Consider the following 72,089-nt stretch of genomic DNA (forward strand, 5'->3'; position numbering starts at 1 on the left):
GTCGCCTGGCAAATTCTTGCCTCACTTCCAGTTGATGGGGGGGCTAGCAGGCTAGTGGCATGCTACCACTATAAAAGCCGATGCTGTGATGGCCGCGCAGCCTCCGAGCTGGTCTGTGGTACTGCCGAAGCAGCATTTTTTAAGATAGTGTGCCTTTTATATTTAGTGTGTTTTTGCTTTGGGTGCGTTTACTATATTTAATTTTAAATTTCGTTTTTATTTTCGGCATCGCTCCCTGGTCCACAGTGGCATTGCCGTTTGTAACAGAGAGTGTTGCCTGCCCAAAACTTGCCTCTCTTCCGGTTGGTGGGAGGTTAGCAGGCTAGTAGAGTCCTACCACCATAAAAGCTGATGCTGGGATGGCAGTGCAGCCTCTGAGCTGGTCTGCGCCACTGCCAAAACAGCATTTTTTAACATAATGTGCCTTTTATATTTAGTCTGTTTTTGCTTTGGGTGCTTTTACTATATTTAATATTTCATTTTAAACTTACTTTTTAGTTTCCGCGTCGCTCCCTGGTCCACCGCGGCATTGCAGCTTTGTAGTGGAGAGAGTGGCGCCTGCCCAATTCTTGCTTCACTTCCGGTTGATGGGGGGTTAGCAGGCTACTGGCATGCTACCACTATAAAAGCTGATGCTGGGATGGCCGCACAGCCGAAGCGCCAAAGGCATGCCCGTCTGCCCATGTCGGCAGCCGTCCAGGGCGGGGGCCAGAACCCCTGCCTGTTTTAATACACAAAAAGATCTTACACCACCACTGAACTTAGGGAACTTGCCCCACCTTCACACAGGTAATGCCTTAATTCAATGGAGGTAGGTGGCCCTCCTTCTCTATGCAGGAGCTGTGGTTATATCCTCAGTCTCTTTGAGAACAAGGTCAGAAACTGTAAACCTGAAACTAAAAATGTAATCCACTGTTTCTCGATCAACTGCCGCTCCCTAACTAAACACAAACAGAAGATCTTCGATAATATTAGTGACCTTGAACCCGATGCGCTTTTCTTGACTGAGAAATGGCTAACTGAATCGTCCACCCCAGAGATCCTAGATGCCATACCTTATGGATATGGTATTGTGAAACAAGACTGCCTGTTCCAGAAAGGAGGCAGCATTGCTATTATCTTTCTGCTCTCCTTACAATGTATTCTCAGTGAGATGTCCATAGATAAGTGTGAGGCTGCTCTTTTCTCATTAATGCTAACTAGCACCTGCACCTTAAAAGGGCTTTTAATATACCATCCACCGGGGTCTGCATGTAAATGTATATGCTCTCTGGTGGACTGTACATCTTTACTGGCAGTTGGCCATAATACGTTTATTATTCTTGGCAACCTCAACCTTCACTTTGAAAACAAATGCCCCTTATCAATTATCCAGAAACTTTCCATCCAGCACAGAGAGTCTCAGGGCCCACTCAAAAGAAATATCACACTTTGGATCCAATTTTATCGAATTTCCCCACCTTGAAGGTGGATACCCGAATCATAGTTCCCTGGTCTGATTATTCCCTGATACCCTTTTCTTATCTTCTTTCTGACTGTACACCCCGATGCGCCAAGGAGTCTATTGTGTTCACTAGGAAATGGGCCAAGATTGACACTGAGACCCTCACCCAGGTGTGAACATAGATCAGGTGGATAGGAATATCAATTCCTGGATCAGTGAAGCCTTAGACACTATAGCCCCATTAGTTCCCAAACACCAGACATGTTACTCTCCCTCTGCACCCTGGTTCAGTGAGGAACTAGTGGCAGTTAAGAAAGCATGCAAATGCCTTGAACGCACCTGGCAAATGGATTATAACCAGAGTTGTTGATCCAATATTAAATTAGCACTAAAACATTATCACCAGCTAATTAGAAAGATGCGGAGCAAGTTCTACGCACAGAAGCTAGACAGATCTAGTAACTACACTAAAGGACTTTTTATGATACTCAAATCCATCCCCTTCCTCGACCGTGCTTCCACTTTGGGAACTCCCTCTCAGGATAACTGCAACAACATTGCTCACTTCTTCGCCGCTAAAGTAGCCAAAATTTATTAAACTTTCCCGCCAGAAGCCAAGGATTGTAGCATCATATTAGGACCTACTGAGAACGTATCCACCCAGGGCGAACTTGGGCTTTTTACCAGCACGGCAATGAAGGAATTAGAGGAACTAGTTCAACATATTAAATCGGAATCCCCTTTAGATTCGACTCCACCGAGGATTCTTCGGTTAGGAATGCTTCCAATTCTTTCTCATCTTAGACAGCTAATTATGTTGTCTCTCAAATTGGGGTGGGCACCCCAGAAATGGAACATAAGATGATGGAAGGAGTGCTGAAACTTTTCAACCACTCACCCCATGTAACAGATCTGGGTTTAATCCATCATTCTTTTGCTCACTATGCCACCCCAGTTTGGACCCAGCCATGTGTAAATGAGTCTTGACCCTGTTCCTCATCGGAACAGTCCAGCCCGGACTGCCAGGCCAGTTCCTCTCTGGACCGGAAACAAGCATCCTGGGACCGGTTTTGGGGTATAACCCCTCAGCAGCCAGGCTAGCTTGAATCCAGAGGCACAGTGAGCAAGGAACCCACGTTTGGGCATACCCTTGGCCACTTAGGTCGAACATAGCAAACACAACAAGATGATGGACGGAGTGCTGAAACTTTTCAACCACTCACAGATCTGGGTTTAATCCATTGTTCTTTTGCTCACTATGCGACCCCAGTTGGGACCCAGCCATATGCATATCAGTCTTGACCCTGTTCCTCATGGGAACAGTCCAGCCCGAACTGCCAGGCCAGGTCCTCGCTGGACAGGAAACAAGCATCCTGGGACCGGTTTTGGGGTATTACCCCTGAGCAGCCAGTCTAGCTTGAATCCAGACCCACATCTCGGCATACCCTTGGCCACTAAGGGCGAACATAGCAAACACAACAAGATGATGGACGGAGTGTTACCCCAGAAATGGAAACATGCGGTTGTGCTCCCAGTTGGGAAAAAGCTTACCCTCGATCCTCTGATTCTGGATAAACTCAGACCCATCTCTCTTTTGCCTTTCTTTGCAAACATTGTGGAAAAACACGTTAACTATTAACTCACTCGTTTCATTGTAGAAAGATAACTACTTCACCCCTCTCAATCAGGTTTCCAGCCTGCGAACTCAACAGAATTTGCCCTACTTCATGCCATGGAAATGTTAAGACATAATGTGGACTATTGTCTCACCTCAGCCTTAATATTGCTTGTCCTGAGTGCTGCCTTCGACACCGTATCCCATGGCCTCAAGATTCAGAGGCTAGGGGAGTGTGGCATAGGTGGCTTGGCACTCAAATGGCTTTCCTCCTTTTGCCTAACCGCCCTTTCAAGTTGCGCAGAGACCATTTACATCTGAGATACTGACTCTTTCACAGGAATTCCCTCAGGGGTCTATTCTAAGCCCCACTCTATTTAATATTTACATTAGTCATTATGTAAAGTTAGTTTCGCATGCTGAAGATACGCAATTGATCATGACTCTCTCTCAACAGGAGGACGGGTCAGCCAACCAGTTTAAATCATGCCTCGTGGAACTGGCCTCTTGTATGACTGAGAGCTGTTTAAAGCTCAACACCAATAAAACCGAGAGCATGATTGTAGGCAAGCTTCCATCCAAATGGTCAACGGCATGGTGGCCAGGCATGTTGGGCCAGATCCCTGAACCCAAATCTAAAGTCAAAAACTTAGGAGTGTGGTTTGATTCGGTTCTCCTTTGAACCTCAAATCAGTAGTGTAGCAGGGAAGTGCTCCGACACTCTGAAAATGTTAAGGCAAACGCTGGACCTTATTCCTATTGAGTCACGCAAAACTGTGGTTCATGCGTTGATGACATCCCAACTAGACTACTGCAATGTGCTTTATCTGGAAACCACCAAAGGGAGCTTAACAAAAGCCCCAAAGAGTGCAAAATGCTGCAGCCCATTTGGTCCTTAATCTTCCAAGAAGGGCATTGGCTACAGCGGCTCTAGCCTCTTTCCACTGGCTTCCACTAGAAATGAGAATATGTTTCAAAGCTCTGTGTTTTTGCCACAGGATTTTGACCTTGAAGGGACCCATATACTTAGGCCCCTTGATACAACCTTACTCCCCACTGTCCCGTCGAGATCCTCTGAGACCAATCTTGTGCAAATCCCCTAGATCTAGAGGGCCAGACTTGGAGCTTGCTCCTTCTCCTTTCTGGTGACTAAGCATTTGAATTCCCTTCAAACTCCATTAAGAGCGGAACCCTTTGAGGCTCGGTTTACGAACCTTTTAAAAACCTTGCTTTTTAGTTCCACATAATCAGCTTATTGGGCCCTCTCTCTTTCTTCTCTCTTCTGTTTAGGTTCCACTGCAGCTCGGTCAGGGTTTCAGAGCTGGTGTGGTTTTACCACACACTGTATAAATAAACATATTTTTATTATTATCATGGGAAAAAACTATACATTGGTGGTGAACAAGATTGGAACCTGTTGATGCCATACACAATGAATAACCGATATACATCAGAAACAAGTTTAAAAAGTCCACTGTTTTCATTTAAAATAGACCCAGCGCCTTTATTAACAAAAACGGGATCAAGGTCCAAGATGTCATAAAGACAATAACCACAGCCCTCAGATCAATCAGCTTTCTCATAGTCTAGTTTCCATTTTGTAAGCAGCTTTCTTTTAGAAGGGCTGTGCCATACAGACCATGGAGGTTTTGGCAGCACTGCTGACTATGTATAGGCAGAGGATAATGCAAAAGTCAAAAGCCTGCCTGCACTTCTGCCAACACACATGTGAAGGGTTGCTGAGCTCAGCTGCGATCCTCTGCTTTTGGTGACTATCACAAATGCCGCTCTTCGTGTAAAATGCATGCTGTGAAAAGCAAAGTTGGGGCAAGAATGTTAGCCACCATAAAAATGAGGCAGCTGTGTGCCAAAGAGTTGTAAATTGTGGGTGCGAGATCTCTGCCCATGGATGTCGTCCTCAAAAAATGTCAGTAGCCAGGGGTGGAGGAGCTATAGCACTAAATGACGTTGGTGCTGATGGGCATACTTTTACTGACTGTTTACGTTTAATTTCAACATCACCATAACAAGAATTTAAGACCTAATATAGAAGCTAGAGTGAATAATTTGGTGTGAAAGTCCCAAGTGAAGCTTGGAGAGTTCCTCAGTGTTTGGCCATGTGAAACAAAATAGAGAAATAGGCCTCTTAAAGCACAATACACCAGAGTCACAGATAAGGTGCAATATGAGAGTTCTCTATTAAGGAATCACATTTCGGTTTGAAGATTTCTTGGGAAAATGAATATATACCCTGAATTTCTCAGTCCATAACTGATCCTGAATGGCCAAGATCACCAATGTGTAGATGAGAAGGGTTACTCTCCAATTTTTAATTCGGGGTCCTGGGTAAAGTCTTCCTAAAATCTCTTTTCTGGAGAAGAGTGAAGATAGAGATCATAGTACCTACTCACATTCCTTCTCTCGTCATCAGCCGAAGACTCAATCTAACACCTTTGCAGGAGGAGGTAGGGGTCATAGTCCCCTCTTGATCTAAAGGTTGTCAGGATCAGGGGTACTGGGAGGCACAAGATAAACAGAATTGAGCCAGACAAAGCAGGGAAAGAATAGGGAGAAAGCAAGATTGGAGGATTTTGATAGCTGGTCAGTGTCTTTTTGGCACAAGGGTATCACATGAGCTTTCCAAGTGATGACGACTAAGAGAGAAATCATAGGGAATTTAAGAAGTATCATAAATAGTGCTTTCAACTGATCCATTGTTTTGCTTACCAACTTGTAGTTACCTCCCGCTGATAGCTCCTTTTATGTACCCTTGTTGTTGTTTCCCTTCCCTTCTTTGCCCTCCCACTGTGTCTACTTTGCTCAACTTGCTCACTCCTTCCTCAGTAGAATACCTGCACCAGTTACACTCTGAACCCACCTGCTGGCGTGTTTGCTCGGTGCATCCTACCATATTATTTCCCCGGCTTTCTCCTTCTATCACTTCAATCCATTTGATTTCCAGGCCTCAGACTCTGTAGGTTTACTGGTACTGGCTCATTATCAGCCCATCCTTACGTATAACGTGTAAGACCTGGACTGGAGAGGGGGTAGTGGCTAGAGGGGGTAGTGGCTGGAGGGGGTTTAGTCTAATATTAACTATCTCCTCTAACTTTTTATTACATTCCTCTGAGATTATTGTCATTGGACCTTGACTGTCTTTCCTGCTTGGGCTACTGGAGAACACCCTTGATGGATCTCCTGCTTTTTACTGGAAGCATCAAGCTCGACCCTCCTCTGTTGCAAACATAGCAGGTGCTGGGTTAACCTAAAAGTGGTAGGGTGATAATGTACCATTTTCTGTTAGTGTTAGTGGTGGGGAACATTTTCTGACAGGTGTCAAGGTCCAGTGCCTTCTGGGTTGGATCTCTACACCACCCTTTGTGGCAGTGGCTCCTCCTGTCGAAAATTACAGTTCCCATGGTATTTTCCACTTTGAGGATATATGCGTACAATGGTGCAGAGCAATGTACCTGAATGAGAGGCGTGTGTGGTGCAAGCTGCTTCCCCAGCATTAGCAGCCTCTGATATATATATATATATATATATCTCCATATGTAGGTATAAGGCTTATTTATTCAAAGTCAGGTCTCCCACGACCCCGCATTGAAAGAGAGATGCCTTTCGCCTTCGCAGCAGGCTTTATCAATATATATATTACCTACTGGTGGTCTCCAGTAAGTAGTTATAGATAGGACCTTGTTTCCATAGGGTAAGTGTTTTTTGATTTGTTAATATCTTTAGCGTCATTTGACGAATATATGTGAACTTTTCAAAACTAATGGTCCACTCTGGTCAGCTCCTGTCTTGAAAGTTTTGGGGTGATTCGTCAAGCAGGGGCTGAGAAAAAAGGGGGGTCCCAAAAACGCGTCTTCTCCATGTTAATTTCCATTGGAACTTTTATCGCAGCTACAGCCAAAACTGCTGAAAGGAATTACACCAAATTTGGCAGAGAGCTAGCTCTCGGTCCAGAGTGCACTCTTTGCTTTAAATGCTGTAAATCCGTTTAGTAGTTCCTGAGAAATGTTAAAATAAAAAAATATTGATATCTGGTGACCGCGGTGGATCCACAAACTCTCCCGATCACGAACTTCATTCTGATTGGCTGCAAATACTTCAATCCAAGAAGTGTTGGCAGCAATCTTGTGACTCGGTAAAACTGAGTCAGAAGCAAAAAGGGAACAAAATTATTTAAAAAAAAGAAAAGGGGGCAGGGTAGAAACACCCTGACCCCCTAGGCCTGGTTAGAGGGTCCCACAGGGACCCCCAGAGCCAAAAAAAGCATTTATTATTTATTATTATGTTGCCGGAATTCACAGCCGAGAAAATAAAATAAAAAACTAAGCGTGGTCTCCCATGCTTCTTTTTAATGAGCCCCAGGGTGGGCCAGGTCCCAGGGGCATTCCTGTCTGTTTATGCGGGGTCCCTTCGGGTGTAAAGCTGATAAGGGAGTGGCTGTTCATCAAGATTGTGCACTCAAAAATTGTATGCATGTTAGTTTGCTGAGATATCATGTTTGTGATTTGTTACTAGAAAATGTTTGAAAGGTACAGTAGATACCATAAGGTAATATTTTTCAAAAGTCATCGACACCTGCCGTTTGCATTAGTAAGCTTGTGTGCTGAACTTTAAACTACGGTGAACTTGTGACCCAACAGTACAGTTGAATGTTCCATGAACTGTTACTATGGAAACTGGCATTAAGTAGAATGGGGAAGGGTTGTAACTTAACTGTGGATTTAAAATGTGAAATGGAAACTTAAATATAAGTGAAATGTTACTAAATTAAGGTTTTCTAAGACAGTAGTATGTGTAGAAGTAGTGTGTTGTTGAAAAACTATACTAGTATTATTAAAAATATGTTTTTGAACTCCCGTAAGGGTACGTGGTTCCATCGTGATGCTTTGCTGAGGTACCGCGGTGGAGTCTCGACTATAGAAAATTACAGAACCTGTGTGGGCACCATTTGAAAACAGGTAGAAAGGGTTAATGTGTCTTACCAATAGAAATGTGTTTTACAATTTGAAATAATGATGGAAGGAATGCGATTTGATACTTACATTTATTTGAGTGCAAAAAGAGAAGGGAATTTTGTCATAACTTGTTTCACCTTGCTTAGTGAGGTGCATTACATTTCTTGTGTGGAAAAGAGCATCTTTTAAGAGTTTCAGATATCTGATATTCTGCAATACTACCTCAAACGTGACAGACAAATATGTAAGGTGTATTATATATTATTCAGCATTGCTTTATTGTTTCTGGTGATATTTTTAGATTTAAAAAAAAATTACCAAGTGTGGAAATTGTAAGAGAAATGTGATGTATGAAATATGTTATGAAATGTACAGATCTCCATTGTACTTTGTATTATTGTAATGAAATTATTTTTCAAATAGTTTGTTGATAGTAACATGGTAGAAGGATTAGTGTTTGCTTTCTGGAATTTAGTGAGAATTATATGTCTAGACTCATGCAATAGGTATACAGTAATATAAATATGCACAAGTCAGTCTTCGAGTTATGTATTCAGATGGGTGCTCTTATTTAGTTATGCAATAAAGGAGACACTACCTATATACAGTTGTAATCCCTCAGACATTAACCAAAGATTTGTGCAATCACCCAGGCACTACTATCCCACTCAAACATTCAGTGAGGCACTACCCATGCTCTCATCTACTCACTCAGGTACTACTGATGCACTCATAGAATGGCCCAAGCATTACCCTTACACTTATATTTTCTCTCGGGTACTTCCCATACACTCATACAATCACCCAGTTGCTACCACTGCAGTCATTGAATCACTCAGGCAGTACCCATGCACTTTTTTATTCTTTCAAGCTCTACTCATACACTCATGTCTTCAACCATGCGTTAGCTTTGCACTCATGGTTTGTCTAAGTTGAGAATTACATCTATATACTCAAGCACTAGGTGTGCTGAAAGGAGGCTCATATCACTCTTGGACTCATGAATTCACTCAGGCATTCTTATTCAGTTATGCAATCAAGGAGGCACTACCTATACACACTTTTAATCACTTAGACATTAACCATATATTTATATAATCACCTAGACACTACTATTCCACTCAAACATTTACTCAGCCTGTACTTATGCACTGACGTATTCACTGAGACACTAATGATGCACTCATGCAATGGTCCAAGCATTATCTTAATACTCATAATTTGAGGATTTCTCATACATTCATCCAGGTACTAGCCCTGCAGCGATAGAATCACACAGGCAGTAACCGTGCATTCATCCATTATCTCAAGCTCTACCCATAAACTCATGCAATATACCATGCTTTAGCCTTGCACTCCTAGTTTCTCTCAGGTATTTTTCATGCACTGATGCAATCACCCAGGCAGTATCGCTGCACTCATTCAATCATCCAGGCACTACTCTAGCACTGAACTATTCACTTAGGCAGAAGCCATCCAGTCATCCATTCTGTCAGGCACTACATATGCTCTCATCCAATGTTCCTACCATTACTCTTACATTCATCCTTTTACTCAGGCACTACCCATGCAGTCATACAGATAAGGAGAAACTACCTATACACTTACTACCCACATACTCATACAATTACTGAAGCACTAGTCTTGCACTAAACCGTTCTACACAGTACCCATGCACTCATCCAATGCCTCTTTCTGCACCTCTCTTGCTTCTTTCTGCACTCCTCTTGCCACTTTCAGCATCTCACTTGCTTCTTTCTGCACCCCTCGTGCCTCTTTCAGCACCGATCTTTCCTCTTTCTGCAATTCTCTTGCCTCTTTCTGCACCCCTGTCCCTGCTTTCTGCAGTTCTATTGCTTCTTTCAGCACTTCTGTTGCCTCTTTCTGCACCTCTGTTGCTTCTTTCTGTACTTCTCTTTCTTCTTTCTGTACCTCTCCTACTTCTTTTTCAACTCCTCTTGCCTCTTACTACACCCCTTTTATTTGTTGTTGTACCTTACTTGCATTTTCTATACCTTTTTCCTCTTTCTTCAATTATTTTGCCTCTTTCTGCACCTCTCTTGCCTCTTTCTGTACATCTGTTGCTTCTTTCTGCATTTCTTACATTTTTCAGTAGCTGTGTTCTTTGAGTATTTCATTTTGCTGTTTCTAAACCTTTCTTTTTTTCCTTTCTCCTTTTTGTTGCGTGACCACCTTTTTTCTGTTTTTGCAGTTCTTTTGCTCGTTTATATACTTTTCTCTTTTTATGTGTTATAAATGCAATAGGAATTTAATTGTACTTTTGTGCTTAGTTGTTATTTTCAAAATTGAAATTTTATTAATTTTAAAATTTGAATTGATGTACCAAAATAATCAAACTATTATTTGTTTTTTAGGAAGCTACTTTGATTGGATTATAAATAAAAGATGGCAAGAAAACATGCAAAGAGAAGAGAACAAAGAAAACAGAAGTACTTAATGAAAACTAAAAACAGTGGAGTAGAAAAACATCAAGAGGATCCTGAGGATAAAGTGTCTTCTAGTAAGAGAACTAAACAATTTATTTAAAAAGTTGTGGAGACATTAAACAATCAAAATACTAATAAAAGCAGAAAAGAAATTTTTAGAACAAAGGAGAAGCAAATAAACAAACACAATGGAAAAGAAACACATGTGATAAAACGCGAGCATGGAGACATTCGCTCTCCGCATGGGCCAGGGCAGAGGGAACTGCCATCCAACGGGAAGAAACTCTGGGATTGAGGAAGGAGCCCATAGCTCTTTAGTGGGAGGGCCTGCTCCAGGCACTTCAGCAAAGTGAGGAAGGATGCTAAGGAGGACAACCTGAGGGGAGGGACGTGGACCCAGAGAAGGTGCCATTGGCCATGTCCGTGTGCGGCTGTAGTGTTCCGTGTATATGAATATTCAAATTGATACCAAGGGTGAACATAATTGACGCCAGTGTAGGGGTGTAACAGCCAGACTGAAGTGATGTGGCATGTGGTTGGGGAGCAGAGAGGGGATGGGGGATGGGGATACTGGCACTAGCACTGGTCTGTGTTGTGGTTGTTGGGTTTCAACTGTTTTAATTGTATTACGCCTGTTCTGAAGTCCACACTGAATCATCTGAAAAACTTTACACGTTGAACTAATGGTACCATGCTGTCACCGAACTGTGAACTCTATCATTTATGAAATTAGATGAATACTGGACTTGCATACACCCTGGTGCAACAGGCACATTATGTATACTTGCAATGATCAGCCTTCATGTAAAAATAGTCTGTTTCCATTGTTGTTAAGTGATACCATGCATGGACAGTACCAAGAGTATATTATATTTCATGTACATGTAACCTAAAACTCGGTAAAAACAGATTTAAACAAAAAAAGAAACACGTGACAAAAAGACAGAAATAATTTAAAGACATACATGTACATATGTTTCGTAATAGAGTAATTCAAAATGTATTAAAAGATTGTAAAAAGTATTAAAAAAAGATCAGCAGCATATAAGAAGAAGCAAGATTGAAAGGGAAGTAGATACTGTTTTTGATTTGAAACGAGAATTATCTATATTGGTATTGAAGAGAATGAAAACATTAAATAAAACAATGCACTTTATGAAGGAGAAAAGCAAAAGAAAAAGACTGGTTAATAGAAGTAACTTTTGCAAAACTTTTTCTGGTGAATGGAAGCACACTTCTAGTACTGAGCCTTTTTTTAATGAAGAAAACTATTTTCAACAAAATACATTAGTTCATGCAGTTGATACCAGTGGTCGTTGTTATGAGATAAAAGATGGTTGTCCAATTGAAAAAGACAAGATGGTTCCTAGAATTGTGGAAGAAGTAATAGCTGAAGAAGTTCAAGGGAGACATACACAAGCGCCAGGGTATAAGTGGGACTGCAGTAGTATTTGTAGTGTTTGACAGGAATCTATTGATATATTACGAGTTTTCTTATGACAATATGTCAAAAAAAGTGCTAAACAGAAGATTAGGATGTTGCAAGGACTAGATCCATGTAAAGTAAGAAAATATACTAAGTTGCAGGGTAATTCTCTGGTTTATCTTTCTAGAAAAGTGTGTAAAAGTACTTTTCATCATTTAAGAATGTTAGCAGTACATCACTCTGAAATGCGGAAGTTAATAAGGAGTTTGTACTATGTAAAAAGTCCTGCATTATCTTTCAGTGAAATGAACACAGCTCTTTTGCATGGTTCAGTATCAGATGTGAAAAAAGTTTGTGATGAAATACAGTTTTGTTTCTTTCGTTCACAAGAGGAGTGTAGAGAAAATGAGAGCTTGATAAGTGTAGGTGTTGAAGAACAGGTGGATGATATTAGTACTGAGAAGTTTGCAGAAGAAATTACAAAGTTTAACATACTTTCATGTGAAAAAACAAACTATGTTTGTATTTGTTGTCGACGTACTCACTATAGAAGTCAAACTAGGAATTTTGATGTGTATTTAAAAAGTGAAAAGGAAAACAGTGATAACTGGGAACAATTTAGTGCTTATTTGTTGGTGGAAGGGTGTTTTGAGTTGGGCACTGTTCAACGTATTTGTAAATATTGTTACAACAAATTAGAAGAGAACAAAATGCCAGCTAGAGCAGTACATAAAACCTTAGAGTTGGTAGCTATTCCTCCATAACTGGCAGATTTAAATACATATGAGTGCATTCCTATTCAATCTGTGCACTCGTTTCAGGCTATAGTTTGTATGGAACCTAAAAAAGGTAAGCTGCCTCCAACAGATTTACAAAGAGGTCTGAAAGGAAGAATTGTGTACTTACCTTTAGACTTTAAGAAAAATATTGAAACTGTTGTTATAGAGAGAGGAAAGTGAGCCTGTAGCTTTTCTAGTTAATGGTGTACCAACAAAAAGTCGGAGAATATGGCAAAAGTTAGTAGACGTCACCAAACTTCAAAAGGCTACATTATATCTTGTACAGAACAATATTTATTATAAAACTGTAAATGTGGAAGAACAGGAAATATGTTTAGAAGATGAAACGGAAATTTCAACTGGACAAATAGAAAAAGTGGACAGGTCCAGGAGTGAAGTAATTTACAAACATTACAGTAGTACATCCTCTACATTCAAAAGTAGTGATTGGAAACACTATTGAATTATTTCAAATAAAGAAAGCAAAGGGAACTCCCATGAGTGTATGGAAGAAATGTTTAGAAGCTCCTTGTTTTGCACAGCTGTTCCCCACTGGAGAAGGTGGACGATATGATGAACAAGCAGTACAGATTCCAGCCTCAGAATACCACTCAACAAGATTGTACTCAGAAGATCCAAGATTTCAACAGTGCATTCCATATATATTTCATCTGCTGTTTGAAAGTGACTTGTCTGGACTTTCATATGCAGTGAACCACATATTAAAAACAGGAGTTCATCTTACACATGTTTCTGCAAAGGAATTTATGGACAAAGTTCAAGAAAGAGACGATCAGTTAGAATCTCAGTTAATTAATTTGATGGCGTGTCAACGTGGTAATAATGAGTATTGGTATCGTCGTCACGGCAAACTTAAATGTATGTTAAGAAACTTAGGTACCCTTATGTGGTTTCTAACACTTAGCTTTGCTGAATATGCGTGGGACGATTTACTTGGATTTCTATGACAAGCAAAACATTGAATTGAAGTCAGCTGTAGAACTGTGTTCCTTGCATCCTGTGAATGTGTGCTGATATTTTAATCATAGGTTTCAAGCTATGATGTCTTTTATCAGCAATTAAAATAATCCACCTCTTGGAGAAGTTATTGATTTCTTTTGGAGAAAGGAGTACTAAGCCAGAGGTACTCCTCATGTACACATGCTATTATGGAACAAGAATGCACCAGAATTTGGAACTGATACTGATGAAAGTGTTTTATCTTTCATCGAAGAGTATGTTACCTGTGCCATTCCAAAAACGGGAGGAGAAAACAGCTTGCAACAACAAGTTTTACGGTTTCAAAGTAATAAATGTGGAAAATATTGTCGACCAAAATACAAGTCAACGGGAAAATGTTATACAAAATGTCATTTTGGATTTCCACGTCTAATAATTTCAAAAGGAAGAGTCAATAGTTTTATGTCAGCAGTAAGGCATACTATAACTCGAAAATCTCTGAAGAATACATACAACTTAAAAAGAACTGAAGATTCAAAATATACTAATGACTACAATCCAGTGATTTTGACAATGTGGAATGCAAACATGGATATCCAGTAAGTTGCAGATAAATCAATTGCTGTTGCTCGCTATATTACATCATATATAACCAAATCTGAAAAGACAGAGTTGAAAGAAATGTGGTAAGACATTTCACAAGAGAAGAATCTTAGTAAGAAATCGTATAGCTTTAGCTTGAAAATTGTTTCCCATTGAGAGATTGGATCCTATGAATGTTCGGAGTGGTTGAGCTCTGTCAGTTCATATTGAAAGTCAAGTGGAATCGTTTGGGTAAGTCTAGGTCTTGCCACCACACGAAATAGAGTGTTTAAATCTCTACAAGAAATTGAATACTTAGCATTGAATGAACCAGAAAGCACAGATATTGTTAAAACTAATATGTTGGATACGTACTATCTCAAAAGGAGTCCACATATGGAAAACCTATGTCTCTATGAAGTACTGCAACATTACAGCTTTAAGAGAAATGTTACAGAAAATAAAAATGAAGAAGAATATGCAGTAATTGGATGTGACGGATGTTTGGTAAAACATGCCAAAGGAAATATTATTAACCACAGAAAACTCAGTTGCGAAACTCCAGATAAAAAATAATTTTTCTATTTAGCACTTCTGCAACTCCTCAAGCCTTGGCGTAGTGAAATGGAAGTACTTGGAGATTTTGACTGCTATGAAGATTCTTTTAATGCATGTAAAGATAGCATTCAATGCACAGTTTTCCCAACTTATCTACAAATGTTAAATGATGAGATTGAACAAGAAACTACTATTGCAGCAATAAATAGCTAGAGACAGTTCTCAAGATGGTCAAAGTTCTGCTCCACTTAGTCAATATCCACTAGGACAACCAATTATTGAAAATGAAGCAGCAATAGCCATGAATGAAGTAGAAACAGCAATGCAACAAGCACAACAGGATCTTATTCAGTTGGGAAACTTGGAAGAAGAACTAAATATTGAACAAAAAGAAATATATCAGCAAGTGACAGGACAGATACAGCATGGTTTGCTGCATGAAAAAAAGAATGCTAAAGCACATCATTTAAACCTATTCTAATGTACATCAGTGGTCAAGCTAAAACAAGAAAACTTTTCCTAATGAAAGTTTTGACCAGCTATCTGCACAAAACCAAAACAACTGAATCACATTTATCTTGTGTTGTTACAGCTCCAACTGGATTAGCAGCCCACAACATTAAAGGGATTACTTTACATCGATTACTTATGTTACCAGTTGAACATGAAAATAAATTGGAATATCAGAACCTATCTGGAGAAGCTTATTATGAAGTTTCAAGAGTACTGAAGAAAATGAAACTTTTAATCATTGATGAGGTGAGCATGGTCTCAAACTTAATGCTTGCCTTTGTACATTTAAGAAGGCAACAGATTTTAAAAACAGATTTTGATGTTCTGTTTGGAGGAAAACATGTAATTGTATTCGGTGATCTACTACAACTTACTCCTGTAAAAGGGCAACCAGGTTTTAAAACACTTGTCCTTGAAGACACAAGGAAATCTTTGGGAAGTATTGGAAATGTGAACATTTGGTTACATTTTGAATATAAAGAACTTATTAAGAATATGCCACAAGCAAGTGAGGAAGATTATAGAAATATTCTTCTAGATATAAGAATTGGAGTTTTGACAAAACATGGTAAACAAGCTTTACAAAGTCGGCTACTAAGGAACTTGTTTACAACCGAAAACACAGCACCTGAATAAATTTACAAAAGAATTGGAGAAAAGAAGTCTATAGTTTGCCTAATCCTTACACTGCAAGAGTGTTCTACATTAAATCAAGACCTTTTTTAATTGGAAAAACAACCAACAGTGAAAATGGAAGCTATTGAAAAAATGGAACACCAAGGAGTGACTATTCTTCTCTCAGAGAAATTACAGTCAAAATGTGATTCTTTGGAAAAGTCTGTATCTAAGACTACAGGTTTAGAAGAGACCTTACATGTATGTATAAACTGTCGGGTAATTTTACGGCATAATTTGAATGTAGAAGAAGGTTTAGTAAATGGAGCAATGGGAAAAGTTGTTGATTTTGTACATTTTCAAAACAGAGATGGAATTGAATTTTTGAAGATTAAATTTGATCAGATTGAAGAGGTAAAACAGATTGGGCATTGTGCTGTACGTTTTTTGCTTGTAAAAGACTTGTACGTTCGTAGAAAACAGTTTCCTCTGTCTTTAGCATATGCAGTAACTATTCATAAATCTCAAGGTTTAGTGTAGACTGTGCTTTGGTAAATATTTGAAGTACAGTGTTTAATGAGGGAATGGCATATGTTGCATTGTCTCGAGGAAGAACATTGTCTGGTTTGTATTTGATTGTGTAAGAGAGTACAATCGGTTAATAAGACTTTATGCTCCTAAGTTAGGTGAATATCCCATATATGAGAAATGTGTAGTGTGTCCAAAACGGAAATATGACAAACATTCTACTGAGATTCACAGTAAGAAAACAATTGAAGAGAATCATGAAGGTGCAAAGAAAATGAAAATGGACATTGTTGATGATATTGTAGGATACCAGTTAGAAAATAGTTCAAAATCTTGCACAGTAAATTGCTGTTTATAAATTGTTTTCTAAAGTATATTAGTGAAAGTCTTTAACCAAAACTAATATTTAAAATTTCTACAATGATATTTCATACTTTTGAAATTACGCCGGAGTCGCGACTCCTGCACGATTCCAAAAATACGCAGCAGCAGGGTTCGCGCACCCTGAATCAGCGCACCCATTGTGTAGGTTCGCATAGTGTGTGCGACTCCTTTGTAAAGTAGCATAACAATACCATAAAACAACTTTAACAGTATTAAAAGCATTATTTCAAGTAAATATAAATTTAAATTGTTCACATAAATAACAGAATATATTTTTAGTAGTGTATGATATATGCATTTTAAATGAGTGATTTTAATTATTAAAGAAGATTTTAGAAAAACTATGAATAATTTTAAAAAGAAAAGTTCAAAAATATACTTTCAATCATTTTTAAACAAAAGGAATTCTATAAAACACTTAGAAATACCGTAAAAAAGGTAAGATTGCAATAATTTTACACATAAGATTTACTGGCACATCCATCAAGGAAGGCTTTTGCAATTCCTTAATTGCGATCATTAAGGAATTGCAAAAGCCTATTGTGGTAAAGTGTAGAATTGCTTGAGGTAGCTGTGATGTAATAGAATCACAGATTTGTCAGAATTCTAAATTGAACCAGTATTGGAAATGCAATGCTGAAGGTGGCTGTATGTATGTTTATCTACTCCTGAATAAACCAACTTTAACCTCATCATTTGAAGTGAGTGGATTACTACAAATTTGGCGGCGAGCGTTCTTGTGCAGAGGACAAGAGGCCCAACCTTCACCTCTGGAACACCACTAATTGAAAATTAGTGCTATTGAAGGATTTTTTATTCATCTTCATTCAACTGTAAGTCAACTGTCTCCTGTTTCATTAAGGATTCTTTTAAAATCACCTTCATAAAAATAAAAATAGACAAGGGAACCGAATAACCTGTGAATTAAGTGAAAAGCTGACTAAAGGAACATTTTGGAATTGTTTGTACTTTTAAGACTAACCGTTTCACATGTCATCTTTGGGAAATTGAAGAATGAGTCATATTTAAAGAGTTCACCAATCGATAATTTCCAAAACTACTAATTGAGTCAAAGTCTGGATAACGATTACAAAGTAGCTTCTATATTTTCTTAAGAGAATTTTAGAGATAATATCAGCGCTTTTATATTCAAGAGAACAGCTTTCATTGTAATCATCGAATGCAGATACGCGCTGCTACGACGATTATACAAACTAAATGCACTAAATGCACCCGTATGGAAGCAGGCCATGGTTAGGTCACTGATCAAGAAACCCAATCTAGACCCGTCTGATCTGGCTAACTACCGCCCTATTTCTCTGCTCCCTTGGTTGAGCAAGGTTCTGGAGAAATATGTGAACCAACAGTTAGTGAACTATCTAGAGGACCACCACATACTGGATCCCACTCAGACGGGTTTCAGACCTAAGCACGGGACAGAGACCGCCCTCCTCATGGTCGTAGAGGAAGCGAGAAAAATCTTGGATCAGCGAGGATCAGTGGCAGTGATCCTCCTTGATCTAAGCGCGGCCTTTGACACAGTGTGTCATGACACCCTACTAAGCCGCCTGTCCTGTGTGGGGATCAAGGATAAAGCTTGGGCATGGTTTGAATCCTTTCTGGGGAACAGATCTTTCAGGGTTTTTGATGGCGATTCAGCTTCCTCCAGTAGACCTCTAAATTGTGGAGTTCCTCAGGGCTCCTCTCTGAGCCCTGCTCTATTCAACCTTTATATGAGACCACTGGCCAGTGTCGTCCGCCCATTTGGAATTAAAATCATCTCATATGCGGACGACACGCAGCTGGTGGTCTCACTGGCGCAGGAGGCATCTCGAACTGCGCCAGGCGGGCTCAGAGAATGCCTGGAGGAAGTGAGGAACTGGATGTCGTCATCATCCCTGAAACTGAACGGAGAAAAAACTGAGCTGATGCTCCTAGGACCCTCAGAACCGGCACTTCCCCCTCTCCTATGGCCCCCATGCCTAGGACCGCCTCCAACCCCAAAAAGCACCATCAAAAGTCTTGGGGTATGGCTGGACAGCTCACTGTCTTTCAATGTCCAAGCCACAAAACTGTCAGCCACATGTTTTGGCATTCTGAGAGTGCTAAATAAAATCTTCCCCCTCCTCCCCCTGGAAGCCAAACAGGCTGCCATTCAAGGGCTCATTCACTCCCGTCTTGATTTTAACAACGCACTTTATTTGGGTGCACCAGAATACACCCTTCGGAGGCTGCAAACTGTACAGAACAGCGCAGCTCGCCTTCTACTAAAAATCCCGCACAGACACTCAGTGAGGACCGGACTGACTAGCCTCCATTGGCTACCGGTCCGGCAGAGAGTTCTGTTCAAGGCGCTATGTATAGCCCATCAAGCCTTCTGGGACATGGGACCCATCATTACCCGTGATCTGATCACTCATTACATCCCAAATCGCAGTCTTCGCTCCAGCCAGACTCTCTTAGCAGTAGTCCCAAGAATAAAAAGATCTAGAACCGGCGGAAGGACGTTCATGTACAATGCAGCTAAGGCCTGGAATGCTCTACCACTTCATCTTAGAGCCACCCAGAACCTTACTATGTTTCGCAAGCAACTGAAGACCCACCTGTTCACATCTGCCTGCTAAACCATTGTCTCTTCTTTTTCTTCCCTTCCCTGCTCTCTGTAGGTCTCGGCTATCCTAGCGCTTGGACGCCTTCGGGCAACAACTGCGCTCTATAAATCTCCAAGTTTACAAGTTTACAAGTTTACGAGTCTAGCAGTAAACAAATACAGCGGGGCAGTTTGTATTGTCTAATACCCGTAGCGAATGAACATCAGCGTGTATTTGTTTAACATTAAGTAGAGCGTAAGACATCGTTGAAATAATTAAGGTGATGACAGACAGAGTGTGCTCTTAAAAGTAAACAAGCATAGCATACAGACGGCAACCCGTGTCTGTTAGGAATTGAATGGAGCGGAAGACGCTGTTTAAAGATTTACATGGTTCACGATAACTGTGCGTGAGTTTCCGAAAATAAACATGCCGGCTGAAGTTTGCAACGTCCTGGAATCATAAGAACGATGCTTGTGCCGACTAGCACGAGGGACGCTGCGCGTGTGGATATACGTATGTAGATATGAAAGTAAACAAGCTCGCGTTCACTGACTAAAGAGCGGCTCGCGTTCTTTAACCAAACAAATATTTGCGAAGGAAGCGGTCACGATTGAAACGTGCACTATTCATATGGAGTATATTACCAATGTTCACGTTATAAGCTGATAAATCAAATGTACCTTTCGGTAAAAGTTTGTTGCTGGCAAATGTTGAATCTTCTGGAGGGATCTGAGTGAAATGGAGCTGAAACAAAGAAAGGACTATCCTAGTCTTTGGGTAAAAGAAAGAAAGGGCTATCTTGGATTTCTGAGGGAAGAGAGGAAGGACTAAACAACAGACTGTTCCAGCTACATTCATTTAAGGAATATATATTAATTATTTTAGTCAATTGTTTTAGTTGATTATCTTAATTAATTATATTAATTATTTATATTAGTTAATTATTTTAGTCTGTTGTGTTAAATTGTTATTTTAAATTATTATTCAATATTTTACCAATCTAAGCTGCAAGAATGTCAGACTAATCCATGTCAGCACCACCAAACTTTTTACCAGTTCCAGGAGAACCTACCATACCGTGGAAAAGATGGAAAAATATTTTCTTCACATATTTATTAGCGATAGGGGGAGATAAATACGGCCCTGTAAGGAGACAAGCAATACTTTTACATCATCTAGGAGTGGAAGGTAGGAGAATATATGATGACTTACCTGAGATTTTCTTTAGGTATGGGAGATGGTCAACCTGTAAACATATATGAGATGTCACTTCAAATGTTGGAAAAACATTTCACACCAAAAATTAATATCGTTTTTGAGAGACACAAATTCTTTTGCAGAGTACAAAAGGCAGATGAAAGTATTGTGTCGTATGTGGCATCCATGCGAGGTTTAGGTGTAACATGTGAGTTCCAAGCTCTTTGCGATTCCTTAATAAGAGACCAGATAGTCAGATGTACAAATAACAAAAGGGTAAGCGAAAAGTTATTGTCAAAGAACCCTACCTTGGAGCAAGCTATCCAAATTGCTAGGAGTATGCAAGATACTGATCACTGGATAAAGGAAATTGATAAAGGAAAAAATATTGCTGAGAATACAGTGGTGGTGAATGAAAAGGATGTGTCTGCAGAAGTAAAGGATGTTAAAAAAGAACTTAAAAAACGACAAACAAAAGTTATGGAAGTGTTGTAGTTAAAACAGGAGAAAGGAGGCCCATAATTTGTTACAGGTGTGGCTGTCCAGGGCATGTAAGCTCAAGCTTTGCATGCGGTGCAAGAAATGCCACGTGAAGAGCCTGTGGAAAAAGGGGTCATTTGGCAAAAGCGTGCAGGTCAAAAGGCGGTGTGCAAATGACAAGCGTGAAGGAGATAGAGAAAAAGGAAGATGAAAAGGAAGAATTATTTTTGACTATAGATGGAATAGAATTAGATAAACACCAAAATATAGAAGGAATTGATAAGAGTGGTCTAGAAATCATCTCGAACATTGATAACAATTGTATGAAGTTAAGGAAAGAAAGTACTGAAAAATTAGAGAAACCACATTGTGAGATCACTCTAGGAAATGAAACAGTAAGACTGTTAGCTGACTCTGGTAGTCTTTTCACCCTCATTTCAAAGGAAGCGTTTCAAGAGAAATTGAATTGAAAAATGAATGAACTTTTACCTTCTGATGTAAAGGCCGTGGGGTATGGAGGTTCAAATATCAACATTTTAGGAATGCAATGGATGAGTATCATCTTCAAGAAAAATTGCATTTATGGAAGAGTCTATGTCACTGATGAGGGATCAAATTTGTTGGGATGGAGGCATCAAAGAGACTTAAACATTACACTTGATCCAAACGCTGTAGAGCCTGTAATGGCCATTGAGTCTAATGTGGGGAATGTACTTTCAAATATCAATACAAGTAATGAATGGGGAGAAATGTTGATGGAGAAGTATTCTCGTGTGTTTTCTGAGAACTTAGGTATGTTGAAAGGGTTCACACATTGCATTATTTTGAAGAGTAATGCGAGACCGATCGTGCATAAAGTGAGGACAATACCTCACATGATGAAGAAACCACTTCAGAAAGAATTAGAGAAGCTGTTAGAAGCTAAAGTGATGGAACCAATAGAATCATCTGAATGGTTGTCTCCAATAGTTGTCGCACCCAAGGATGGTAACAAAATTCGGCTATGCATTGACTTGAGAGACCTTAATAGGAACATTTGGGCAGATAGACAACCTCTACTAAACATTCGGGAAATGTTAAGTATGGTGGGTGGGGGGCATGTCTTTAGTGTGTTAGACATGTCCTCAGTTTATCATCAGGTGAATTTACATCCTAAGTCTCGCCCTTTAACTTCATTTGTGACACCCTTAGGGGCATTTCGATATTGTCGGATGCCATTTGGGTTGGCATCAGCTTCTGCTGTTTTCCAGCGGATAATGCAAAACATATTCAAAGGTATGGAGAGGGTACTGTGTTTCCAGGATGATATACTGATTGTTGGAAGGTCATTTGGTGAACATGATGAACTTATGGAAGAAGTTTTACAAAGGATCTCCAAGTGTGGGTTAACAATAAAAAAAGAAAAGTGTCAAATAAGGTTGGGAATAGTCAATTATCTTGGTCATCAAATTTCTGCTGAAGGAATAAAACCGAAAAGTAGTATTGTGAAGGCTGTCAGGGAAGCTCCTTGTCCCACTAATAAGAAGCAGTTGAAATCTTTTCTGAGCCTTGCTGAGTACTGCTCGAAATTTATTCCAAAGTTCACAGATTTGGTGGAACCTATGAGGCTTTTGTTGAAGAAGGGAGTTATGTTTGAATGGAATTCGGAGTGTGAAAAGGCGTTTGATGATGTGAAAGCTCGTCTTTATAGTGCACCATCGTTGGGACATTTTGATCCTAAGAAGAAGTCGATTTTGGTTAGTGATGCAAGCAATGTTGGAATTGGAGCTGTTTTGTTGCAAATATCAGATGGGAATGAAATAACTATTGGATTTGCTTCTCGTAGGTTGCAGGGTGCAGAGAAGTTTTATTCGACTATAGAATAAGAGGCACTTGCTTGTTGTTGGGGGATGGCGCACTTTAGATTTTACATGTGGGGAATACCTTTTGTTGCGAAGACTGACCATAAGCCTTTAATTCACATATTCAAGGGTGGTCGAGGTTTGGATGGTAGTGTGACTCCTCGAATATCAAGATGGTTATTATCTGTTTTGGACTACAATTTTGTTGTCGAATATGTGCGTGGGAACAAAAATGTTATTGCTGATTGTCTTTCCAGGATGCCAGTTGAGGACGATTTGTGTATGGAAATTTTAGATGATTTAGTTGTAGATGTGGAAGCTGAATTTGCCATTAGTCAAGATGAATGGAGGGAGGCGATGGAAACGGATGATGAATACAAGAAGTTGAAAGAATTCATTATTAATTGTTGGAATAATTCTGATGTGATGGTATTACATTAACAATATTTGTCAGTAAGGGAAGAACTAAGCTTACAAGGAGATAAGGTTTTGAGAAGGAATAGAATTGTTCGACCGACCTAGTTGAGATCAAGATTGTTAAGAATTGTGCATGAAGGACATCTGGGCAGGAGTTTGACTAAGCGGAGAGTAAGGGAATCTTTTTGGTGGCCAGAAATGGATAAGGATGTGGAGAATTTGGTGAAAGAATGTCATGCATGTGGTAATAGCGACAAGGTAAGAGTCACAAGAAAATCTCTTTTGAAATGTATAGAGTTGCCAGAAAGACCTTGGGAAAAATTAGCATTGGATGTGTTAGGTCCAATTGAGAAATTAGGGAGCGGTAATCGCTATTTGGTAGTGTTGGTAGATTACCATAGCAAGTGGTTTACATGTAAGTCTATGGGTGAAGTCACCACTGCTAATGTAATTAAATTTCAGAAGGAAGTTTTTTTGGAAGAAGGTGTGCCTAAGACACTGGTGACAGACAATGGCGTTCAACTGGTATCATCAGAAATGAGTAGCTTTTTGAGTAGCCTTGGGATATCTCATAATAGAGTTGCCTTATTTCATCCACAGACAAATGGACTTGTGGAGAGAGTGAACCGTATTGTGATGGGATGCATCCAACTTTCACTAGCAAATGGTTTGTCATGGAGGGATGAGTTGAGAAGGATGATGTGGGGTCATAGAATTACACCTCATTCGGTGACAGGTATTTCTCCTTTTATTGCCTTGAAGGGAAGGGAACCAGGTACTAAGGAGTCTCCGATGTGGCTGCGAGACAAAAAGCAGGTTTGGGTGGATAGAGATGGAATGAAGTCAAGAGCACGGGAGAGTCAGTTGCGTGGTAAGTTAGGGTTTGATCACAGGAAAGCTGTTAAGGAGATAGTGTTTCAGAAAGGTGCTTGGGTCGTGAGAAGAAGGTTTGGGTTTGTGAAGAAAGGTGATATCTGTAAATGGCTCCGTGGCTTTGTTGGATGATGGTAAGAGGTGGAGTGTTGGGGATCTGTGTAAGGTATCTCATTTATAGAATGTTACGATAGTATTATGAAATGATCCATGTGTGATTTAATAGTTTTTGTAGTTTCTTATTTTATTGTGTGAATTTTCTTCAAATGTTTTAGTGTTCTTCAAATGTTTTCAAATGTTTTCTTTTATTTTTATAAGGGGGAAGATATGTGGTAATGTGTAGAATTGCTTGAGGTAGCTGTGATGTAATAGAATCACTGATTTGTCAGAATTCTAAATTGAACCAGTATTGGAAATGCAATGCTGAAGGTGGCTGTATGTATGTTTATCTACTCCTGAATAAACCAACTTTAACCTCATCATTTGAAGTGAGTGGATTACTACACCTATGCACGTAGGAATCTCAATAAAAATAGTGATCCTAAACATTCCTTAATTGCGACTCCCAAAATGCGAGTCACAATTAAGGAATGGCTTCCCATTTATTCCTATGGGCCTACAGGCCCATAGGAATGAATGGGAATTGCATGCGCAATTTGCGAGTACCAAATAGGTACTCGCAAATTGCGCATGCAATTTTAAGGGTGCAAGGGTGCCAATAGGACACCTGTTGCACCCCTGAAATTGTATTGTGCACCCATGTTGCACACACACATGCCCCAAGGGCATGTGTGTGTGTAACATGTAACTTTGAAAAATGCACTTTAGTGCATTTTTCAAAGTTTTTGCAAATTACCGACCAGTTTATTTTTTTGGTAATTTGCAACCCCTAATAGCGAAATCGTTATTTTAAATTGCTTGTAGCATTGCATTTAAGGAATCGCAATTTGCAATTCCTTAAATGCAATCGCAATTTGCGAGTTTTGCTTTTGGGATGATGCATAACAAATGCAAAAATATCAGTCGCAAAGGGGCAGATTCGGTGAATTTGTCAGTTTGCGACCAGACTTAAGTTTGATGCATGGGGCCTTAGCATTTAAAAAACCTTTGAAATTCACTGAAAAAAACGTAGGTTTCAGTGACGTTATAGTTAGGAATTAGCATTTAAAAAACCTTTGAAATTCACTGAAAAAACCACAGGTTTCGGGGATGTTATAGTTAGGTTGACATTTCACTCGTACAAAACCAGAGAAATTCAGCCTTTATAACTCGCACCCCCGCAATGCACTGCTGATGACATCACATATTACATCACTCATGACATGGTCATTGACATCACTGATGACATCTCAAATGACGTCACTGATGACATCATCCACGTGATCATCTGATGCACCTCCTCACAACCTAACATAACCTTTGATACACCCACTCTAAAATACAGACTACCAATATCGAAACCATAGACAGACCAATACAAGTTAGTACATACCCGCTCACTGATTCATACGACTACACACACACATCCACTCACTAACCCATACAGTCACTCATACACGCAGTCATTCATCAATACAGCCATTGTTATATACACTCATACACCCATATAGACATTCACACACTGCCACTCACCCGAAGAGTTACTCAAACACCTAGTCAGTCACCCAAAGAATCAATCACACTACCATTTACTCACCTATACAGTTATACACACACATCACCTCAATTATTCATAGCCATATATGTACTCTCTTCAACAACTACTGATATAAGAACACACTTATCCATGCAGCCACTGTCACAATCACTTACTGTCACATTTTGTCACTTATATACTCCAACACTCACATATACTGTCTTTCACATATTAAGTTACTTACACATATACCACTAAGACATTCATTCACTCACCAACACAGCTATACGTACACTAACTCACCCATACAGACCCTAACACACACTCATAAACCCATACACCCAGTGAATCATCCACTCACACATCCGTGCAAGGAGTCACCCCCCCAACCCACCCACACAGACACTCAGGCAGCCATACAGGTAATCAGCCTACCAATCATTAACCCATATAGACATTCATGTAGCTACTCACCAACCCATGCAGCCACTTACACACCAACTGACAGACTGATACAGACATTCACACAGATTAGTCATTCATCCATGCATTCACTAAGACACGTTTAACCACTCACTTATACAGTCAGTCACGCACTCACTAAATCATCCATTTAGACCTTCATACACCCAATTATTCTTCAATAAACCTTGGCGTATATAATATATATACATATATATATATATATATATATATAAATTCACTGAAAAAACCATAGGTTTCAGGCACGTTATAGTTAGGAATTAGCATTTAAAAAACCTTTGAAATTTACTGAAAAAAACATAGGTTTCAGGGGCGTTATAGTTAGCTGGACTTTTCACTCGTACAAAACCATTGAAATTCCCACGTTATAGTTAGTTCAGCTAACTATAACTCGCCCGCCCGCAATGCACTGCTGATGACGTCACATATTACATCACTCATGACATGGTCAGTGACATCACTCATGACATCACTGATGACATCTCAAATGACATCACTGATGACATCACTGATGACATCACTGATGACATCATCCAATGAATGTGTGTTTTTCTGAAAATTACATATGTTTTATATATGTATATCTCAAGGTCGATGGAAGAATAAATGGGTATATAAGTGTCTAAATGGATGATTTGTTTTTGAAAAATTGATTGTATAACTGACTGATTAAGTGTATCTTAGTGAATACATGGCTTAGTGAGTAAAGTTTAAATATGTAAATATCTGTATCAGTCTCTCACTTTGTGTATAAGTGGCTGCATGGGATGGTGAGTAGCTACATGAGTGTCTATATAGGTTATTAGTTGGTTTTTTAAGTATCAGTATGAGTGTCTGAGTGTCTGTATGGTTCGGTGGGGGGTATTACTTAGTGCATAGGTACATGAATGAGTGACTCGCTGTTTGTATGTGTTGAAGACAGCATGTATGCAGGACTGTATGGGTGGATGAGTGTGTGTATGGGTGTGTTAGTGAGTGAATGACTGTCTCAATAGTGTCTTTATGAGTAACTACATATGTTTTAAACTAGTATATGTGACTATTGGTGTATATAAGTGAGTATATGTGAGAGTGAGAGATTGAAAGAGTTCCTGTATGAATAAGTATGTGTTTCTATAAGTGATTGTTTAAAAGACTAAGTATGTGTAAGTTTCTGTAGAAGTAAGTGTGGTGGTGTGTGTATAACTGTATATGCAAGTACATGGATGTTTGATTCTTTATTAGCATGAGTGACTATGTGTGTGAGTAACTCTATGGATGAGTGGCGTTGTGTAACAGGATGCATAGGTGTATGAGTACATATGATGAGTGAGTACATGTATGAGTGACTGTATAGGACTGTTGGTGAATGAGTGGATGTGTATGTGGATCTTAGAATTACTGAATAGGTTGTTGTAACTGATATTGGTATGTCCATTGTTTAGAACATTTTAGTTTCTATTTTTGAATGTGTGTATCAAAGGTTATATTAGGGGGAGAGGAGGTTTGCCACTGTATCACAAGGATGATGTCATCAGTGATGTCATTTGAGATGTCATCAGTGATGTCATGAGTGATGTCACTGACCATGTCATGAGTGATGTAATATGTGACGTCATCAGCAGTGCATTGCGGGCGCGCGAGTTATAGGTAGCTGAACTAACTATAACGGGGGAATTTCAATGGTTTTGTACAAGTGAAAAGTCCAGCTAACTATAACGCTCCTGAAACCTATGGTTTTTTCATTGAATTTCTAAGGTTTTTTAAATGCAAATTCCTGACTATAACGTGCCTGAAACCTATGGTTTTTTCAGTGAATTTCAAAGTTTTTTTAAATGCTAATTTCTAACTATGCCTACAGAGATAGGACATGTGAAGAAATAAGAAAAAACGCACAGAAAGAAAAAAAAGAAATGCAGAAAGAAGCAACAGAAGTCCTCAAAGACGAAGAAAAGTGCAGGAAGAAGGATAACGTGCAGAAAGAACAAAAAGAAGAGCAGAAAGAAGCCTTGTTGCAAAATCATCCTGTACCCTCAACTTTTTCAGACGGATACTGGTGGTAACTGAGTCTGACTAACCAGTCCTAGAGCCAGTGCTATGTTAAAAGACACTCAGAATACAGTGAAAACACCTACATACACTTGGGAACACTATGCGTTGGGGTCCCCCTGTGATCAGCATGACCTCCTCTGTAAGCCCCTAGTATATAATAGGGCAGTGGATTAAAACTACCTCTTAAAACGCGCCACAGGGCGTGTTTGCACACGTCACCTCAGGCCCCGTCCCCTCACTTCCCCACTGTGTAAACACGCCCTGTGGCCGTTTTAAGTAGGGAGATTAAGTCCCCTTGAATCCTGAGGGTCCCTAGGGTCCAACTAGACCACTAGGTACCTCCAGTAAGCGCCACAGAGCTGCGTTGCAGAGAGATGTAAAAAGGGGCACGGCCTAGACCACCTCTTTGCAACGCAGCGGTGCTTACTGGAAGCACCTGGTGGGCTAGTTGGCCCCCAGGGTCCCTCAGAATTGAAGGGGAATTATTTCCCCAACTTAAAACGCACCACAGGGCTTGTTTGCACACGTTAACTCTGGCCCCGTCCCGTCCCTTCATCACTGTGTAAACACGCCCTGTGGCTGTTTTTAGTTGGGAGATTAAGTTCATTTGAATCCTGAGGGTCCCTAGGGACCAACTAGCCCACTAGGTACCTCCAATAAGCGCCACAGAGCTGCGTTGCAGAGAGGTGTAAAAAGTGGCACGGCCTGGACCACCTCTCTGCAACGCAGCTCAGTGGCACTTACTGGAAGCACCTGGTGGGCTAGTTAGCCCCCAGGGGCCCTCAGGATTGAAGGGGAATTATTTCCCCAACTTAAAACGCGCCATAGGGCGTGTTTGCACACGTCACCTCAGGCCCCGTCCCCTCCCTTCCCCACTGTGTAAACACACCCTGTGGACGTTTTTTAAGTTGGGAGATTAAGTCCCCTTGACTCCTGAGGATCCCTAGGGGCAAAATAGCCCACTAGGTACGTCCAGTAAGCGCCATTGCAGAGAGGTGTAAAAAGGGGCACGGCCTGCACCACCTCTCTGCAACACAGAGCAGTGGTGCTTACTGGAAGCACCTGGTGGGCTAGTTGGCCCCCAGGGTCCGTCAGGATTGAAAGGGAATTATTTTCCCAACTTAAAACGCGCCACAGGGCGTGTTTGCACACGTCACCTCAGGCCCCGTCCCCTCCCTTCACCACTGTGTAAACGCGCCCTGTGGCCGTTCTAAGTTGAGAGAATAAGTCCCCTTGAATCCTAAGGGTCCCCAGGGTCAAACTAGCCCACTAGGTACCTCCAGTAAGCGCCACAGAGCTGCGTTGCATAGAGGTGTAAAAAGGGGCGTGGCCTCAGAACACCTGTCTGCAACGCAGCTCCCTGGCGCATACTGGAGATACCTGTTGGGCTAGTTGGCCCTCAGGGACCCTCAGTATTGAAGGGGAATTAATTCCCCAACTTACAACTGGCCAGGGGGCGCGTTTGCAGAGTGCTGCAAGGAGGGGGCGTGGCCTCCGGCGCGATGCCGGTCTTTCATTTATTTAATTATTTTGAGAAGGAGGGCTGTGTGGCCCCCCTTCTTTTTCTAATTTACTGGCCCTGGGGACCCCATCCCCCAGGGCCTGCACCCTAATTTGTTGTGTTGAAAAAAATTAATTTGGCCCTCCCAATGCCTTAATCGGCCCCGGAGATCCCAACTCCCGGGTGAAGGCCTTTTTTTTTTTGTAATTCTTTAGGAGGGGGCTGCGTTGCCCCCCTCCTCAGGCCACTTATGGCCCCGGGGACCCCATCCCCCGGGGCCGGCCTTTTTGTTTTTTATTATTTTTAAAAAAATATATATTTATAAAAAAACCTAGGACATGCTGGACAAACAATATGTACCTATCACCATGACGATTTGCGTGATATTCATTAAAAGGCGACTATGCATAGAATGAATCCACATGGAATGTATTTACACCGCTAGTGAAGCTCTGACGTGTCTGACGCCCTACCGTGCCTAATGCCGGCGCCCCCGCTGGTGGGTACTGTCCAAGTAGACACCCTTGTCGTTTATTTATACAAACATGGGTAGCTATTGATGGACACATTTAATATACACGCACACCAAGCCATTCAAAGGGGATTCAACAAAAATTCGACCAAACTATGCAACAAACCCCCCTAGCGGTTAATATAACACACATCCACCGCCGGATGTGTAATACTTTTTATTTTACTCTCTGGAAAGGAGACGAACCTCACTTGAGAGTCACAGCGTGCTCCTGGCTGAGCCCAATGCTGTGTTACACCCACCAGTGCTCGCCGAGTGCCTCACACCTCTGTGTTGTATTCCACCAGCTAGTGCGTATGCTATGACACTCTCTAGCCCATGTGCACTGTAACACCACCCCGTGAATATTTCATGCCACACTTGCCTTCGCACGGGTTATATTGCCCCATCTAACGTGCCTTCCTCGATGCCTATGTTATAACGCACAGCGCTATGCCATACATATTACAATCTGGGATCCATATCTTTTTCACAGTGCATATGCAACGTTACACTCCCCAGCACATATTTTATATTACAACTTTAGAGACTAGTTAGGTTACACAACACTGTCCTGTGCATATTACACTCCAAGGCGCATATCGCATAGCACGCGCTAGTGCCTGTGCTATCTCGCGCTCTCCAATGAATCTGTCATTGCGCACAATGTATTGCATATTATATTTCACGCCCCGGTTCATCTTATATCACACTTTTTGGTGCATAGTTTATACCATATACTTTATCTAGTTTTCATTTTCAATCGTGCTCTCAGGACTATGTTCTATATAACACTGCGTCCACCTACCCTTTTCACTGGCATTACATTTTACGATGGGGGGTGGAGGGTCAGGGGGTGTTTCTGACAAGTGAGCCCGGAGTCACAGTCACAAACGTCCACTTCTTCCTGAATAAAAGTGAGATTATGCTGCATACTTGTTCATATTTTAAGTAGTTCGCACAGACACACATTTTAAAAACAATAAAGTTCCTAATACCCACCTTCTCTGAACAGTTAGCTTGCTGCCCTATCCACCTCCTCCCTATCCTCTGTTGTCTGAATCCATGGACTAGCCTCCTCCCTCCTGCCATGCATGGTCTGATGTGCTGCCACTGCCCTCCATTTAGCATGATGTACCAGTCCACTCCTCCTGCCCTCCATTGCCCAATTCTATGGCCCATCATTGACCTCCTGCTTAGCCTCTGTGCTTAGCTTGCTGCCCCTATTCTCCTTCCCCCTGCCCTCCGATGTCTTTGTGCATGCCCCTGCTCCATCCTTTTTGCCCACCATGTTCCATGGACCTGCCACTCCTATCTACTCTGAGTGTTCTGTTGAGCTGCCACTCCCCTCCCACCTGCCTAGCATTGTCATATGACTGTAACCTGTCCCTGCCACCTCCACCCTGCCTGTCCACATGCCATACTCCCATCCCCTTCCTCCTGTCCTCCATGGTCCATTTTACTGCCACACCCTTCTGCCCTCCCTGGTCTGTTGTGCTGCAACTGCTCCTCCTGCCTGCCCCGTGCGGTCTGTTGTGAGGCCCCGTCCCCTGAACTCTCTTGTCTGTGCCCAGGTCCTGACCCTCCCTTCTATCCTCCATGGTCCTTTGTGCATGCCCCTGCACCCTCCTTCTTGCCCATCATAGCCATTGTGCTGCCACTAACCCTCCCGCTTGCCATGCATGGTCTTCTGTGCTGCCATGGCCCCTCCCACCTTCCCTGTGTGGTCAGCTAGCTGCCCCTGACCCCCTCCCACCTTCCCTCCCATGGTCTGTGTGTATGCCATCATAGTCTCATTGTTGCTCTCCATGGTGTGTCTTGTTTCTAGTGCCCATCCTGCCTGACCTCCATGGTCATCTTGCTGCTCCTGCCCTGCCCCCTTGCTCCCAGCCCTCTGTTTCCATGTGCAGACCCCTATTCCCTCCCTCCTGGCTTGTCTGTTCCATTGTAATGCCCCTGATCCGTCCCTCCTGCCCTTTATGGTCTGTTATGCTGCAGCTTTCTCTCCTCTCTGTCCATTATGGTCAGCTAGCTACCATTGCCTCTTTCCCCTCTGTTCTCTGATGTCCATGTGCATGGTACTGTCCCCTCCCTATTGCTTTCTATGGATTGTTGTGCTGCACTCCCGTCCGGCATGCGCTGTGTGGTGTATTGTGCTGCTGCAAACCCTGATGCCTGCCCTGTAGGGTCAGTTTGGTGCACCTCTCCATGTCCCTCCTGTCCTCTGTTATCCGAGTCCATGTCCCTACCCCAATTCCTCCTGCCTACCATGATCCAATGTACCATACTTGCGAACATTTTGAACTTGGTAAGAGGGAGATTTTGAAAAAAAAACGGGGTATTGATTTTCCCCTTTGAGTTACATTGAAAAAGAGGAGATTGTTGATAGGAGACAGATCAAATAAAGCCCATTTGAGCTTAAAAACATTGGACGTTTCCTGGCTGAAACGGGTCTGTTGGCATGTATGGTTGTACTACCACTGCCTCTTCCTTCTGCCCACAATGGTCTATTATATTGCCACAGCCTCTCTTACCAGTCCTGTATTGTTGGTTTGTTGCCCCTGCCCCCCTTTCCACTGCCCTCCATAGTCTGTTGTGCTGCCACTGCCCTTCCTGCCTGCCCAGTGTGGTCAAATTGTTGCATCTGCACTCTCCTACCTTCCTTCAATTTTCAGAGTCCGTGCCCCTGGACTCTGCCTCGCAACAGTATCCCAATGAACAACTAGATTGCTAACATTCTATATTTATTACAAAAGTGTGGAACGCCTGACGTCATCTTGATGTAATCAAAACTGTAATACCTAGAGTATTTCCTTTAGAAATGACATATATGAGAGGGTCTTATTTGCATCAAAATTATGGCTAGTGCTCTAAAAAACTAAAATGAGGACATATTTTCTGAGTTTTCAAATAGCGACAAAGAACTTTTAAATTATTTGTAATCTTTATGTTTTTTATCCAGTTGACCACTTGATTAAATGTTGCACCTAGGGGAAAGGATGTGGTGTTACTTCCAGAGCTGCAGACTTTGCAACTGGGGAACCAGGTTGGAGTTTCTGCTTCAGCTCAACATTCTGTGATTCTGGTCAAATCACTTAATCTCCCCATGTCTACAACCAAAATGAATTTGATCTTGTGTGATGTAACCAATGCTCATGTAAAGCACTCCAATACCTGACAAGTCTGCACTATATAAAACTGCAAATACACAGAAAAATAAGTGTTTTGCACACTTCTGTCTTGGGCTACATGTGGGCTACATCTGGGTGATATTTGGGCTCTTTTGTCTCTGGTGGCCATCTTGGGAGATTTATTTGTTATGAAGTTTCCTAATTTCCTCATTTACTGCAGTCTCCTCAGTGGGAATACTTTCAGTTTTTTATTTTGGTTCCATCAAGAAGGCATTCAGATGTGTCACACATTTGCCATACATTCTGAATGTTAGCACTCTAGTTGCTCATTAGATAACTGTAGTAAAGCTACTGCTCACCAGGGAAGTCTGCTGCTGGTATTCAAAGTGCATGTTTCAGTCTGCATGTCAGAATTTTTTAATGAAATAGAAGAGGATTTGAGAAGTCAAAATGTGCCCTAATTTTTCTTTCTGCAGCACTAATCATAATTTGGTAAAATGAACCCCCTCATTTCGTTCCTTTGTAAATTAAATGTTTTAAGTGTTAGCACTTTATTCCAACCAAGATGGCTTCAGGTGTTCCATACGTTTGTCATAAGTAGGACTGCTAGCGCTCTAGTTGTTCTTTAGAACACTCTGGGAAGCTGCAGTAGAACACAAAGGAATCAACTGACAGTCTTTGCCCTTGTTGGATGTACATGTTTTACTGAGAATGTCAGACTTCATTCTCACATGACTGAGAAAGATAATGTGAATTTACAGAAAATATGCTCTCAGTTTAGCTTACCGACCACCTTCCAAACCTCTGTGGGAAAAGCATGAGCAAATAGTTTTCTCTCAAACATGATTCATGATATCACAGCAGAAGGCTTTTTCACATGGTAAAATCACCTTAGAACACACCACAATTCCTATAATGAGTATGGTACCATCAACAAATGATTTATAATGTAACTAAAGTCTTAAAACCTTCTATTAACTGCACTGCTTTTTAATGAGGTGCTATCATGTATATTGGTCCCAAGATGGCTGCCAACACTTCTTGGATGAAGTGCTGAAAGCCAATCAGATCTCACGATGAGATGTGTGGTTAGGCTCCGCCCAGATATATATGTGATTTTACTTTTGATTTCCTCAGGAACTACTGAACGGATTTACACCATTTAAGCAAAAGGCATGAGTCTGAACTGAGGACTACCTCTTTGCCAAATTTGGTGTAATTCCGTTCAGCACTTTGGGCTGTAGCTGCGTCAACAGGTCCTATGGGAAAATGCATGGGGAAAACATGTTTTGGAACCCCCCTTTTTTCTCGGCCCCCGCTTGACGGATCACCGTGAAATTTTCAGGATAGGAGCTGGCCAAAAGTTTGGAAAATTTCGCGAAGATTCATCAATCGATGCCAACGTTATTCCAAATAGAATGTTGCGGATTTCCTATGGAAAATAGCTCCTAACTATAACTACCTTCTGGCGACTGCCAGTAGGTTATATATATATATATATATATATATATATATATATATTATCTACTGGCAGTCGCCAGTAGATAGTTATAGTTAGGACCCTGTTTTCATAGGAAAACCGCAACATTCTATTTGGAATAACTTTGGCGCCGGTCGACGAATCCTCGCGAAATTTTCAAAATAGGTGGGGCGCTACGCTCCGCTCCTACCCTGAAAGTCTCGGGGGAATTCGTCAAGCGGGGGCTGAGAAAAAAGGGGGGTCCCAAAACGCGTTTTTCCCATGCATTTTTCCATAGGACCTTTAGACACAGCTACAGCCCGAACGGCTGAACAGAGTTACTTGAAATTTGGCACAGAGGTAGTCCTCAGGTCAAGGAAGTGCCTTTTGTAGGTCTGGTGTAAATCTGTTCAGTAGTTCCTGAGAAAATAGCATTTAAATCAATATATATATATGTGGGCGGAGCCTAACCACACATCTCATCCTGAGATCTGATTGGCTGTCAGCACTTCATCCAAGAAGTGTTGGCAGCCATCTTGGGACCAATATACATGATAGCACCTCATTAAAAAGCATTGCAGTTAATAGAAGATTTTAAGACTTTAGTTACATTATAAATCATTTGTTGATGGTACCATACTCATTTTAGGAATTGTGGTATGTTCTAAGGTGATTTCACCATGTGAAAAAGCCTTCTGCTGGGATATCATGATTGAGAGAAAAATATTTTCTCATGCTTTTACCACAGAGGTTTGGAAGGTGATCTATAAGCTAAACTGAGAGCTTATTTTCTGTAAATTCACATTATCTTTCTCAGTCATGTGAGAATGAAGTCTGACATTCTCAGTAAAACATGTACATCCAACAAGGGCAGAGACTGTCAGTTGATTCCTTTGTGTTCTACTGCAGCTTTCCAGAGTGTTCCAAAGAACTACTAGAGCGCTAACCGTCCTACTTATGATAAATGTATGGCACACCTGAAGCCATCTTGCTTGGATTAAAGTGGTAACTCTTAAAACATTTAATTTAAAAAGGAACAAAATGAGGGGGTTCATTTTTCCATAAAAAGTATGATTAGTGCTGCAGAAAGAAAAATTAGGGCACATTTTGAGTGACTTCTCAAATCCTGGCATGCAGACTGAAACATGCACTTTCAATACCAGCAGCAGTTTTCCCTGGTGAGCAGTAGCTTTACTACAGTGATCTAATGAGCAAAAAGAGTGCTAACATTCTGATTTTATGGCAAATGTGTGACACATTTGAATGCCTTCTTGATGGAATCAAAGTAAAAAACTGAAAGTATTTCCTACTGAGGAGACTGCAGTAAATGAGGAAATTAGGAAACTTCATAACAAATAAGTCTCCCAAGATGGCCACCAGAGACAAAAGAGCCCAAATGTAGCCCAAATATCACCCAGATGTAGCCCAAGTATAGCCCAATGACAGAATGTCCAAGAATGTTCTCAAAAACAACTAGAGCACTTACTGTCTTCATTATGACAAAAGTATGGCACACCTGAAGCCATCTTGATTGGAATAAACTGGTAACACTTAAAACATTTAATTTAAAAAGGAACACAATGAGGGGGTTCATTTTGCCATAGAAATTATGATTAATGCTGAAGAAAGAAAATGAGGGCACATTTTGAGTGACTTCTCAAATCCTCTTCTATTTCATTAAAAAATTCTGACATGCAGACTGAAACATGCACTTTTAATACCAGGAGCAGACTTCCATGGTGAACAGTAGTTTTACTACAGTGATCTAATGAGCAACTAGAGTGCTAACATTCAGAATTCATGGCAAATGTGTGACATATCTGAATACCTTCATGATGGAATCAAAGTAAAAAACTGAAAGCATTTCCGACTGAGGAGACTGCAGTACATGAGGAAATTAGGAAACTTCATTACAAATAAATCTCCCAAGATGGCCACCGGAGACAAAAGAGCCCAAATGTAGCCCAAACTCACCCAGATATAGCCCAAATATAGCCCAATGACAGAAGTGTGCAAAACACTTATTATTTTGTGTTTTTGCAGTGTTATATAGTGCAGACTTGTCAGGTATTGGAGTGCTTTACATGAGCATTGGTTACATCACACAAGAACAAATTCATTTTGGTTGTAGACATGGGGAGACTAAGTGATTTGACCAGAATCACAGAATGTCGAGCTGAAGCAGAAACTTCAACCTGGTTCCCCAGTTGCAAAGTCTGCAGTTCTGGAAGTAACACCACAACCTCTCCCCTAAGTGCAACATTTAATCAAGTTGTCAACTAGATAAAAAAACATAAAGATAACAAATAATTTAAAAGTGCTTTGTCGCTATTTGAAAACTCAGAAAATATGTCCTTATTTTAGTCTTTTAGAGCACTAACCATAATTTTGATGCCAATAAGACCCTCTCATATATGTAATTTCTAAAGGAATGCTCTAGGTATTACAGTTTTGATTACATCAAGATGATGTCAGGCGTTCCACACTTTTGTAATAAATATAGAATGTTAGCAATCTAGTTGTTCATTAGGATACTGTTGAGAGGCAGAGGCCAGGGGCACGGACTCTGAAAATTGAAGGCAGGTAGGAGGGTGCAAAGGCAACAATTTAACCACACTGAGCAGGCAGGAAGGGCCGTGGAAGCACAACAGACTATGGAGGGCAGTGGAAAGGGGGGCAGGGGCAACAAACCAACAATACAGGACTTGCAAGAGAGGCTGTTGGAGGGAAGATCTATCACGGGTCAAGGAAGCTAGGGGCGGTCCCCAGAGCCCCGGGAGCCACCACAGAACTGAGCAGGAGAGTGAGTCAGGGACAAAAGGGGCACCTTAATTTGAGCCGGGGTGCCTAGGAACGCTTGCTCCAAAAATGAAGAAAACAGACATATGAGACATGGAATTGGAGGCAGAATACAATGGCAGTTTAATGAGAAGATGCAACTTCAAAGAAACCGCAGAATAGAGACATAAAGTACAAAATACAGAATCCAGATAATCATACAGCTGTCATGATATTCTCTGTATCTCAATTAATGGACTGACAGAGAGAGAGAGAAAACACATCTATAAATGCATCATGAGAAACAAGTTACACCAAGGAAAATGTTACCTAGGGACACTCACATTTACTCTTAGAGCAAGCATTCCTGCAATTACAATACAACATCTTTTAAATGCAAAAGTAAAGAGAACAATGGTTAAACATAACATGACATTTCATATAGGTAAAATAGAATAAGATACTTCAAGCAAAGCAGAGCAAGACATTTTAAGCAAAGGAAGACAAGAGCTCCCAGTTCTTGGGGAAAACCTGCACAGCCTGTTAACCTACATACAGACGGCGAGGTTGTCCGTCGATATCTGTGGGTGCTCCCTTTTTATATCATTTTCTGGGCTCCTTTGCACGCTACATCTACCTACGTATGCTACCCAAAAGCTTCGTCTGCAGATTTTACCAGACATTTCGTCATTTACCCACTTAATGCTGACAATGGACTGGGTGAAAAGGTCAGTCTCTCAGGCCAATCGCTTATCGTAAGTTCCATAGAGCAAGCAGAAAATAATGGGTATTGTACAGGAATTCAATATATTCATGTATAAAATCTCCTCAGTTCTCCTAACTTGACGCTCTGCGGTTGCCACTTCCTTAAAAGCGGGAAACCTGCCCAGGAAGCAAGTACCAGTCCAGGATGCAGCCTACTGTATGTCGACAGCTTCAGGGGGATGTTGAACTTTGATACCGAGCACGGAGCACTCGGGTAGGGTGGGGGCTACCAGTTTGGAGCAGAAGGCCTCGCAGACCTGCCTTCAGACTGCTATACACTAAAATTGCAGAGCTATGGTCAATTTAACAAAGAGGCCTACATATTGAACAGAAGGGCCTACACAGGGGTTTTATGCTGGCTGAGTGGTAAGGATGTCTCAGGATAATTATATAGCAACACAGGACCCGCTGGTCAATTTAATACGGCCTACAAATGCGGCTGGCAGGGCAAGGACAAGGGTCTCATACTTCAGGTGTGGACAGAACGGGCCAGGGGCCCCCTGTGATACAAAATCTACCCTCCTTCAAGGCTGTGGCAATGTAATAGACCATTGTGGGCAGAAGGAAGAGGCAATGGTAGTACAACCATACATGCCAACAGACCCGATTCAGCCAGGAAACGTCCAATGTTTTTAAGCTCAAATGGGCTTTATTTGATCTGTCTCCTGTCTACAATATCCTCTTTTTCAATGTAACTCAAAGGGGAAAATCAATACCCCAGCTTTTTTTCAAAATCTCCCTCTTACCAAGTTCAAAATGTTCGCAAGTATGGTACATTGGATCATGGAAGGAAATGGGATAGGGACATGGACTTGGATAACAGAGGACAGGAGAGACATGGAGAGGTGCACCAAACTGACCCTGCAGGGCAGGCATCAGGGTTTGCAGAAGCACAATACACCACACAGGGCATGCAGGACGGGAGTGCAGCACAACAATCCATAGAAAGCAAGAGGGAGGGGACAGGACCATGCACATGGACAACAGAGAACAGAGGGGCAAGAGGCAATGGTAGCTAGCTGACCATAATGGACAGACAGGAGAGAAGGCTGCAGCATAACAGACCATAAAGGGCAGGAGGGACGGATCAGGGGCATTACAATGGAACAGACAAGCCAGGAGGGAGGGAGTAGGGGTCTGCACATGTAAACAGAGGGCTGGGGGCAAGGGGGCAGTGCAGGAGCAGCAAGATGGCCATGGAGGTCAGGCAGGATGGGCACTAGAAGCAAGACACAACATGAAGAGCAACAGTGAGACTGTGATGGCATACACACAGACCATGGAGGGAAGGTGGGAGGGGGTCAGGGGCAGCTAACTGACCACACAGGGAAGGTGGGAGGGGCCATGGCAGCACAGAAGACCATGCATGGCAAGTGGGAGGGTTAGTGGCAGCACAATGGCTATGATGGGCAAGAAGGAGGGTGCAGGGGCATGCACAAAGGACGATGGAGGATAGAAGGGAGGGTCAGGACCTGTGCACAGACAAGAAAGTTCAGGGGAAGGGGCCTCACAACAGACCACACGGGGCAGGCAGGAGGAGCAGTTGCAGCACAACAGACCAGGGAGGGCAGAAGGGTGTGGCAGTACAATGGGCCATGTAGGACAGGAGGAAGAGGATAGAGGCATGGCATGTGGACAGGCAGGGTGGAGGTGGCAGGGACAGGTTACAGTCATCTGACAATGCTAGGCAGGTGGGAGGGGAGTGGCAGCTCAACAGAACACTCAGAGTAGATAGGAGTGGCAGGTCCATGAGACATGGTGGGCAAAAAGGATGGAGCAGGGGCATGCACAAAGACATCGGAGGGCAGGGGGAAGGAGAATAGGGGCAGCAAGCTAAGCACAGAGTTTAAGCAGGAGGTCAATGATGGGGCATAGAATTGGGCAATGGAGGGCAGGAGGAGTGGACTGGTACATCATACTAAATTGAGGGCAGTGGCAGCACATCAGACCATGCATGGCAGGAGGGAGGAGGCTAGTCCATGGATTCACACAACAGAGGATAGGGAGGAGGGGGATGGGGCAGCAAGCTAACTGTTCAGAGAAGGCGGGTATTAGAAACTTTATTGTTTTTAAAACATTTTGTCTGTGCAAACTACTTAAAATATGAACAAGTATGCAGCATAATCTCACTTTTATTCAGGAAGAAGAAGACGTTAGTGACTGTGACTCCGGGCTCACTTGGCAAAAACACCCCCTGACCCTCCACCCCCTATCGCAAAATGTAATGCCCGTGAAAAGGGTAGGTGAACACAGTGTTATATAGAACATAGTCCTGAGAGCACGATTGAAAATGAAAACTAGATATAGTGTATGGTATAAACTATGCACCAAAAAGTGTGATATAAGATGAACCAGGCGTGAAATATAATATGCAATACATTGTGCGCAATGACAGATTCATTGGAGAGCGCGAGATAGCACAGGCACTAGCGCGTGCTATGCGATATGCGCCTTGGAGTGAAATATGCACAGGGCAGTGTTGTGTAACCTAACTAGTCTCTAAAGTTGTAATATAAAATATGTGCTGGGGAGTGTAACGTTGCATATGCACTGTGACAAAGATATGGATCCCAAATTGTAATATGTATGGCATAGCACTGTGCGTTATAACATAGGCATCGAGGAAGGCACGTTAGATGGGGCAATATAACCCGTGCGAAGACAAGTGTGGCATGACATTTTCACGGGGTGGTGTTACAGTGCACATGGGCTAGAGAGTGTCATAGCATATGCACTAGCTAGTGGAATACAATACAGAGGTGTGTGGCACTCGGCAGGCAATGGTGGGTGTAACACAGCATTGGGCTCTGTCAGGAGCGCGCTGTGACTCGCAAGTGATGTTCGTCCCCTTTCCAGAGAGTAAAATAAAAAGTATTACACATCCGGCAGTGGATGTGTGTTTTATTAACTGTGAGAGGGGTTTCTTGCATAGTTTTGGTCGAATTTTTGTCGAATCCCCTTTGAATGGCTTGGTGTGCATGTGTATTAAATGTGCCCGTCAATAGCTACCCATGTTTGTATAAATAAACGACAAGGGTGTCTACCGGGATTAGGCACGGTAGAGCATCAGACATGTCAGAGCTTCACTAGTGGTATAAATACATTCCACGTGGATTAATTGCATGCATAGTCGCCTTTTAATGAATATCACGCAAATCGTCATGGTGATAGGTACGTACGGTTTGTCCAGCATGTCCTAGGTGTGTCTACAAATATATATTTTTTAAAAATAATAAAAAACAGTGGCCGGCCCTGGGGATTGGGGTCAAAAAAATATAATTAGGAGACAGGCCCTGGGGGATGGGGTCATCAGGGCCAATAAATTAGAATAAGAAGGGGAACCACACAGCCCCCCTTCTTAAAAAAATAAAATAAATAAAAGACTGGCATCGTGCCGGAGGCCATGCCCCCTCCATGCAGCACTCTGCAAACGCGCCCCCAACAGGCATCTCCAGTATGCGCCAGGGAGCTGCGCTGCAGACAGGTGTTCTGAGGCCAAGCCCCTTTTTACACCTCTCTGCAACGCAGCTCTGTGGCGCTTACTGGAGGTACCTAGTGGTCTAGTGTGACCCTAGGGACCCTTAGGATTCAAGGGGACTTAATCTCTCAACTTAGAACAGCCACAGGGCGCGTTTACACAGTGGTGAAGGGAGGGGACGGGGCCTGAGGTGACGTGTGCAAACACGCACCATGGCACGTTTTAAATTGGGGATATAATTTCCCTTCAATACTGAGGGCCCCTGGGGGCTAACTAGCCCACCAAGTGCTTCCAGTAAGCGCCACTGAGCTGCATTGCAGAGAGGTGGTCCAGGCCGTGCCACTTTTTACACCTCTCTGCAACGCAGCTCTGTGGCACTTACTGGAGGTACCTAGTGGGCTAGTTGGACCCTAGGGACCCTCAGGACTCAAATGAACTTAATCTCCCAACTAAAAACGGACACAGGGCGTGTTTACACAATGGTGAAAGGAGGGGACGGGGCCTGAGTTAACGTGTGCAAAAACGCCCTGTGGCCTGTTTTAAGAGGTAGTTTTAATCCCCATGCCCTATTATATACTAGGGGCTTATAGAGGAGGTAAGGCTAATCACAGGGGGACCCCAACACATAATGTTCCCTAGTGTATGTAGGTGTTTTCACTGTATTCTAAGTGTCTTTTAACATAGCACTGGCTCTAGGACTGGTTAGTCAGACTCAGTTACCACCAGTATCCGTCTGAAAAAGTTGAGGGTACAGGATGATTTTGCAACAAGGCTTCTTTCTGCTCTTCTTTTTGTTCTTTCTGCACGTTATCCTTCTTCCTGCACTTATCTTCGTATTTGAAGACTTCTGTTGCTTCTTTCTGCACTTCTTTTGTTTCTTTCTGTGCATTTTTTCTTCTTTCTTCACATGTCCTATCTCTGTAGGCATAGTTAGAAATTAGCATTTAAAAAACCTTTGAAATTAACAGAAAAAACCATAGGTTTCAGGCACGTTATAGTTAGGAATTAGCATTTAAAAAACCTCAGAAATTCACTGAAAAAACCATAGGTTTCAGGGGTGTTATAGTTAGCTGGACTTTTCACTTGTACAAAACCATTGAAATTCCCCCGTTATAGTTAGTTCAGCTAACTATAACTCGCGCGCCCGCAATGCACTGCTGATGACGTCACATATTACATCACTCATGACATGGTCAGTGACATCACTCATGACATCACTGATGACATCTCAAATGACATCACTGATGACATCACTGATGACATCATCCTTGTGATAGAGTGGCAGACCTCCTCTCACCCTAATATAACCTTTGATACACACATTCAAAAATAGAGACTAACATTTTCAAAACAATGGACATACCAATACCAGTTACAACAACCTCTTCAGTAATTCTAAGATCCACATACACATCCACTCATTCACCAACAGTCCAATACAGTCACTCATACATGTACTCACTCATCATATGTACTCATACACCTATACATCCTGTTACACAATGCCACTCATCCATAGAGTTACTCACACACATAGTCACTCATGCTAATAAAGAATCAAACATACATTTACTTGCATATACAGTTATACACACACCACCACACTTACTTCTACGGAAACTTACACATACTTAGTCTTTTAAACAATCACTTATAGAAACACATACTTATTCATACAGGAACTCTTTCAATCTCTCACTCTCACATATACTCACATATATACACCAATAGTCACATATACTAGTTTAAAACATATGTAGTTACTCATAAAGACACTATTGAGACAGTCATTCACTCACTAACACGCCCATACACATACTCATCCACCCATACAGTCCTGCACACATACTGTGTTCAACACATACAAGCAGTGAGTCACTCATTCATGCACCTATGCACTACGTAATACCCCCACCGAACCATGCAGACACTCAGACTGATACTCAAAAAACCAACTAATAACCTATATAGACACCCATGTAGCTACTCACCAACCCATGCAGCCACTTATACACAAAGTGAGAGACTGATACAGATATTTACATATTTAAACATTACTCACTAAGCCATGTATTCACTATGATACACTTAATCAGTCAGTTACACAATCAATTTTTCAAAAACAAATCATCCATTTAGACACTTATATACCCATTTATTCTTCCATCGACCTTGAGATATACATATATAAAACATATTTAATTTTCAGAATAACACACATTCACTGGATGATGTCATCAGTGATGTCATCAGTGATGTCATTTGAGATGTCATCAGTGATGTCATGAGTGACAGATCTTGAGGCTGAATTTACCTGTTGGGGATTCCGTTGCTGCCCCGTCCGCTTTGCCAGTGATTTTCGCCGCTGCTCCTGGGTCCTACACGCTGGTGTCTCCCCTGCCGCCGCTGTTTCATCTCGCGGCCGAGAGCGGAGGAGACTACAGCTCCCAGGCACCACAGCGGCCGGTGACGACACCCACGCGCCCGGAGGCGCACAAAAGGACGAGGCTCCCTCGGGGGAGCGGGGGACAGATCTTGAGGCTGAATTTACCTGTTGGGGATTCCGTTGCTGCCCCGTCCGCTTTGCCAGTGATTTTCGCCGCTGCTCCTGGGTCCTACACGCTGGTGTCTCCCCTGCCGCCGCTGTTTCATCTCGCGGCCGAGAGCGGAGGAGACTACAGCTCCCAGGCACCACAGCGGCCGGTGACGACACCCACGTGCCCGGAGGCGCACAAAAGGACGAGGCTCCCTCCGCGTCGCGGGACGCGCGCGGGCAGCGCCGGGCTAAGCCCGGGACAAGGGCGGGACCGTCTGTGGCCGTCCGGGGCAGGAAGAGGCAGGGCTGGGCCACCCCCCTTGCTTCGCTAAAGCCATACAGGTATTTACATCATGGTGAAACGTACGAAACCTATACCTGCTAATACTGCTACCCCCATCGAGCTGCCCACATCGATTGATGTATTACTGGCTAATGCCCTCACCATGGTTACCAACGAGATAGCGGACACGGAACGCAGGATGTCCTTTGGACTTCCTACTACTACCCTGTTAAATTCCCAGTCCCTTAACGATTCTCCTACCTTGGGTCTCCCCCTCTCCCCTACAGTAACAGTCATCAAAACATCAGCACAAACTGATAATGTAACTTCCATTATTGACTCAACCAGCTTGGTGACTGCGCCTGGAATTGTTCAATTAGCGAAATCCGCTCCAGACAAAACAACATGCCCTGTTAAAACAACAAGGGAGAAACGCAAGAGAGGCCCAGTGAAATGTACCATAAACAAAAGGAAACAACCAAGCCACAGTAGAAATCAACCCACGCCACAAAGCTTATGGAACAAAAATAAAGGGATTGACTGTGAAATAGTGTTATCAGGCTCCATTGAGGATTTATCTTCGCAACTTTCATCATTGGATGAAGGAGCGGGAAGATCTACCGTTCCTGCCTGTAGCCCAGAGCCTCATGGCCGGGATAAGGGTATATGTGAGGTCGTCAGACCATGCGATGAGATTGACAATTCGGTCAGTACCCAGACTGAGCATACTGATCGCAATATCCATTCGAAAGTCAATGGTAACCTGGTTGAAACTATCGTTGATACCATTTTTAAGCAAGTCGAAATTCAAATAGCTAAGCAATTTAATCTTGTTTTTAAAAGATTGGACAAAATTGAAACCCTTGTGAAAAAAGAGGAAATTAAAAGGAAAGGCACCATGAGTATGGATGTCGCCCGGGGTGAAAAAATTATGAACAAATTAGAATCATTATGCAATGATCTGAGGGAGGGAGGTTTGACCATTACTAATGACTCCGGCCACAGTAACACTAAAAGCTTAACAGCGGTTAAAGCCGTTCCTTCTAGTAGTACTTCAACCAACATCCAACCCGTACTGACTAAGGGCCCAAATTATGATTCTTTTGGAGCAGCAGGAAGAGCTATTACTAATACTGTGAGCTCGGACGCCAATCCTACTATCACCCCATTAGTAACCCGAAAAGATAGGACAGGCAATAAACCTGAAAGTGTAAGCGCAAGTAGAGGTGCGACAGTAAGAAATAGCACCACTAATAATTTAGGACCATCACTTCACTTACCCCCAGAAGCCTGCCCATATGTTCTTGTGCTAGCTGGTGTACCAGCCCTTCATGAAAACCAAAGTGAGTCATGGCAACAATTGCACAATAAATGCACTGATTGGCTGACTAAACATAAAGGGGCAAGATGGAACATATCTAATGAGATTATATCAACCCGTCGGGTAAGCTGGGTGGGCCCACAACATAAAAATATCAGTGGGGACTGCATAGTGATTAACTTTCGACACCCGAGTTCAGTAAGATTCTTTTTAGACATACATAATATCTATGCCAATACATCGACTGCAATAACTCTTCACCCACTGGGCCATTTTTATAGGCCTCCACACAGAATATTCCAAACGGCCCCTAACACAATTCCTTTGTTCAACAGATTTTCCGCCCTATCTGAATTAGGCAGCCTAGATTGACCACTATTAACCCTCCCCACTACACCGGATAAGGCTATTAGTACAACGCCTTTGGAAAGGGCAAATTTTATAAACACTTCTGAGTTCTGTCCAGATGGATCAATTTCACCCCTTGTAGTACGCCCATATCTTCCCATTGCCCAGCCTTTTCGCATTACTAATCCACCAATTGATACTCTCAGTATCATTAGTTGGAATATTGCTGGTCTTTCAAGCAAGATGAAAATTAAAGAATGGGTTACATGGATAAGTCATTTTGATGTGGTAATGTTGCAGGAAACATGGTGTACATGTCCTCAATTACTAGAGGGCTTTTTTGCCCATAACCTTACTGCTCTGCCCTCTGTTTCGGGGCGACCAAGTGGTGGTTTATCCATCTGGGCAAAAGTTTCTAAAGACGTGAAAATTGAACCTTTACATGTGGTCAGTAAACATCTGATAGCTGTGAAATATGTTGCAAGGTTAAGAATTTGTCTCATAAATTTTTATAATAATGATTTTATCAATCATCCAAATCCTACTTTTTTGGAACTGTTTAATTTTATTGATGATGTTGCAAATGGGGAAAAGTTTGGCCAATTTGATGGCATTTGTGTTGGTGGAGATTTTAATGCCCACATCCACCAAACATCATTGCCCTGCCGACGAGGTACCGAATTATTGGATTTATTACATAGCAGGGATCTAGATGATGTAATGAGCCTATGTGGATCCTCCGAGGGAATTGAGCCGGCCCCTACCTACATTGGCCGTGGTAGTTCATCTACGATTGATTACATATTTATCTCTTCCCGCCTTAGTGAAGTATTATTTGGCGCTGAGGTTGTTAATAGCCCATATAGCGATCATCTGCCCATAGTAATCCAACTCAAATCTATCAATAAACCTATAGGCCCTTGTGAGACAGGAGCCCAAAATATCACTGTCTCTACAGACAGGCTTAGGATTGTCTGGAGAGGGGTCGACAACCATGAGATCCTATCCACTGTGATTAGGAATAATCCTCTGCTGATCTCCAAATGTTTAGCATTCGAAGGCCCCGACATAATTAAGTCTTTTTGTGATTTATGCATAGCTATAAAAAGGGCAATATCCAGACCGTCAAAAGAACATAACGTACCCGATCAAAGATGGTTTGACACCAATTGCTCGAGGGCCAATAGAGAACTTAGAAAGGCCTTGGCAGTTAAACCCCGCGATGTGTCCCTTGTCAGTTCACTGCGCTTTAAATATAAACACGCACTAAAAGTCAGAACTGAGGAGCTTTTAATAAGTCACTGGGATAACCTAACGAAATCTGCTGCCCTAAAAGACTCAACCGGGTTTTGGAGAAACGTAAAGAATTTGAGAGCCCTGGGAAGTAATATCACCCCAATCAACTGCAACATCACAGGAGACTTATGGGTCACCCACTTTTCGAAATTATATGCGGAAGATGGAGATCATACCGAGGATAATTTCCCAGACAGTACTATCGTTATAACACTAGAGGAGGTAGAGGAAGCTATTGGAAATAGTGCCGGTAATAAGGCACCAGGCCCGGATGGCCTGTCTATCGATCAGATTAAATCCAATATAAGATTCTGGGCCCCCTTACTCTGTAATCTTTTTAATAACCTGAGTAAGGAATCTATCCCCCCGACTTGGTCCTGTAGTACTATTGTACCTATTTTCAAAAAGGGAAACAGGTTGGACCCGGGGTGTTATCGACCAATATCGCTGATCGATAATACCCTGAAGGTCCTTGGCAGGGTCTTATTTGATAGAATTAGCACATGGGCAGATGATAACTCCATCATCCACCGCTGCCAGTTAGGCTTTAGGAGCAAACTTGGCACGGTGGAACAATGCCTGAACCTCAATCTTATAATGGCCAAATACACAAGAGCTAAACAATCCCCTCTGTATTTTGGATTCATGGACCTAAGCTCAGCATTTGATTTTGTAAATCGCTCCCGCTTGTGGTCCATTCTCTTAAACTACGGCTTAGATGAACCACTAGTCCACTTTTTGGCCAACCTCCACTGCAACTTGAAGGCCCGCGTCCGAATAAATAATGAAGGCGAGGTCTCAAACGAAATTTTAATAGGCAAGGGGGTCAGGCAGGGCTGCGTTCTGGCCCCCTTGCTTTTTATATTATACATCAATGAATTAACCCATTCTTTATGCAACCTGACAAAAGACGTCCCCATGATTAATAAGAAACCAATCCCGGCGTTACTCTACGCGGATGATGCGGTACTTATAGGCCGCACCCCGAACGCCCTACGTATTTTAATTTCGGGATTCGTCGACTATATGTTTGACTTAGGTTTGTGCACTAATTTCAGCAAATCTTTTATAATGACCTGTGGACCTAAAAACTATAAAATCCCAAAGATCATGATAGGTCAAAACTCCTTAAAAAGCACTTGCACTTTCCCATATTTGGGCCTTCTATTTTCTAATAGTGGCTCGTGGCAACCCCACGTTGCAATGGGGAGAAATAAACTCTCAAAATCGATCAACTCTGTTATCTCTCTCCGCCAACCACGCCAGGCGGACGTGGTTCCCAGCCTATTACAAATTTATCGGAGCCAATGTCTCCCAACTGGCACATACGGGGCTGAAGTTTGGGGGTTTTCGAACTGTTCCGAATTACAGAGAGAAGAGAACAGATTTTGCCGGAAAATTTTGGGGGGAGTCATTTGTGCACCAATTACTGTATGTCATAATGAATTAAAACTACATTATGTTGAGGATTTTATAAGAGCCAGACCCGCACTGTTTTGGTTAAAGGTCTGGAAAAACCCGGCAGCTTCCCAGTCCCGCGAGATTATTATGGACTGTCTAAATTGCGAGAATGTCAACTTAATTCCCTGGATCAATGCGGTAGAAAAGAGCCTCATGAGTGTTAATTATGGTCATCTCTTTACAAACCCCGACCAGATTGATGGCTCCCACAAAAATTTAGTGAGAAGGGCACTCTATCAGCATTATCACATAGAGAGGGAAAGAGTAGATTCTGTGAAACCATCTACTATCAGTTATCTACAAATCCAGGAATTATCCCTTGAACTTCCGATGTTACCTCAGCCCTATTTACGCAAAAAATTGGGCAGATGGAAGAGGACCCTACTCTTCAGATTCAGGGAACGGAGTATTATTAATCTAATTTGTTTTCCATTGGGGTACATTAAAAATCTGGAAAAATTAAATTGCCCATGTGACCATGGTGGAACCCAGAGTATGTTACACTTTATTTTTGGCTGTGGTTTTTACATGAAGTTTACAAGGCACTATTTAATCCCCTATTGTAGAAAACATGACTTGACCGATCTTAATCACGCTTATAGACATTTCTTAATGTTGGGATCTGATGAGTTAATTTTTAGAGTTAGCAATTTTCTTAATGCTATCGTATGCTCTCGCAGGTCATTGAGAATTGATTAATTTTATACCAAGATATGTACTTTGCACTTTAAAACGTGATTTGCACTAACCTAATGTGCCATAACGCATTTGTCTTGTTTTCATGATAACTATATTTATCCTTTTCTATACACCGCTATATATTGTATCTAAGGTGGTTCTATGCATTGTATAGTATAAAGGCCATTCGAGTTTTCATTGTTGTTTTTATAAATTATATTTGTAAATAATAAGTTGTGGCCCAAAATTGCAGTATTACATGTGTATTTTTAAAATTTACTCTGTGCTTTTATGGATGGTTTTTGAAATCCGAATAAAGTCTATTTGAATTGAATTGAGTGATGTCACTGACCATGTCATGAGTGATGTAATATGTGACGTCATCAGCAGTGCATTGCGGGCGCGCGAGTTATAGTTAGCTGAACTAACTATAACGGGGGAATTTCAATGGTTTTGTACAAGTGAAAAGTCCAGCTAACTATAACACCCCTGAAACCTATGGTTTTTTCAGTGAATATATATATATATATATATATATAAAACATTCTGAAACTTTTTAGAAACACTCATTCACTGGGTGATGTCATGAGTGATGTAATATGTGATATCATCAGCAGTGCATTGCGGGGACGCGAGTTATAGTTAGCTCAACTAGCTATAACGGCTGAATTTCTCTGATTTGTATGAGTGAAATGTCAACCTTACTATAACGTCCCTGAAACCTGTGCTTTTTTAGTGAAAAAAATAAATTACATATATATATATATATATATATAGAGAGAGAGAGAGAGAGAGAGATAGATAGATAGATAGATAGATAGATAGATAGATAGATAGATAGATAGATAGATAGATAGATAGATAGATAGATAGATAGATAGATAGATAGATATAGTGAAACAGCGAGGCTCTGTTAGCTTTTTTCATAATGCCATTGATTGCATCTACCGGCCATTTCTGTCCAATCCTCTGAAGTATAAAGTAGGACTCCAATCACAAAAATAGAACAAGAGCAGAATTATTGCCTTTGTGATAAGCACACTGCTGTGTTCAGCACAGTATTACATGAAGTGTGGCACTCAATCACACAGCTGGCACGTAAGACACTGTGATTGCACTTCACAGCAATGCATAATACACAGTTATTGAGAGGCTCCAGTTACTGTGCTAGCAATTTCTCTCTGTGTTTGATTTAGACTACTTCAGTTTCTAATATGCCCACTTTGCTAATAACAGCACCAACAATAGGCGGATCACTTCTTGGAGCAATTTCTGTAGGTTAAAATAATTATATAGTTTGTGTCACTCTAGGGGAAAATAAAACTTATCTGCAGCCCCCCATGTTTCCAATGTGACTACTCTTGTGGTCAGCTGTGGTGACAAAAGTGGCATTACAGAAGGAATTCTACATGTTCTTATATCATTTCAAAATGTGCTAGAATGTAAAGCTGATCAAAAAATCACCTTGCCTGGAATGGTATACACCTTAAACTAATGCAGTCTGGATGTATGTGTTCACATGCCTGACTCCCTAAATAATCATGTAGATTAAGTTAACAATCAGGGTCAGGCAAACTGAAGGATGATTGGCAAAAGAGGACACAGAATTGAGGTTAGGATGTGGAACATTGCATGTACAGATCACTTGAACCAGTTATGCCACAATCGATGCCCAGATACAATTTGGTCATGCGCAAGTATTTGACTCTACATACAGGAGGCTCTAACTGTATGTCTCACAAATATTTACATAAAATACGCATCCTTTCCTCCAGGTGGCCTGCTAAATTTGTTTAAAATAAGTTGCTTACATTTAGTCTGTATAAGCACCTGTTGAGACCCAAACCCATTGAGAAAATATTTACATGTCTGGTCTCTCTTTTATCATAGCTCGTTACAAAATAAACATACAGGACTAGTTTCAACAGACATTCCCACGTGAAAAAGGTGGGAAAAATACCAAATGTTTGGAAATGTCATGCATAAAAACACAACACACTTGATTTTCAGCAGGGACTCCTGGTTAGCAAGATCCAAGGAGGGAGGTTTGTTATCCACTGTCAGGAATCCATATATTGAATGCTGCTCCTCACCCTGTGCCTCCCCTTGAGTCTAACCACAAACATTTAGTAAAGGAAAAAGTATTACATATAGTAGAATACTTTATTTCGGTTACAATTAACCATCAAAGTGTATATACTAAAATACAATAAAATATGTCTAAAAAGTAAGTAAAATAGTAAAAAAAATTGCACAAGCCCAAGTAGGACGTATAAGACCGTGGGGAAACAGGGCAGAAAGGATAGAAAAGGAAGAAAAACAGGGGCTCAACCTGTGTTCCTGACTACTCCAAAATGTCCTCTGAGGCAAGTCCACCACTTATTGCTGAACACAGTTCATTTAATGTGAAGAATAGGTTTTTATATTATACAATAGCAAGTAGTATTAATAAACGAACCAATGTACCCACCAATGTAGGGTATGGAAGAGCATGACACATGCGTGAGTAAGAGTATTCATGTAGCGGACCCAGACAGGGTTAAAAAGGATGGAGCATCAAAAGGCAATGCCCAAAAACAAAAAAAAGGAGAAACTACAGTGGTTCCGTCGGGGTGAAAACACTTACTTGAAAGTAGAGTCAATCAAAAAAGGTTGCTTAATACATGGCAAAATATGGCAATAGTTTCCTTGCATCTCATTTTGACAGCCCTGTAAATAGGTGTAAATGTACATGAGAGCTTCAATTTATATAATATAATACTTTACCAACATCTACTAGCGAGTGTTGTGTAATTTTGTGTTCCAACGTCATTTAACATGCATTTTATTCGTTAAAGGAAACTATTTGTTTTTAATCATTTTTATTAGTTTTTAAATACAATTCGAATCATATACACTCAACATAGTTACCTTGCCATAGTGAGATCCACAATGTGCTCAAAACGCTCTATGTTATAGTTTGCATTACAGTATATACATCATTTCTACCAATGCAAGTAATAGCAAATCAATACTACGGACATAGTAGCTCGAATACAGACCAATTGTCTCTCAGAGTGTAGTTCAAAAAATAAATCAGTCTCTCACCAGTAGGAGTAAAGAAATCCTGGGGAGTGGTCGGATTATTGTCGACAACATTATTATCAGAGCATGCATAACATGTAGACTCGTGGAACCTGGTACGTAGGTTACCCTCACAGATCGTATAGAGTATAAGATAGTGGCCATAGTGAAGAGTAAAAAAAAAAACATCAACACAAATTCCTTGTCTCCATGTAATAGAAAACAAACAAAAAGATAACCACCAGAGGTCTGTCTGTAGCCCAAAGATCTGTCACCAGTTAAATTTAGTTGCTTTGGGGATCTGGGAGGTGACCTATCAAGAGGGGGGAGTGGGGAACAACTGGGGCGGCAGGGGGACCTGGAGGGCCAAACCCTGCACCAGCAGGGACCCCATCTAGTACTTGAAGCAAATGACTACACCCCCTTATCACAGAAGTCCCACTATTACCACCCAACCGTAGATATGTGGGTGTCTATCCTCACCTGTCTGAGTCAGTGGGGCTAGAAAGCGTGGTCGCATTAGATGAATGTCTCGTATCCTATGCCCCTACTAATTCCGCCCAGAGCTCAGTTAGTGGTTTTCGCCGCTTCGTGGTCTTGTCCTCTCTGATCAAGGCCTGCTCTTCCGCTCTGGCCCAGCAAGAGACAGCCTGTTCCCATGCACCACTAGAGGGGGTTGCTTCGCCTTCCATCTAAGCGCTAGTCTACGTTTGGCTAAAAGAAAGGGCAGGTCAATAAATCTATGACTACGTTTTTTGGCTTTAGGTCTCGGGAAGAGACCCACCAGGCAGACCTCCGGACAGCATGTCAGGGTTCGTGATAAAACCGTACTAAGCAGTTTTACAATCTCCGGCCAATAGCCGGCAAGTCCTTAAAGAAAACTATTGTCATATTTTTGCCATGTATTAAGCAACCTTTTTTGATTGACTCTACAATCAAGTATTTGTTTTCACCCCAACAGAACCACTGTAGTTTCTCCTATACATACCCAGGTTCTGAGGGACACAGGGTCACCTCATTATTGTTATACAAAAACAAAAAAACATGCACACAGAGGGAAAGCTGGGTGTGAACTGGTACCTGTTTATATACTGTCTCTGATGCATTTGATCAGGAAATACATCTCCAATACCCTGGATATGGAAAGTCTCATTCTCCAGATCAACAGAGACACAACGATGGAGAGGAAATATGCCTTACATGCAATCTATCAGTACAGTTTCCAGCGTGAGACTGGATTCCACATTCTCTAGGTCTTTCAATAATGCTGGCTGCACTTCTATCATATATGGTTCTTGTGAGGAGTGATGTCATGAAATCTTGTACAGTGGCATGGGTGGCAACATGGAAGGTAATTACAGTAAGACTCCCTTTCAACTCTCTGTTTTCTTTACAAAATAAAATAAAAGCCACTTACAAAATGCTTAGATATACATGCATTCTCAGCAAGGCTTTCAGAAAGCCCTCTTCATCCACTGATATTTTGTGATGTCATTCATATTTTGTTTCCAACCACAAAGGATATAGAATGAGACAGTGGCTCCCCTCTCTGTGAATAATAGCATTTTTCCCATGCACATCAGGTTACAAAGTAGTCTCATTCTGTACCAAGGACTCATGGGCCCATATGACCTTTATTTACTAACTTTTTTTATCTTATTTAACGTTGGGCCTTTTTGCAAGGTCTTGGCAGCTTCCTAGAAAATACTATCTGGCCCTTGCTGCTGCTTGCAGTATACCAATTCTGTTGCAAGCACTGCAATGGCGCCCATCTTTAAATGGCCTTAAAAGAATTTGAAGATGGCCATTCATGCAGGCGCATACATTTTGAAACGTCTTTGATTTGGCTATAAAACTATTCACAAATGTCCGCCAATGCACAAACGTGCCTGTAGAAGGTAATCATCTTTGAATTACTTTTATTGTACTTTAGTAAAAACCATTCAAAGATTGTCTCCCACGTGTGCAGACACACGGGTGGCCACCTTGTAAGGGTGGTTGTTATGCTTCACCAGAACCTATTCTGAAGAAACAAGAATTTTCAAATAAAGTGGCTCAGGTCCAACATCAGACCTATTTGGCAATACATGTTTTGACATCAAGAATGTCACTATTGTTCAGTTGTTATCGACATAGACAAAATGGCGTGTTGTCAACAAGTTGGACAAAACGGTTGATTGAACGTCCAAACAGAGCACTACTGCAACTTTTTAAATTTGAAATATGTAATATTAACAATATAAAATGTAATAACAATGATCAACAATTTCTTGTATGAAAGCAACGAGCGCTGCCTCCCCCAGTTATCCCGCAGATGACTTGGGTCCCGCAACAGAAATGTTTTCAGTTACACATTTTAGGATTCGTGTAAAAATGGTGCACAAAACACAGATTTCAGACTTATCTTTTATGATGCTCACTCTAACATCCCGTAAAATATGGTTCTTTCCCTTCATTTTTTACAATGCACTTATTCACTGTATGATATTAATATGCATTACTAAACATCAGATCTTTAGCTACATTTCTTGGGGGAAATGCCAAGTCCAACAATGATTTAAACTGCTAGAAACCTTCGAAATGTGACATTTTAAACGTGAGAAAAATCTTCCAGATCACTTGGGAAAAGACCTGAACAAATAATTTTAATAAATGGGCAAAAAAGAGTTTGACTCATACTGATGTATTACACTAATGACTCGTCAGTCCACAAGAACCGTGAAATCCTATCCACTGTTTAGTATTGCAAGATCTTTGAGAAATAAATGACCTAGTTGGCATTTCAAAATTTATGTTATTGAGAAATAAAACAAACTATTGAGGTCTATCGAAAACATAATGAAAATACATTCCTTTTTCCTTACTTTCTTAAACATGGAAACAGATAGCACAAAAGATTACGCACCAATATATAGCTTTCACAAAAAATTCAAAACTTCAGCTTACAAGACAACGTTAGAGAAGGCGCTGAAGGTGAAACGTATAATTACTAATTGCTTCCTCGTCACTTTCCATGGTGTACAATGGATGTTGAGTCCAAGAATGCAAGGGGTGGCAAAAGTGACATCATGCACCCTTTGTACCTGATGGCATTACAGTATTGACCCCTGGGGTGACGTTTAACCCTCAAACGTCTGTTACTGGCTGATGAGGAGCAAGGGGAGGGTGAAACAGTGGAAGCCTCAAAAAGCAACCAAGATTTAGAGACCAGTTTGCTTTTTGGCCCTTCTGCTGCCTTCATGACCCTTGAAAAGGGCTATCAAGGGCAGTGTAAGGTGTAAAAAGTACAATCAATGGTAACAAATGTTATTCCTAGTTTGTCCTCATTGCCATACATGGGTGTGGCCTCTTCTCAGTGAAAGTGCATTTATTCCAATAAACACTGGTTCCTGAGACGAGTCTTAAGAGGGCATTGACAGGCATTTATTAAATCACATGAACACAAACACACTCCTTTAGGATTATGTGTGTCGACCTTTTGTTTGCCTTGGCTGGAGTAGAAATGGACCATTCACCATGGTTATGCGTACTCTCCCTATCACCCAGTATACCCTAGAATCAAGGTAAAATCAGAGGATATGAAAATGTTCATCGTGAAGTAGGCTTTTTCTGTCTTAATAATTTAAAGCAAAAGTTCAAAATGAATTAACCATCAAAGCTTAATGCTGCTCTAGCTACAAAATGATCCATACATTAATTTCTACTTCAAACCAAATAAAAAATATATACAGAAACATTAATGCTAGGGAAAATGGAGTTAATACAAAATATTCTAAATTCGTGTAAACATAAGTACACAATATCTGTGTAAAATTTGTTTCCCCATTTAAGTTGCAAGTGTTGTCAGGGTATGTGTTAGGTCCCATTTTCAAATTGTGTGTGTCACAGATGGCCATCATATGTAACCCTCTGACTACCCTTTTTCTGAGCACCAAAATCTGATTAGACCTGCCTGCAGAGTCATGTCCATGCAAAAGATGACGCCGCCCTCCTTCAGTGTCAGAAGCTGATTTTTGATCTGGGACATGAGGGGTGACAAGGCTTCTCAAATTATAGATTTTGTGGGCTGTTGAACATTTGAGCTGGTAGAATGTAAAAGTAAAATCTGAAAGTACGGTGGCCTGTAACTTGTAAATAAACAGAGCAGAGAAGCATGTGAGAGCATTTCATCAAGGGGGTGTAAGGGGATTCTTTTTATAAAAATAAAGTGCACATACTAATCCATACTATACCTAAATTGGCTGAATGACAATAGATTCAGAATGGACACTCATGAAATATGTCAATACTCTAATGATCTGCCAAGCAAGCCTGAACACTCCCATGGGATTTGAGTGCTTACCCTCCAAAAAGAATTTTGAAAACATGGTGGCAAAATGAAGCATTTTCTAGGAAAACTTCAAAAAATGTGGCCACAGGTATTATAGGCAGTCCAATGTATGTGGATGATCTATTTAACGTGCTGTATCTTTTTTATTTATTGTATATCTTCTTTCTTCACTTGTACATTCTACTTTACACAATTTGCCGCCCTACAGTAATACATCTATTTTTGTTTACTTTCCCATCTCCTCCAGGTACTTATAGCTTGGCTACATGTCCTTAACATGGGCTTTATTATGATCCTACAGTCTGTCTTCCAGACTACATACCATTCACTGCGCTGCTCTCTCTCTCTCTTTCATAGATACACACATAGGCACACTATCACTGACCTGAAATACAGCCAATCACAATGCAGAAACTGTGGTGGTTAGCTGCATTGCAGCCAACACCCATGATGTCAATCACAATACGATAAAATACTTTGAAAGTGCAACCTTATCTTACTGCCGGTTTTGAAGAGACCCAGTGACCCCTTACCTCTCATCACACTATTGGGTCTCTTGGAGGACATGGCAGGATGGAGGGGGTGTGGTCCCTGGTTGGACAGAGAACCACAATACCAAAATAAGATATTGCCAGTGCATGGAACTCTACTTATCCTTCTGCTCTGGGGTGCGGCCATGAACTAGTGGGTGCAGCTGGAGGAGCCTATATATGTGGCCCGAGGCTCCCCCCAAAAAGAAAAGAAGAAAATGTGTGGCAAACGGGGAGAATACTATGCATTGGAGTAATTGTTAAGATGCTTGCTATTGTATGACTCTCCTTTAAAACGTATCTCATCGCTTGCACCATACAGTTTCATTTTGTACATGACAAAGTCAATAAAAATTGGTATATAAACAAGCATTTGTAATGCAATAGGTCTCGCATTTACGCAAATTTAATGAATTGGCATTGTAAATGCCACTGGGTGAGTGTCACAGGCATTGTGATGGCTGGAGGAGTATATACCTGTACACATAACCACTGATTAGGGTATTGGACTCATCTGTTTATTAATCACAAAATGGAATCCCACTCACACCCCAAGCCTTATGAAGGCTAGTTAACTCACAAGAGCCAGCTAAGCAGAGCAGCGCCAGAGTGAACCAATGTCAAGCGGCAGTCGGGATTACCCTCCATATGCTGTTTACTACAGGTCCTGCGACAGCGCATGCGCTGTCTAGGCTCGACCTAAAAATTAATGTGTCCATCCGTAATGCAACTGGTGCTCATGTAAAGTGCTCTGATACTTTCGTGTCGAGTTTGCACTATATAAAACTGCCCAAAAAAAAGCGAGATGGAAAAAATATCAGCTGATGAACTTGAAACATTACAAGGCGGTTGGCCTGCTGATGTAAATGTTGCAAGCCGTGAATTATTTTATTAAATGCCCTGTGTTCCCGTCAGTGGGCTAATGCTGGTTGAGTGAATACCCTAGCCATGCCTAGCTCTGCAATCAAGCACGAAATACTCTTGAGCGGCCGCTATTATTGTCCTAAGTGAAACCTGCTTTTCTCGATCAGTGTGCATCTGAGCCCTTCCTGTCCCTGCATCCTCCAGATCTCTAGGTAATGCACCGCTTATGCCGCCCCCTGAGTGACAGGTTCAACCCTCGGTAGATGTCCCTAAAACAACACCCCCTTCGGGGCGAGTGTGCAGGAACAGGGGCGAGTTTCCGCAGCTGACCCGCAGAGTACAGCAGACCGCGGCTGAACGGCCGGTTATCCATCACTGCAAAATGAGGGGACAGTTGCACGGGTCAGCAGGGCGATGAACTGCCATGAACTTTCCCCCTGCCCTCCTGGCCCTGCCAAGTGCGCCCCCGGAGCCAAACTTAGCCACTTCCAGAAAGCAGCGCCTCTTAGCCAAAGTACGAGCATGTGGGCACAGGAGGGGGCTATGTGTGCAAACTGCAATGCCAACAGTTAGCGCACAGCTGGGGTCAGGCCTGTGGCGAATGCATGACGATACTACACGATCATGTTGATCGCGGTATCTTAAAACGCAGGTTTTACAACGCAAGTCGTTTCAACGACTTGCGCTGGAGGGCGCTGGATTTAGGGATAGTACGATTTACTATTCCAACACCAGTCTACGTACAGTAGGGAAGGTGATGGATAGAAAATCGTACTATTCCTTAGCTTACAGCGCCCTCCAGCGCAAGTCGTTGAAATGACTTGCGTTGTAAAGCCCGCATTGTAAACCTACCGCGGTGAAACGCCCGCGTAGTAAAGGTCATCACCCGCCTGTGGCACATGCAACAACACACACTCACAGAAGCACACCAGAGCAGTCACATGTAGGGCAGCAGTAGACCCATTAGAGCAATGCCTTTCTTTTAAATCACCTCACCCCTGCCCACCCATCCACCCACGTTAAAATAGGTTTATCCAAAAAGTAGACACTCTATTTTTAAGAAACGTGAAAATACTTAAACATTATGTTTTAGGTGCTAACGTATTCTCATACCCTTAAGAGAGAGTCCAGACAAATTTATTGCAGACACTTCCAGGAGATACACGGTATCCTCTTCTAGAAATCTATGTAGAAAAGAAACAAACGAACATTGAAAGGAAAGAAAGATCGTGGCATCATACCTCGTTCATGAAAGCCATGATGCCACCGCTTTCAGCCAGTTCCACCAGCCCCTGCGAAGTTCCTCTAGACAGGTAACAAGCATGCACCACATATAGCTAACCCTCTCCGCTTCTTATCGGCTGAAACCCAAGATGCAGCTGAAACGGTTTATTCAAAATGGAGTGTGATGAACTCGGGCAGTCGGGCCCGATGGGACCAGGCACAAGGCAGGCAGCGAATTCCGCCTCCAAAACATGAACACGTATTTTTTGAAGAGGCCACCAGAACGAACTGCAAGGTAAGCAGTTTACAGATGGCCAACTTTCAAACTGCGCATTCTTTCTAGCGGTATAACAGCAAACCCGTGACCTGTCAGGGAAAATGAGATGCGCTGTGCCATTGGCGCGAGAGGTGCTCCCCTCATGGAAACAACCGGCAGTGTGACAACTGGCGGCCAGTTTCCTCTCGGACACTGCAAGCATTTGTTTACGAGGCCGGGGACACTGAGAAGACAAAGTAGTCCCAAAACTAAAGAGATACCAACCTACAGCGTGACAAAACTGTAGTTGGTCGGTGCTGCTTCCCACAAAATGGAAGTGACATATCGGATCACTGGCCAATTGTGAGCCAGCTAAGCAGAGCAACGCCAGAGTGAACCAATGTCAAGCGGCAGGCGGGATTACCCTCCATATTCTGTTTACTACAGGTCTTGTGACAGCGCATGCGCTGTCTAGGCTCGACCTAAAATTGTGATGCCACAACCTATATTTAAAACAGAAAATGCACTGCCATTGCAGGCAGCAGGGGCTTTGCACTGAGATTCTGTAAGAAAGCTGAGGCAATGACTGCTACCTTGAACTTCCCCCCACCCACCCTCATTAGTACCACCACTGCCCTCATCCCTATTTTAAGAAGCCTCCGCTACAGGTAGCGTATTTATTTGTAGCTTTGCCAGAGTTCTAATTTTTCATTTTCTGGAAAAATTAAACACTGTTAGTTTCAGAGTGAGTTCAGCTGGTATTCTGTTTGCTGTGTCAGGCTGCAGTACGCATTCTACACCTTCGCTCTATAAACTGAAGAAGTATGGTCTGAAGTCACTCTTGGAATGATGACTGATGTCTGATGTTATACTCTCTTTATATGATCATGCCTGGTTCTGTGATGCCCTCTCTGTTATTTCAAACAGTTCACCTAAATCCCTGCAGCCACCCATCCACGTTCAACACTCAAGGCCGGCACGTCCAAAAGGCATATACAGCAGCAGCTTAAGGCCGCCACCTCCAGTCAGTGCCCAAAACGACACCAAAAGGCCCAAAAGAGCCAGAACCCTTTTTAATCAATGTATGGTGAGCGCACCAGCATACAAATACTACCTTACCTAGAGCTCTGACAATCCTCGGATCTTTCCTGGCAGCACTCTGTTGCTTCCATAGTCATTGAATATACTCTATCTAATAAAAAAATAAAAAAAATAAAAATGTTGAAACTGATAAGATCCTTATCATGGCTGAAAATTATAAAAGAACTGACTGCACAATCAAATATATTTCAATGCAGCAATACACACAATGACTATGTGACAGCTATTACAGTGCAAATTGAATGCATTCAAAGAATAAACACAACCTGAACCCCCAGGCACATAAATATGCTGAAGACAAGTGTGTGCAGCTGGTTTCCACAATTAAGTTTTCTACCTGCACAAGAAAAATACATTGATCGCATTATTTTGGCCACCCCTCGAGAAAAAAGGTTTATTTAATGATTAGTCGTCAAACCCCTTTTTGCCCTTTTGTCTCACAATTGCAAAAAGCGATTCTCTTTGACTAAAACATATATTTTGTAATGAATCAGGATAGGAGGAAAAATAAAAGCAGGTGCTGGGGAAGGGCCCAGGAGAGAACGTGTAATATGTATTGGCAGCCGAGCAAGTCCCTATGTGGCCTTCAACAAACAAATTATGCACGAATTGAACTAACATATTTACAGTCGTTATATTATTTCACGGCCCAGACACGAAAGGGCCTCATTTCGCAAATTTATTGTCTGGGTGGATTTAGGCATTGGAAAACAACTTGACACACAATTAAACAGCACATTTCAGGGAGATTTGTTTAGATAACAGAGTTTAAATATTAATATAGAACCCGTTTGTTATAATAAAATGGTTGAGATTCTTCTGGTGTTTTTTTTCTATGTGGCTCTTATCTGACACTGATATTAATAGCAGTGTCCTATACCACTAAAAAATAATAATTGCTAGTATTAGGAAAACAACATTTAACGTCCCCAAATTTCAAAATAATTACGTTTGGACATAGTATGTTTTCTTAATACTTATTAACACAATATGTACTTTTTTAATTCCAGGTTGGAAATGAGGTGTGTGGGCAACAAATGAAGCCCCTCCCGCCCCAACACCTTGAGACCATTACAGGTGAGTAGTCACGCTTTACAAGTCACTTGATTGATTGGTCGACAGGAAGTGTGGTTTCTCTGAGCAAGTTTGGTGTAGAGGATATTAGAGCAATTGTAGCGGGTGGGAGGTGTGATTTACCAAGGCAACTGTCAGTAAGGTATGCAGCTGCAATTCCCTATGCAAATATCATTTTCAAATGCAATTTCACGTCAGTGGTTCGCCTGGTGTCAACTTGCACTTGCAAATGCATTTACTCACCGTGCACATTGTGGGGATTCTAGGGTGTGGACATTTCTAAAAGTAGGTGACCACCCTCAAATTAGCGCATATGTGAGCACTCACAGTGGCATAGCTAAACCTGCTGCCCCTAGTTTGGTAACCGGTGCAGGTAAGAGCGGGGGGGGGTGGCTTGCTCACCTCCACCACCCCTAAAAAGAGTGTTGGGGAGGTGCCCCCCTCACACCCCAGCTACGCCACTGGGCACTCAGAAACATTTGGCAGGAGCATTCACACCATGGACATAGTTGGAAAATTACTACTGTCAAGAGTATGATTAGATTCGCAACTAGAGCTGGAATGAGGAAGGAATAGGACAAATTTGTCGTGGCCAGGAAAAAAATCCTTTTTATTTCTTTCCCATGGAGAAATTAAACAAACTTAAGTGATTTGCACAGTCTGAATTTGCCATTGTAAATAGATTTACCCACACTTAAATTCTACCAGTACCGCAGATTTTTAAGTGTGAGTATATCTGCTCGTTGGGCAGTTATTATCATAAGGTTCTAGTAGTAATGTTAAATTTAATAATGAATTCCACAACAATCAGAAATGTACACAAATCGCAAATGTAAGCCTAAGAGTGTAAGATGTGTAAATTGGCAGTATGAGTTGCTTCACCTGGGCCAACTCATTTTGAATCAAGTTAGAAAGGTTTTAAGAATTAATCTGCAATACTGAGATAAGCATCTGCAAAATCAGTTATTTTGCTGATTAAAGGAACTAGATCAAAATTTATAATGGGTGAGGATAATTAGGAGCTTCTACCAAGACTGATTTTTGCGACAATGTGTAATTTTTTGGTTCTGGTAAGGTTACATTGGAGAAGGACCTCATAATTTAATTACAATATGGCAAATATTCTGGCGATAAATGTAATTTAACAAGTTTCCTGAATTAGGAAAAAATCAAATTCTTCAATATACACAATGCTCCTCACCTTTTATAGGACTCAAAACCTTAGAATTAGATTGTGATTGATTTCAGGTGATTCTTGAAGTTACAGTCATAATGACTTGTTACCACACCCTTGGCCTTCGGGCAAAAGGCCTAAATGCCAGAAAGGTGTGCTCTTGTTGCACTCTGCACCTCTTTTTTATTGACTGCTGCTGACGCTCTGCATCAGCACAATTTGTTTTATATAATGGTCAGTGGAGCCTGAGTCATTGGAGAAGCAGGGCAAGATACAAATCCCAGATCTAGGCATTTAGTGCCTCTGGTCTTCAGTCAATGCCTACCCTCCTCTTTCAGGTTGAGTGTCCTAGATAGAAAAGTTAAAAGTTCTATAAGGTATATATCTGTGAAATTGCTTTAAAACATCTGGAGATGATAGTCTTTTAAGAAGGGCTTTCATGAAAGCCGCACTGAAGTCAGAACAGATGCCTATGAGTCTGAAGAAGGCCCAGGTTTTCCCTCTGTTTTTAAGGTAAAGTGTTCTAACCCACTGGTGAGGTGCTAGCGATGTTCCTGCCACTCAAAGCTGTCCTTAAGCTACCACACATTTTTCCCTTCAGTAGAGTGCACAAGTTAGAAACACAAGGCATGTAGACTAGCTGTTGAAGCCACTAGAACTATGCCAGATCCTCAAGAATGGACACCATGAGTCTCTTACAAGATGCAGATGGGAAGCCCTTGGGTACCCCAAACTCCCATTGTGGATAATATGGGATCCATCAGCACAACATTGCAGCTGTGTCCTGAAGTGCTTGTGTCCCCTTAATCCCCATTCTTTTTCAAAATAAATAATTCAAATGGAAGAAGAGTTATACTGGGGTGTCAGTCCTATTCCAAATTGTAATCATTCTAAGACTCCCCTTCCACAATTCCATCTCTCTATGATGTCGGGCTGTCAAAGCGAATCTTTGTTTTCAAAAAACAATTTTTACCTCTTCCCTAGACACAATTTATTATCTTCCTGTAGTTCTCTTTGCATCCCTTAAGAGGGACATTAAAGAATTTCTCACCCTCTGAAATAAAGGTATGGCCGTTACTTTCGTGTGGCTTACTTCAGAGTCATTGGCTACCTGTTGGGAAGCGGTGAATTTTCAAGGATCTTTGCTTTTGTCATAGAGCAGTTCATGGTTCAGACACCGTTAACTGTGTTCTAAACCTTCTGTATATTACCCTTCCTGCACTCGCATTCCTAGTCTTAGATGCTACTTCATACTCCAAAGATCCATAAAATTTGCACTGGGGCAGTGCATTTTTCTTCCACGTATCTAATTGCTGCAATCACCTTCTTTTGGTCTTACACATTATATCTAATCATCTACCATTTGAAAAGTGATTTCAGACTTTTCTATTCTCTTTTGTCAAGTTCCTTTGATTGTTCAGTCAGTTGTATTTTTTCAGTTTTAGCTGCAGGATACCGTAGAAGGTAACGCTGTACTTTATAATAGAATATCCTCTTCATCACCCTAGACCGACAGCTAGTTGAAAAACATGAAATACTCTCACAAGCAAAATGCAGGGTGCCATGTAAGGAGTCATACATTTTTCTTTGTATATTTCATTCCAAAAAGCTGGTTTCCCACATTCCATAGCAGTGTACAAACAGAGTCCTCTCTGCACTCTATGCAGCCACCAATCATCCTTACATTTAACACTAAACATGATAAGTATAGGGTTCAGCCTTGTCTGCAGTCTGTTTGGTTTATTTAATTTTATACATTTTATTTGAACCCTCCAGACTTGGAATATATTTACCAGTCGCATAAGAATAAGTTAAATGCATGTAGCCACTCTCCACCACATAACTGAACACAGCTCTTGCCTACAGAGACCTCCATCATGAGGCATGCAGTATTTGTGGGGAAGCAATGCCACACCCAGTATTATTGATATCATTGGCTTTGATAATCCTGGATTGCATTATTACCACAGGATTTCAAGTACTTTCCTGTAGCCCCTTATAAAATGGGGAACAACATTCAGGATTAGCATAATCACACCAATTTTGACATACTATTGCATAATCCTGGACTTTTTCCTGTGGCAAATTCCTCCAGGTTTGACCTGGAGGAGTTATTAATTTAGGCCAATGTGGTATTTTCACATGCTGTAATACTACGGATCATGTAATTCCGTTTTGGTGAGAAACTCATGTTTAAGCCCAAAATGGTATTAAGAAGTCACTAATAATGAGGGCCAGAGTAGGAAATTAACCAGTCAGAGACAGTGCAAGCAATTTATAAATTGATCCTGTTAAGAACATTCACTTGTGACCCCACAGAACCCACCAATATGGACTTACTTCCTAAGAACCAGGCATTCATTTGGGTTTACTGGACTTTCCGGTCCATTCTAAATATTTCATTTTTAGAACTGGAAATGATCTCTTCAGGTAGGAATGTTAACCAAATTCACATTCTATACTATATATGCCACAGGTCCACTTGGCAATACATTATTTATTTTGGTCATATTTCAGAAACTAAGCTTAAACTGGTAGGCCTAGTGCCACACAGCCAAGACGTAGCCAGAGCATACTTCAAAGGCGGAATTGTACAAGAAATCCCATGAAACCCACTATTTATCCCCTAAGGGAGAGACTCTATTGCAACACTCACAAAATCAAATCACCTTAAAATAGTGTGGACAGTCTCTCTCCGAAGTTCTATGGACATTTCTGGTCACAGCTCGTACAACAAAACAGTACGCGTTAACACATTGTATTGTATTGTATTGTATTGTATTGTATTGTATTGTATTGTAATTGCATTTATATAGCGCTAGTTAGCCGTGATTGTGTGTTGAAGCGCTTTTTGGGCAAGTAGCACGCTACTCCGCAATCTATAAAGGATTAGTGTTGAATTAGTATAGTGAAATATGAAAGTATTTTGAGTGGTTGATATGTTAGTCAGTTATTTGAATTGAGAAAGGTAGGGGAGGGACAGAAGAGGGAAAAGGTTTGCATTTATATAGCCCTTGTTACCCCTGATTGGGGGTTGAAGTGTTTTTTTGGTGAGTAGCACGCTACTCCGGAACCCATAAAGGATTAGTGTTGAATTAGTATAGTGAAATATGAAATTAATTTTAAAGCATTATTAGTGTCAGACATTGCAGTTCAGAGACATCCGCTTGATGTGACTGAGTTTTGCTGTCTGTGGCACCAGCGCTAACATGGGGCACTACTAAGTTCAATCATGTGCTGTAGATAGCGTCCTTTCTTCTAAAAACCTATAACAATTACTTTCAGAATCTTTTACCTGCCACTGAAGAGGATCATGATAAATGTAAGTCTTGGTAAGTCTTTAATAACTCGCTTGACAACAAAGATATCTTGCTGTCTATCCTCTCACGAATATACTGTTATAAGTAGGTTTAAAGAAAAGTCGCTATCTTCACTAATGTTGGCCCCACTCGTTAATACATGTTTTCAATCTGTAAATCTCGTCTTTAATACATTTCTGGAACAGTATTAGACTATGCATGCAAGTAATCAGCAAAGACATTGGACTGTTTACAAAAAAACTGCATCACAGGGATGGATTGCAAAATATCTGGCAGTGTGAAATCAAACCTCTAGGGTGAAAATAAGTTCATGTAAGTCCTTTAAATTCACACCAGACTAAAATGTCTGGATTCCGTAAATCGCCGTCTGGTGGAAACTTGGACATTGTTCCTGTGTCAAAATAAATACATTAAAGAGAGTGCAGATGGATATGGTCTCGAATGTTGGAAAAATATTCTCTCATTTTACTTTTCACAGGATGTTGAAACTCAAAGTTTTAAATAAATAAAAGTCTGGCTGATCCTGCTGGCCTGGAGTAGGTCTCTTCAAATTGGCAAATGTTTTTTTAAGCTTCAAATGTTTAGAATGAGTTCAGAAACCTCGTTTAACCCCTTCAGCGCGGCGGGAATTCCCCCGCGGTGCTGAAGGGTTCGAGCGCGGGCGGGGCCATGACGGAACGGTTCCGTCATGAGCACAGCGCAACCGATGCTCATGACGGAACCGTTCCGTCATGGGCATGGAAGGGGTTAAAATAAACACAAGCCAGACTGTTACTATTAGCCCTGGGAAATATTCCAGGCTTACATGCAACCCATGAGATCAAGGAAGTGAGGAAATATGAATCTATGGAAGGGAGCACATATGGATTTCTGGCAGTATTCTGTTACTATTTTCTGAACATTTTGAGAATGATAAATGAATATACATATTTTTCAAGGGTGAGTTCTGTTACACCCATTTGCTTGGTTCATATAAGTGCATAGCTGATTTGATTATAAGCCTTTGCAAATCTCTTAAATAAGGACACATCTCCAAAGGTGTATGTATTTAATCACGTCTCCTTTTCATATGTGCTTTTAAGAATTTCATTCTACATCTGTGTGTCAGCACATTTGGGTACTTGAATTATTAGGAAGTATTTTTCTATGCGTTGCGTCCGAAATGCAGTATTGTATTTCATGCCTCTGCTGCTCATGCCAGAACGAAAATTAGTTCACCTAGAGTGTCAATAGCCAAGCTGAATGCATAGAAGCAAAATGCTTAATTTTTCCCTGCCTTCGATTTTTGGGCGGATGCAGGGAAATTATATTTTTAACGGTATTGTTAGATCTGGGGGTCTCTAGTTGGCAGGGTAGGTTCCACTGTCCAAGTAGGGACCCTTGCTTCTAGTCAGGGAAAGGGGGATACACTGTTAAGATAACCCCTGCTCACCCTCTAGGTAGCTTGGCCTGAGCAGTCTAGGCTATCAAAGGCAATGTGTAAAGTATTTGTACCAACACTCACAGTAACACAGTGAAAACACCACAGATTTACTCCACACCAGTTTTAGAAAAATAATGTATCTTTACTAAAAACTTCACAAGACCAAATACTACAGACAAACCAACATATAATTCAAAAGGTTACTTTAAAGATAGTTCAAGAGTTTGCAGAAAGTACTCCAGGATGTAAAAGTCAGTGTCCTGCACAATGCGACTCTCAATGCACAAAATGCGACACTTTCGTGCCCAACAGTACCTGTAGTTGCGATAAGGTTCCCAAAAGCTATAACAAGGAAGATGGCAAAGGCGATGCGATGCTCCTGAGATCCTGGGGAGGCTTTGCAGCAGCCCTGCTTCACGCAGCAGAGGTGGATGCGCCGGCTCCGATCTGTAGGGGGAGGATGCGATACCTTTGGCTTTCGTTGCGTAGGTTTCTTGGGGGGAAGCTTAACGCACAGGTTCGATGCGACACTCTTGGATGTGGTGCGATGCGTGGCGCAGCGTTGCCTTCCGGCGCCGCATCTCTCGATGCGCCACGGAACGGGACTCTGCGTCGACGCACGCAGCGACTGGAGACTTTTCACGCACCGGCAGTGGTGCGGCCCGCAAACTGGTTCTGCGACGACCCTCGCAGCGTCAGGAATCTTCTCGCACCGGGACGATGCTCGACGCACTCGGCGATGCGGGGACCCTGCGTGTTGCGATGGTGCCGCGATGAAATTTTCCTCGCACTCTCGTCTTGCGACACGCAATCGGATGATGCGTTGGGTACCAGTCACTCTTGTTCACGCCTCTGCTTCCCAGCTCCCAAACACAGCAAAACGACCTCCTGAGGCCCCAAGACTGGGCAAGCACTCCAAGGCAGGTCAGAACTCTCTCAGCAGAGTTCCAGGGGAGCTGGTGGTGAAGTCCTTTTGTTCCTGGGACTTCTTAACAGGGAGCCAGCTCTTCTCAGGCCCTTGGAGATCAGAATCAAAAGAAGGGGACACAGCAAAGTCCTTCCCCTCTCCTTGGCAGCAAAGCAAAACAGCAAGCAGGCAGTCTTCTCCTCTTCAGTCCTTTTCAGCTTTCTCCTTGGCAGAGGTTTCTTCTTAGTTCCAAAGTGATCTAAAGTTTAGGTGTCTGGGGTCCTCTTCTTATACCCCTCCAAGTCTTTGTCTCTCTTTGTTCCAGTGGGGGGATTCCCCTGCTCAAACCGGTTCCTGGGTGTGCTCTGCTCTGGAGCACCTGGTTCCTTTCAGAGTGAGGGGCAGGGTCGTTAGACGCTCAGCAGGAGGTGGAGCCTTCTTTGTGCCAGCAGAGGCAGAGTCCTCAGCCTGGCCAGCAGGGGGTGGAGCCAGCTTTGTGTTTGGCAGGGACAGCCCTATTCAAACCCAGGGACTACTCCTCCCACCCATCTAAAGCAGATCTCCCTATTCACCCTGCTGCTGACTCATCCAGGCTCCTGGAGCCACCTGGCCCATCACATGACACCCTTCAGCCAACCAGCACACAGGCACACAGGAAGGTTAAACAGGAGAATAACTACTTTCTAAAAAGTGCTATTCTCACACAGTGAATTTAAAAACCATCTTGCTAAAAAGATGTATAATTAAATTCTGAACACAGAGATACCAAACTTGGATTTTCTATCTTGCCCTTATGGGAAGATAGGCATGTAAACAGCCTTCCCCATTCTATCCTATGGGCAAGATAGCCTCTCAGCAGTGAAAAACGAAAATGGCTGTAATTCACTACCAGGGCATGTTACACACCTCAGTACATGCCCTACCTTTCAGATACACTGCACCCAGCCCAGGGGGGTACCTAGGGCCACCATAGGGATGCCTTACATGTACAGAAAGGGAAGAATAAGGCCTGGTCAGTGGGTGCACTGGCCGGGTCGACATGGCAGTCCTGGACTGCACATAGGCACTGCAAGCAGGCCTAAGACATCATTTTAGCGCCACTCCTGTGGGTGGCACAATCAGTGCTGCAGCCCACTAGTAGCATTTGAATCACCAGCCCTGGCACACGCAGTGCACTTTACTAGGGGCTAACAGGTGAAACAAATATACCAATCATGGATAACCAATCAATACAACAATTTACCAAGGGAGCACTTGCACTTTGACACTGATCAGCAGTGGCAAAGTGCCCAAAGCATCTAAACCAGCAAAATCGAAATCCAGCATAGCATCAAAAATACAGGAGGTAGAGGCAAAAAGTCAGGGGTAGCCACGCCAAAGATGCCAGGTCTAACACGTGTCCCCTCCAGCTGAAAGTGGGGAGAACTACCCACCCTCTTGGGAGTTCTCATCGCTAAGGCGGAAAAACCTGGACAGACCATCAGCGTTGGCGTGTTCTGTACCGGGGCGGTGTTCCACCGTAAAGTCCATCCCCTGTAGGGAAATGGACCACCTCAACAGCTTAGGATTCTCACCCCTCATCTGCATCAACCATCTGAGGGGCCTGTGGTCCGTCTGAACCCGGAAGTGAGTCCCAAACAAGTAGGGCCTCAGCTTCTTCAGCGCCCAGACCACAGCAAAAGCTTCCCTTTCAATCGCACTCCACCTCTGTTCCCTGGGAAGTAGCCTCCTACTAATGAAAGCTACAGGTTGGTCCAAGTCCTCATCATTTAGTTGTGAGAGCACCGCTCCCACTCCATGCTCAGAAGCGTCTGTCTGCATTATGAACTCCTTGGAGAAGTCAGGCGCCTTGAGTACAGGTGCTGTACACATGGCCTCCTTCAGGGCATCAAAAGCTTCTTGGCAGGCACTGGTCCAAATCACTTTCTTCGGTAACTTCTTGGAAGTTAGTTCTGTCAAGGGAGCAACAATGGTGCCATACCCCTTGACAAAACGGCGATAGTACCCGGTGAGTCCTAAGAAGGCTCTCACCGCTGTCTGGGTTTTGGGGGGTTCCCAAGCCCGGATGGTATCTATCTTGGCTTGTAGGGGCGCCACCTGGCCGCTTCCTACCTGGTGTCCCAAATACACCACCGAACCCTGCCCTATCTGGCACTTACTGGCCTTGATAGTGAGGCCTGCACTATGCAGAGCCTTCAACACTGCGCAGAGGTGTTGCAAGTGTTCTTCCCAAGTGGAACTGAACACAGCAATGTCATCCAGATATGCGGCGCTGAATTGCTCCAGCCCGGACAGTACCTGGTTGACCAGTCTCTGGAATGTGGCAGGGGCGTTCTTCAACCCAAAGGGCATGACACGGAACTGGAAGTGCTCCTCTGGAGTTGAAAACGCAGACCTCTCCTTGGCCCCATCAGTTAAGGCAATCTGCCAGTACCCAGAAGTTAAATCAAACGTACTGAGGTAGTTGGCAGCTCCCAACCGATCCACGAGCTCATCAGCTCTGGGGATGGGGTGTGCGTCAGTCTTCGTGACAGCATTGAGCCCACGGTAGTCCACACAAAACCTAAGTTCTGGAGTGGCACCTGGCGCAGCAGCTTTCGGTACAAGTACCACTGGGCTAGCCCAGGGGCTGCTGGAGGGCTCAATCACCCCTAGCTCCAACATCTTAGAAACCTCCTTCTTGATGCTGGCCCTGACCTTGTCAGCCACCCGGTAAAACTTCTGTTTCACAGGCATGCTATCTCCCGTGTCCACGTCATGGACACACCAGTTGGTGATACCGGGGGTCAGGGAGAACAGAGATGCAAACTGACCCAGCACATGGCGACAGTCCCTCTGCTGTTCTGGGGTCAGGGTGGGCGAGAGGACCACTCCATCCACTGACCCATCTTGCTCCTTAGCTGC

Source organism: Triturus cristatus, chromosome 12 (genome assembly GCF_964204655.1).
Source record: "Triturus cristatus chromosome 12, aTriCri1.1, whole genome shotgun sequence".
Classification (NCBI taxonomy): Eukaryota; Metazoa; Chordata; class Amphibia; order Caudata; family Salamandridae; genus Triturus; species Triturus cristatus.